Source organism: Rhamphochromis sp. 'chilingali', assembly GCF_963969265.1.
Source record: "Rhamphochromis sp. 'chilingali' genome assembly, chromosome: 7".
Lineage (NCBI taxonomy): Eukaryota > Metazoa > Chordata > Actinopteri > Cichliformes > Cichlidae > Rhamphochromis > Rhamphochromis sp. 'chilingali'.
In genome coordinates, this window is record NC_137934.1 from 25,984,099 (window position 1) to 26,040,644 (window position 56,546).

At 40.5% G+C, this 56,546-nt stretch overlaps 2 protein-coding genes and 1 long non-coding RNA gene across 6 annotated transcripts; all 3 read left to right on the forward strand.

Moving 5' to 3' along the window:
• Nucleotides 1-2,617: 2,617 nt before the first annotated feature.
• Nucleotides 2,618-35,414, forward strand: cdc14ab (cell division cycle 14Ab). Of its 4 annotated transcripts, XM_080886709.1 has the most exons (16): nt 2,618-3,009; nt 4,234-4,324; nt 4,817-4,892; nt 5,887-5,979; nt 7,381-7,460; nt 13,565-13,631; nt 13,989-14,051; nt 14,791-14,878; nt 20,608-20,838; nt 21,443-21,581; nt 24,360-24,540; nt 25,138-25,238; nt 26,726-26,773; nt 26,867-26,983; nt 27,656-28,010; nt 32,674-35,414. In XM_080886709.1, the coding sequence occupies exons 1-16, from the start codon at nt 2,964-2,966 to the stop codon at nt 32,701-32,703; spliced, it is 1,806 nt and encodes a 601-aa protein (XP_080742835.1). In that variant the 5' UTR covers nt 2,618-2,963; the 3' UTR covers nt 32,704-35,414. The 4 variants fall into 4 exon arrangements, with proteins under 4 accessions (XP_080742835.1, XP_080742837.1, XP_080742836.1 ...); XM_080886711.1 differs by lacking the exon at nt 27,656-28,010; XM_080886710.1 differs by lacking the exon at nt 26,726-26,773.
• A 778-nt stretch (nt 35,415-36,192) lies between these two features.
• Nucleotides 36,193-51,000, forward strand: vcam1b (vascular cell adhesion molecule 1b). The gene is made up of 10 exons (XM_080886708.1): nt 36,193-37,049; nt 39,582-39,884; nt 40,827-41,132; nt 41,214-41,471; nt 41,558-41,824; nt 42,482-42,760; nt 47,026-47,328; nt 47,415-47,687; nt 49,114-49,374; nt 49,501-51,000. The coding sequence occupies exons 1-10, from the start codon at nt 37,004-37,006 to the stop codon at nt 49,659-49,661; spliced, it is 2,457 nt and encodes an 818-aa protein (XP_080742834.1). The 5' UTR covers nt 36,193-37,003; the 3' UTR covers nt 49,662-51,000.
• LOC308399447 lies at nt 42,768-46,221 on the forward strand. Its single transcript, XR_013972176.1, has 2 exons — nt 42,768-45,266; nt 45,345-46,221. It is a non-coding gene; the product is annotated as an uncharacterized lncRNA (long non-coding RNA).
• Nucleotides 51,001-56,546: the final 5,546 nt, after the last annotated feature.

Sequence of the window (56,546 nt, forward strand, 5' to 3'; positions counted from 1 at the left end):
GCAATGAAATGAGCAGCTTGGAGATCGATTCTCCAATGACGTTGTTAAGTGATAGCAGCGGCAACCCAATGACAAAATCCAGGGACAATGCATATACAGGTGGAGTACAGGTCTAAGTAATCCTGCAGGTGGAGAACTTGAAGATTTATTTTGGGCACAAATAAAAAAAGCAGGGAAAAGCAACACGGATGCATTTTGCTTTTCCGTTGCTACAAGAGCACTGCTCCTAAACCGTAAACCTGAGTAGAGGTGTCAAAGAAAACCATCTCTGCTGAGCGTCAAATGGTTGCAAACCTTGGCTAGGTCTACCTTCACTTTTGATAATGAAACCAAGAAAAGTCACAGATTCAACGCACCTGTCTCATGTTAACACACAGTCTGTTTTCTAGCTGTCTTTGTACCTGGAAAACATAGTCGTGGTGGTCTATAAAGTTCTTTGAGATGATGAGTATGTCATTTAGGAAGACAAAGATTAACTGGTTCAGAAAGTCCCGAAGCACGTTGCTCGAATCTTGTTCCGTTCAGTTGTGTAAATCCACAAAGAGCAGTAAACCTGTGAGCAGCCTCAGCAGCACGGGTCAACCAATCACAGCCTGAACACAAAGAAAATATACTGGAACCCACATTAGAAATCATTTTGTATTGTGATATTTGCCCCCACTCTGAGCCACCGCAGTTATTCTTAACATCCCCGCACCTACCGAACCCCACTTTAACCCCATACTCATTTTTCTGTTTAGGTGTTGAGGAAGACTCACCATCTACAATGTAGGCAACAGCAAATAGAACCGTTTAAAAAAAAAAAAAAAATTCCCTTTCTTTTTCTCTGTTTTATTAGAATTAGGATTTAGATTAAAATGTTTGTATTCCAATGTAATATCATAGTTTTATTAGTTTATCAATATAGTTCAGTTAGCTTTGCACATAAATGGCTGGTAGAAACGTCTTCCAAAGAGCTACTTTTTATTTTTTTTACTTTGAGTACATTTCAGAGCCCATACTTTTTCACTTTTACTTGAATCAGTTAAGTCAATATTTCAGTTTTTATCACAGTATACTTTTTGGCACAAGTGTCTGTACTTCAATGCACTTATTTTATATTATAAAGAAATCATCTTTTAACCCCTAAAAACAGCTTATGTAATTTTGAACTTTTATTTTTAAGTTCTTTTATAATTTGGCTAAAATCATTTGAGAGCTGAAACAACACGTAGAGATTATTTTTCAGCCCGTAAAGGTCTGAGAGTGATAAAGGCAGCTGGAAACATTTTAAAATGTCATTTTACTGTTAACTGGATTTTACTTTGAAAGGCAAGCACATTGAAACACCTTCTGTTTAAACAGTAGTACTCATGTAATGTGCACATTTTATCAGCTCAGATAAGTGACATCAATATAGGTGCGGTTTTACTTTAAAGGGGTTTTAAGCTGCTGTTTGAATGATCCAGATAGCAATGTCACATGCTGACTGCCATACACACTCACAAGATCAGCCATAATGATTTAGATAGAGAGAGAGATAGTGACATAGTAATACCAACAAGTCATATTGGAAAACATTTTTCACTGCGAGTAGCAGTACTTACCTAGTGTGCATAACGTGGACATGATTACAGTATAAAGACACCCTCTGCGTCTGATTTTCAGCTTAAAATTTGAAGCTGTTTTGTGAATGCTTTTAATGGCCAAGGTTGTTGGATGTCTGAGAGAACCATAAATCCATCATAATGAATATTATTTATATTTAATTATTTATTATAGTGATAGATGTTATCACACTGCAAGAGGAAAATTTCTTGAAAACAATCAAATGCGTCATAAAACTTTAAACTGCTACTGTGAAAAAAAGTAAAAGATATAAAAACATGGAAAAGTTCAAAGCCTTGTGACTCACAACCTTTGAATGGTGTTTCTTTGATAAAGTGTGCCTGAGATTGCTCTTGGTTTGTTACTTTTCAAGATACTCAGACAATTGCTGACTGAGTTGCCTGTCCTGATATAACTTTTGTGGGAGATCTCTCAAATCTGAAAGACAACTTACACATCAAATTGTTAAAGGAAAGAAGAAGAAGAAGAAGAAAACTGATAATTAATTGTTATTGCATTGGCACATTCAATAAGAATAATAAATGTGACAGTCACACCAACCCTCTATATGTGCTCATTACATCCATTTAACCCCCTGAGGTCTTCCTCGTTTCCTCCGCCCTCTCATCCTTTATCTTATATCACTTTCCCTCCTCTGCACATGTCCAAACCATCTCAATCTTGTCTCTCTCACTTTGTCTCCAAGTTGCTCAGTCTGAACTGTCCCTCTCATTGACTCATTTTTAACTCATATAATTTGTGTTCTTTTGTGAATAAAATACGGAGTTTTTGGCTTTGCAAATCGTTGCTCTGTTTTATTTACATCATTTCTTTTGGAACCAACTAGTTTTTTCTTTTTCCAGCTTATCAAATACTAGTCGAGTAGACCGAGTGATTGAAGGCCTCGTTATTTGTTTCCCAGTGGAACTTGAAAGCAACGCAGAAAGGCAGCATGTTCTGTTTGGTGATTGGCTGTCGTTGCTATGGGAGCGGCTCCCGTTGCTACAGTAACGTGTCTTAAGGAGGGATTTAGGCAATCTGAGTTTTAGAGTGTCGGATCGTCGTCGAGTGGTGCTAACATGCTAATATGAAGGCTGAGAATACTTGTCGTTATAAAACAGAAAGCAATGAATAGAAAGGATAGTATTTTCGAGGGGAGAAGCTGAAAAGACCAGTGTGGAACTAATGTGAAAGTTTCTAACTTTAGTTAAAACTCTGTTCAGCTGCCTGCTAGCCCGCTAACGGCTTATTGAACTGCTAGCAGTTCAGAAAAGTTTGTGGAGATAGCAGGCGGAGCCGAGACAGGTCAGGCGTTAGACGGATCCGTGACGGTGGCGGGTGCAAAACAGTCCCCGATCCTGTCTGCCTTGTTCAGGATGAGCCAGGACTCTGAGCTGCTGGGAGCCGTTGAGTTTATCAAAGGTAACTTTAACAGTATTGTTACAGAGTTAACAAGGGGACAAAAAAAGCACAATACATAGTTGTTAAACTATTTGTCACAACTCCACGGAGAACTGGGAGTTGTCGAGTTAAAAAAAAAAAAAAGTAAAATCCTATAAATAGAAAATCAACTTTATGCCATTACACAGCAGGTTAGTGATTGTTTCCATTGGTGACTGGTTTTATATAAAGTGATGTTGATGGATAACTTTGCTCAGCGCCTACTGAGCTGAAATAGAGATTGTGGCATCCTCTCAGATTTGATCAGTCATCGATGCTTCTAAAGAGGGTAACAGTGCTGTACACCTAGCAGCAGCATTCTGTAGAATTAGCCTTGGATTAGTTCCTTATCCTCTGCACTGTTTGGAGTCCCCAGGGCTGCCAACTCCGTGTTTTAAACAGAGATGACAGCTTGTCGTTTGTCGTATACGAGTAGATTCAGCGTGCACACAGAAAGGTCACTGTGGAGAGGCAGGCATTGCATAAAAACGTTTTTCTACACTGAGTTCTACACTGTATTCCCTCTCCAGTAACACTGATCAGTTTTGCTATGAATTAAACTAAAAAAACCGAATTTTCTGAAATCCATTGTAAGCTTACTGTGTGTAACTAAATAACTCAGTGCATCACTCAGAGCTGATAAGCAGAGCGAAAGAGCTGGTGAAAACATAGCAACAAAACCAATGCCATCTTTTATGAGTGTGTGTCTGTGTCTCATACTAGTGTATAAACAAGGATGAGAGGGTGAAAAATATGCTTCATCACTAAGGTTTGGATTTCAGAAATGAATGAGATGTTTGGACCTAAAATGTTGCTCACTCTGCCCCATTTTTTTTCCTTTTCCTGCTGCCTTTATTAGGCTTTCGTAATCTCTGAAGTTAAATTCAGAATTCCAGAAGATCAAACTGTAGCAATAATCAGTCCAGACTGTGTTGCACTACAATGTTCTTGTGGGTTTAAAAAAATAAAAATAAAGCTAAGCTCTTTACATAGAGACGAGCTTCCTAAACCCTCATTTCAGAGTTGTAGACATACAGGAACAGCACAACATAAAAGTAGAAGAAGCAGAATGCCCATAGTTGACCTGTGTGTTTTTTGGTAAGCGTTGAAGGTTCAAAACTTATCAGCAAGTTGTGGTATACAATGGAAAGGCAGTGATTTCCACAATCAGCAAATCTAACTGCCTTTCATATCTGTCTCTAACAGAGCGCCTGTATTTCGCCACGTTACGCAGTAAACCCAAAAGCACAGCCAACACACACTACTTCTGCACTGATGACGAGTTTGTGTATGAAAAGTAAGTATATCACACCTGCTGCACTGCATTCTGACTATGTGTGTTTTATATACAACTTGCAAAGCCAGGCATTTGTAACCAGCTTTGTCAACGAGTGTGTTTAATGTTGTATTTGAAGAGTGTACCAAGGATTTGAGCTGTGCATGTGTAACCTGGCACACACATAGTAGGTGAAAGAGGTGAGATGCATTCAACAGTGTAATATTTATTTATTTACTTTTTTTTTCTTTTTTTTTTTTTTAATGAAGTAAAAGGGATAAAAGCAACTGAGTGCTTTTCTGGATGCTGATGACTGGAAATTTTAGAGGCCTGACTGAACATTAAAAGAAGTTAGTCCTGCTTGGACAGTTAAAATGTTGAAGCGTGACCCCTTTACAGGAGAAATACCGTACTTCAGGAATTTAAATGGAGACTTTCACTCTCTGTATCACTTTCCTTTTCAGCCAGCAGGAGTCTGACTGACTGTATATTCTATGTCCTTTGTGTCTGCAGCTTCTACGCAGACTTTGGGCCTCTGAACCTGGCCATGTTGTACCGATACTGCTGCAAGCTCAACAAGAAGCTCAAGGTGAGTTTCTACTGCTGCCTCACCCTGTGCAGGAATGCCCAGAATGCAAAAGGACAGATGCAGGATGACACAATCTCACAGCAGGTTCACTCTGTGGCAGTGAGTGAACCTGCTGTGAGATTGTGTCATCTTATTTCCACTCCTCCTTCTGACTTCAAACCTCTGTTTTTTGTTTGCACGTTGCCACAGTGATTACATTCTTCTTGTCATTTGTCATGACGTCCAGCTGACTGGACGATCTGGATCCACAGCCTATGTTCATTCTCAAAACGCCCATATAAACACTGATCTGTGCTACGTGTTCATCCCACACCAGGCAGCACATCTTCTGCTGCCTTCACTTGTGCACTGCAGCCTCAAACTTTTCCAGGACTTACCCGACAGACGTGCAAGCAAAAACAAAACGGTCCTCATTTTTAAGGTGCTTTACAAAACTAAACATTATGGCTAACAGATGGATTTTACCATTTCGGTGCAGCTACCCAATCAATGAAGAAGCACTTACTGCTTAAAGAGCAAGAGTGAAAGTAGACAGTATATCCTCAGTTATAACAAAACTCATTTTTACAGCCGGGTGCAGCACAAAAGTGACCCATGAGTTTTTGGTTCTGTTACTACTTTTCTAACATAAACCCATGTAAGTCTGACTGCAACCAACTAACCGACCTGATGACTTAATGTTTGGTATTAACAGAAGATGGCACTAGACATGTTTTTAAAACTCAACTTTAAGCACCATCCATCCATCCATCTTCATCCGCTTTATCCGAGGCCGGGTCGCGGGGGCAGCAGCCTAAGCAAAGAGGCCCAGACCTCCCTCTCCCCAGCCACCTCCTCCAGCTTATCCCCTTTAAGCACTTATTTCTTAATTCCAGCTACAGTTACATATATGTCAGTTTTTGAGAGCAGGGCTCCATGGTGTAAATTAGTCTTTATGCATTTAGTGTTTCATGTCCACTTTGTTTAACCGTGGGTTCTTTCTTGTTGTTGGCAGTCATTCACACTGACCAGGAAGCGAATTGTTCATTACACCAGCTTCGATCAAAGGAAGAGATCCAACGCGGCTGTGCTGATTGGTGGCTATGCTGTGAGTACATCTCTGCTTCTTATCCATCTTTGTGTATAAATCAGAGCTTTTCATAGGAGAGGTGAAGCTAACAAACAAAAAGTTAAGGAAAGAAGAACAAGTGACATGTGTTTTGTTTTTGATCATCTTTGCAGTGTTTTGAACTAATTTGTCAGTTGTGTGACATCATCGGCACACACACACGCACACAATGGAAGGGCAGGCCCATTAATAGGTGCACTTGATCTCAAACTATGTAAGGTGTAATTCAGCTTAAGGCATTTAAGTTGACTTAATTTACTTCCAGAAGTGCATAACACTAAAGAGGACAAAGTGTACCAAATACTTTCCAAGCTCCTTAGACTACCAAATACTCAGCAGTGATGTTGTTAAATGGGGGAAAAAAATGTAATCTACAAAAACTCAGCAATAATCTTCAAAGTGTTCATTATGACTGTTCTTTAATGGATATCACTAATGGATATCAACTGCGCACATGCTTCTGTCCATCAGCAATGGGGCTGGGTATTGCCACTGATTTCTATAATCAATTTGATTCTGATTCACAAGGTCTCGATTTGATTCAGTATTGACTCAGTCAGAAATATTATAATTCTGATCATTTATCAGTACATATCCATATTAAAAACAAAGCTGACACTTGTGAGACTTCAGAGGTATAAGCATCACAGCAGATGCCTTTGTGTCAAAGTAACTGAAGATAAAATGCAGAAAAAACATGAAGCAGATTTTCCTGGCCTGGCTTTTTATAGCCGATAACCACCTTAAAAACATTCTGCAGTAGATGAAAAATGGAAGAAAACCATGAATCTGCATATGAACATTACCTGATGCTGCTTAAGTGAAGCAGAGCAAAGTTACAGAGGTTTTATTACAGACTGAGCTAAGTGTTTTGCAATTTGGCATCATTTGTAAAAGTTTAAAATTCTTCTGTATTAAAGAGCAGAAATGAGGCTTTCTTGTCAGAGGTAATTTTGGGGGGATCTCCCAAAACAGCAGCAGACAGCGCTAAACACAACGGTGTGTTCGTTAGACTCGTGGATTACTGCTTTTTTTTTTTTTTTTTTTTGTAGTCATTTCCGTCATTTCCAGGTTTCAAAAAAGGTGGTTTTGATTTTCATGGATGAGACTCTCTCATGACTCAGTGAGCAGTGCTGCTGGATTCTCCACATTTCAGTTCCTGTCGCCTCATTTAATCAGTCTGTGATTTCTGTGCACGTTATCTTGTCACTACATTGAAATAAACCCTTAAACAATTGTTAAATCTTCAGCTTCTTCCGTCATCATTCTGATCCGTTTTATAGCCAAAGTTGTACAAAACTATGTTTTGGTATCAATTTTTAGCTTCTTAAAAACATTCAGCATTTTTTAAATGCATTCTCTATTAATATCTGTCCTCAGGTGATTTACTTGAAGAAGACCCCAGAAGAAGCCTACAGAGCTTTGATCTCAGGCTCAAATGCTGCTTACCTGCCTTTCAGGTGAGTCTCTCAACAGTAGTATTACTGCAGCAAGTACATTTACCATACTAGACATCTGTACCAGCACTGTTGAAGATCCATAACTTGCAGTTCAAGTTGGAGATTAAAACAAAAAACAACAAATGACAAGGTTGATTCAAAATAAGAATTCTTTTTTTATTCCATTTGTGTGCTGCATTTCCAAAATTAAATGGTGACTTGTCTGAAAAATAATAGTATTTAGTGTTCTTATGAGCTGAGTTAAATGTTGTGAAGCAAACAACAACAACAGATCTGTCTTCAGGCTGGCGACCTAGCCGCCCCTACCTTACAATGCTCTTGGCTAGTAGAAAGCATATGTTGGTTATACACTTTTGCTTTCTACTGTAGCACTATTTGTTTCTAATAATTTGAATGCATTATTATCTCTGTGGAAGTTTAATAAAATAAAATATTTTCAGAGGACTTCTCTGGTATCAGTATTGAGATGCAAATTTCTTTATTTTGATGGGATTATCTTATTTTGTGGCATTAAACCAAAGCTGTACGGTTACAATGTTGAATATCCAAAAGTAGAAAGGTAGCGTTTGCCCAAAATCCCCCAAATCTAATTTTTATCACTCTATTATGGTCATGTCAACAAACATGTCTACTAACGCTAAGCCAATCAAAACTAAAAAAAAAAACTTCAACACCAAATTATTATTTTTAACAATTAATGGCGACACCACCATAATGTGTTTTCAGCAGCACAAAAATGTCCTCCTATTGATGTCGAAAAGCTTTCCAAGAACACAGAGTAAGGTACATTTTTAGTCCTTAGCTTAGATTTTGTGTGTGTGTGTGTGTGTGTGTGTGTGTGTGTGTGTGTGTGTGTGTGTGTGTGTGTGTGTGAGTGAGTGTGAATCTTATTTTATCTTTTATTCTAAAAGACCTGTGGTTTTCCTCTGAATATTTAACATTTGTCATTAATAAAACAAAAGTCATTCTTACTAAAATAAGTTTAGGGATGCAGCTATCGTTTAAGTGAAGCGTGTTAGCAGTTTGTATACCACAGCTAACAGTCACTGAGAGACCGACCCAGAGCAGATGAGCTCTGTGTAAGAGTGCGTGCTTACAATAAAGGACTTCTTGTTGTCACTCACTGAATTGTTACATAACAGCTGAGCGTGCTGTTGAACGGAGGAGGACTCTGTTTTTCTGGTGGCCTCATGAGAAGCTTTGAGGTCTCACCTGGCTGCTAATGGATTAAACATGATGGGTAGGGCCCACCTTTCCAGGGAGGGTTAGTAGTGAAACGTTCAGTGTCTGATCACAGCTCCATTAAGTTGTAGCTATAAAGGATTCAGACCCCTGAAGCAGCTGCAGCAAACACTACTCCTAAAGACTGAGGCCATCTGTTGGAGGTGCAGCTTGGGTGTCTGGGTCTGAACAGAAATAAGAAGAATGTTTAAAATAAAAATGACATGTCTGTTTTTGCCACACCAGATGTTGGAGCAGTGTGTTGTTGTTGTTGTTGTTGTTTTTGTTAAATAAATGGTAAATAAAGTGCAGCGCCTCAATTTTAATCCAATGAACCGAGGAATATGAACACACGTCAGTGCTGACCAAGATATTCATCCATAAAAACAGGAGGGAAGAAGAGTCATTTTAATCTGTTTGGGCCACTCTGTCATCATCACAGTCAAAACACATTATTTCATTCATAGTTTGTTATATAATATTTAAATTGCAACAGCTCTGCTTTCATGATTTAGGCCAATAAGAACTTTCATTAGATAAAACTAAATACTAATTTTACTTTTGATTTTAAATGTAATTATTCAGCTGTAAGAAGAGAGCGACAAAACTTGTGAAAACAGAAACTAAAGATCTGAATGTGGAAAAATGGATCAGACACAGTTTACTGATGGACCTTGGGTGTTAGTTACCCAGAGTGGCTCTGCCCTCAGGTCTGTTTTATTAAAAATAAATAAATAAAACCGTTTGCTGCTTATGAACAATTCCAATAATAGTAATAGAGAATTCCATTATTGGATAAAAATGCTTAAAGACAAACTCCCGGTGTAAGCATTTATAATTTAATCTAATATCACCCTTCATTAACAGATGATGGGCTCCCTGATGGTCACAGTTTCACATTTAACTAAAAAACAGGTTGACAGGTGCATTCATATTCACAGTCACAATTAAAATGATGGAGACTACTTATATTTTATTCTGAGATTATTATAAATCTGTGTATAAATAAATGATGACAGAATGTCTGTAAAAGTGTTCATGTTAAATACACAAAATAGGTTTCAGTATTTGTTTCAAACATAAACTTCTGGAAATTAATTGACTCACCTATGCACCCCGATAGCAACTTAATGAATGATGAAATGAATTGATGTCTGTCAGCTGGTTCAGGTGCAGCAGGAGGGGAGGAGTCAGGGAAACTCAGGCTGTTGAAGAAAACCTGCCAGCAAGCAGGGGTCCGTTCTTCGTACCTCGCTTACTACATCCAAGATCAAATGACACATCCAAGACCAAATCAGCTCGCTAATCCGGTTCTCCGAACACACCTGCTGTTGACGATTAGTACAGCTGGATGAAGTAATGTGAGATCACTGGGTGTCGTAAAAGGGGCTACGCATCGATAGTAGAAACATTGATCGGCAACCCTCTGATTGGTCGGCGAAAATGTCGAAGGAGCGCGCTCGGTATTTTTCGGCAGCAGAGCAAGAACTCTTGAGTGAGGGATTTCAGGAGTTTCAGAGTTTAATTAAAATGCAAGGGAACACTGCAAAGGCTGCAAAAGCAAGGAGAGAGGGCTGGCAGAAAGTTGCTGACAAATTAAACTCGTAAGTAATGTAATAATAATAATAATGGATTGGATTTATATAGCGCTTTTCAAGGCACCTAAAGCGCTTTACAATGCCACTATTCATTCACTCTCACATTCACACACTGGTGGAGGCAGCTACGGTTGTAGCCACAGCTGCCCTGGGGCAGACTGACAGAAGCCAGGCTGCCATATCGCGCCATCGGCCCCTCTGGCCAACACCAGTAGGCTGTAGGGTAAATTTATTATATTACACTATATTATATTATATCATATTATACTATATTACATTATATCCTCTTTCACATTAGAGCCACGACAGGACCCACTAGAACATGGGAACAAGTAAAAGTGAAATATAAGAATATTCTACAGAATGGTAATATTTATCACTTATATTGCTTTTAGTCTCTTGAAAAGAGACCCTGAAATAATCTGTTTGTTTGTTTATAACAGCAACCAAGAAAAGGGCAGAGCAAAAAAAGACAGGTGGTGGTCCTGCACCCCTCGTCAACAAGTTGGTTAAGTGAATAATACCCTCACGGGAAAATCGATATCTCTCTATGAGCACACTGTCGCGCTGAGCTAAAGGATCCTGTCTGTCCCGCAATATACGCTGAATTCTGAGGACTCTCCTTATCAATCTTGCACCTTCTGCAATGGGTGGCTCGCGTAAACGGACAGGACATGGCTGCGACAGACTTCCCAAATCCACCTTCGCTTTTATAGCCGTGGTCTCTCATCTTGATTACACGAAGTAATTTACTATTACTACTCTATAATATGAATTACATCTGAAATAATCAAATACATGAAATAGAATGATTAATAGTACATTTCCCTTTTTTTAGGAAATGACCTGTATGTATCTGTATGGAATCAATAAAAGGATCAAATACTGCATTATCTTTAGTTGCATTGATAATATTTATTTGTGGTAAAACAGTGGTAAAATGTCGCTGTTGCTTTTGTATAAATGAAGCGGACATACCTGAGTGGCCGCGATCTAATCCTGTTTACATAAAGTAAGCCTGCTCCCGAGCAGGTTTACGCTTACGGATCTGTTGCCATGACAGCAAGTCCCGGATGAGCTTCGGAGAACCGAATGATCCAAGATCACGCGAAATCGTCAACAATCAAATCCAGCTAACTTACTTAGCGAGGTACGAAGAACGGACCCCAGGGGCCCGTTCTTCGTTCTTTCGCGTGATCTTGGATCATTCGGTTCTCCGAAGCTCATCCGGGACTTGCTGTCATAGCAACAGATCCATAAGCGTAAACCTGCTCGGGAGCAGGTTTACTTTATGTAAACAGGATTAGATCGCGGCCACGCAGGTATGTCTGCTTCATTTATACGAAAGCAACAGCGATATTCCACCACTGTTTCACCATAAATAAAAAACATCAATGTAACTAAAGATAATGCAGCACTTGATCCTTTTATTGATTTCACACAGATACATACAGGCCATTTCCTAAAAAAGGGAAATGTACTATTAACATTCTATTACATGTATGTGATTATTACAGATGTAATTCATATTTCAGAGTAGTAATTGCAAATTACTCCATGTAATCAAGATGAGAGACCACGGCTATAAAAGCGAAGGTGGATTTGGGAAGTCTGTCGCAGCCATGTCCTGTCCGTATACGCGAGCCACCCATTGCGGAAGGTGCAAGATTGATAAGGAGAGTCCTCAGAATTCAGCGTATATTGCGGGATAGACAGGATCCTTTAGCGCAGCGCGACAGTGTGCTCATAGAGAGATATCGATTTTCCCGTGAGGGTATTATTCACTTAACCAACTTGTTGACGAGGGGATGCAGGACCACCACCTGTCTTTTTTTGCTCTGCCCTTTTCTTGGTTGCTGTTATAAACAAACAAACAGATTATTTCAGGGTCTCTTTCCAAGAGACGAAAAGCAATATAAGTGATAAATATTACCATTCTGTAGGATATTCTTATATTTCACTTTTACTTGTTCCCATGTTCTAGTGGGTCCTGTTGTGGCTCTAATCTGAAAGGGGATATAATATAACATATTATAATGTAATATAATATTGGATAATATAGTGTAATATAATAAATCTACCCTACCGCCTACTGGTGTTGGCCAGAGGGGCCGATGGCGCAATATGGCAGCCTGGCTTCTGTCAGTCTGCCCCAGGGCAGCTGTGGCTACAACCGTAGCTGCCTCCACCAGTGTGTGAATGTGAGAGTGACTGAATAGTGCTATTGTAAAGCGCTTTGGGTGCCTTGAAAAGCGCTATATAAATCCACTCCATTATTATTATTGTTATTATTAAATTACTTACGAGTTTAATTTGTCAGTAACTTTCTGCCAGCCCTCTCTCCTTGCTTTTGCAGCCTTGCGTTCTGATTAAACTCTGAAACTCCTGAAATCCCTCACTCAAGAGTTCTTGCTCTGCTGCCGAAAAATACCGAGCGCGCTCCTTCGACATTTTCGCCGACCAATCAGAGGGTTGCCGATCAATGTTTCTACTATCGATGCGTAGCTCCTTTTACGACACCCAGTGATCTCACATTACTTCATCCAGCTGTACTAATCGTCAACAGCAGGTGTGTTCGGAGAACCGGATTAGCGAGCTCACGGTTAGCGCGATGATTTGGTCTTGGATGTGTCATTTGATCTTGGATGTAGTAAGCGACGTACGAAGAACGGGCCCCAGGTGTGTGTTACCTTGGTAACTGATTCAGGATTGAAGTTGATGCTCTTTCTGGAACAGAAAACCAGAGTGTCCCTCATCTCAGGGTTAACAAACTCAGAGTTGATAGCCAAACCTACTTCTTGGAATACCCACATGGACATGGTCACCTAAAACTTGGATGGTGTACATATCAATAAAAGAAGGAAAACTGTTGCATAAGCGAAAACCTGGAGCGATCCCTTATGTGTCAGGACTCGGAACAGTTAAGATACAGTTTCTCTAAACACAGCGTCTCTGTGTCTTTTAAACCCCAAAACATGCTGCGCCAAAAATTGGTGCACCCCAAGGATCGGGTCTCCCAACACAGAGTAATATAGTGTACGCTGTGAAGTGCCAGGAGGATTGCCATGATTTATACATCGGGGAAACCAAACAACCTCTGGCGAAGCGCAGCAGATAAAAGCTAACTCATCAAGTCAGGACTACGCAGTCTATACACACCTTCAGGCCAGTGGACGCTCTCTCAATGACTAGGATGTGGTGGTGGGAGGAACGTTGGTTTGGGCGGGCAGTCAAGGAGGCCATTTATATGAATGTATGGTGTCTTCACAATATGTATCTCTGCAGGGATGCTTCTTTTGGGAATTGTACCTTCAACCTGACTGTGTTGGACTGCTTGCAGGGCATCAGGAAGGTGAGGTCAATGTGCCATCTGCTGAGTACTTGAATTTAAAATCTTAGTTTATTGGATTAATGACATTTTTTTTTCCACAGTAGATGTTCCACACTACCTTTTTTCTGTGGGCATTATTACATTTTCTGTTTCTTTTAGTGTCTATAGTACAGTTTACACACGTTACATTTACATAGATCAAATTACTCTTGTAATGTACTGAGTTCTACATTTTTAACATTTTTGTTATATCTTTTATATCTTTATATTTTATTGCTCTGCTAGACCATTACTGCAGCCATCTTGCAGCTTTGTTGCCGATCTTTCTGCCCTCAGTTTTGTTCAGTTGTTTACAGAGTCAATCATTCTGTGTTTCAGGCTCTGCAGCATGGCTTCTTCAACTTCGAAACCTTTGATGTAGACGAGTACGAACACTATGAGGTATGAATACTCGCATCATTAGTTGCCAGCCGCTGCCAGTGTTTACTTCATCAAGTCAGTCTTTAAAATTCAGTTAGAAGGGAAAGGTTTAGAAAGACAAAAAACCAATCTGAGCCTGGTTGACAGTCATATAACTTTAGACATCAAAGCAAAACACGAAGAGAGTCACTCCAACTGAGTTCTGTCTACATTTGTAATGAATTAAGATTTGTTTTAAAGAAAGTCAGCACAAAATTAATACAAAATTCAGCGTGTTTGTTTTGCAGACTAAAAGGATGTTTACTATTCTCACATTATGTAGACAAAAGCACTCCTTGCAGAATGGAAAGAATCTTACTATAATGCGCAAAATCATGAGTTGAGCAAGCAAGCTTGGCACACAGGTACATCTTAGACCCCTGTCGCTTCTTATCTATATCAAATATTGATGGAAATACACATAAATATACAGGAAGTTCCCCTTGTTTACATAAACAGCATCTACCACTCGTATTTGTAATTTTCTTAATTTGATTAAGTACAGCTCTCAGGGCATTATTAGTTAAAATTTAACTGACAAATATTCAGGATTTTCATCATCATTTCTTGCGTGGAACTGCAAGCATTCATTCATGATCTAAATAATTGATAGTCTTGTAATTAGCTTTGTTAATCTGATGTGTGTGCTTGCTTTTACTCTTAATGGAATTTTGACTACATCTTCTAAAGGTTTTTTGTTGTTGTTGTTTTTTGTTGGTAGCGCGTGGAGAATGGAGATCTGAACTGGATTGTACCAGGAAAGTTTTTGGCCTTCAGTGGTCCTCATCCTAAAACTAAAGTTGAGAACGGTGAGTGAACGTGTTCAGACTGCAGCCTGTCTTTTCTGCAATAGCAAGGGAGTCGGGTGTGTGTTGTTTTAGCATATATTATCATTTTCTTGTCTGTTATCAATTTGGTCGGTTGTGGAAATGGGGGGTGGAGTGGGTTTAGGGTTAGAACACCTCCAGTTACATCATCAGAAGGTCAGATACCATTACCTCAGCTGGGGTATACCAGGGATGAGCATTTAATTTACACGAATTATGAGGTCCGGGGCAATAAGATAAACTCAGTCTGCTCAGTATTCATTTTGTGTCGTTATAAACTTTTACTGGTAAGAGTAGACGTTAGTTAGGCATTGGAAAATGTGAAATGTTTTTGCCCCCTGGTAGTGTCTCCCATGGCAAATTGAATGATTCAAAAACCCCTAAGAGCAGAAGATCCAGGGAACAGTTTACTTTGCCTGGGATAGGCTTACTAGGGCCCCCGCCCTCAAGCCAGGCCCAGGGAGGGTGCCTGAGGGTAAGCTACTGGTGGCTGGTCCATAGTCTGTAGGGCCCGGTCGGGCACAACCCGAAAAGGGACATGGGCCCACATACCTGTAGGCCCACCACCCGCAGAAGGCGACGTAAGCGTCCGTTGCATTGTGTGCTGTGTGGTTCCCGCTTGCAAACAGTCAGGTTCTTGTATTTTGTCTGCACATTGGGCCTCATAGTGATTGAAACACAGCTCTCTGTTCTCCACAAACTAAGCGCTTGGCTATGTTGCTGCCGATGACAGAAAATAAATACTTAAAATTCCATATTTTAGTAAAAACTAGAGATGGCACGATACCACTTTTTTATGTCCGATACCGATATCATAAATTTGGATATCTGCCGATACCGATATGAATCCGATATAGTGTTTTTTTAATCAATAAAAATGTTTTTTTAATATCTTGCTGCATTTTGTATAAGTTCATACTCAAGTTTAAATAAACAACAACACTAAAGCTATTCTGTTATACCTGTATGTAAAAAAAAATACACTGCACCCAAAATATTTCATAGTTCAGCAAAACTGATCAATCTAATAAACTTAAACCTACACCATCATCCCTATTCTGGTATTTTAAAGAGTACTTAGCAGAAATATTAAGCAATCTAACTAATAGGGTTGCAAACGCCCAGCAAAATGATGCTTAATTGACGTAATCAACTTTAATCTGACGCAGTGTGAAAAAAAAAATGCACAGAAATAAATTATTTTTCAAGAATAATTAAATAGATTCAACATCTTTCTTCAACAGATTTGCAGACTGCACAGATGGTATCTTCCCAAAGGGAAAAATACTATCCGGTTGTTCAGTGATGACGCGACGAATCCTACTTCCGGGTCTAAAGTAGTCTGCGTTTAATATGGCTTTTGTGTTGTTAACATGTTTAATGTTATGTATTTTCTTCTATTTGATCTCAAAAAGCTCCTAAAACAGTCAGTGATCACTGTTGACCTCCCTCGGCTTTTATTACCGCTAATCATTTATTTAAGCTCAGTTTTTAAAACCTTAGGATGAAACTACAGCCCAGCCCATGCAGCAGTATATGAATGACTAACCTCATATGTGGATGGATCTCAGTTGTTCTCCTGGCTGAAGTTTGGTCCTTTTACAGCATCCTGCCATGCGATTACATTTGTTCCTGACCACCGACAACACTCACGTTAACTTTTATCGAGTGGGAAAAAAAGTTAGCTTGTTTATATTAAGCTAACATAGCTGTGTCGCTAGCGGTCACGTAGCACATCATTATATACCAGCTAGCCCAACTTCAGTAACCCTACAAACGTCACTGCTGTTTAGTTTTCTGTCTTCATTTATGCTGGAAGTGATAGCAGAGCTGTACGTTTTAATTTGTTTCCAAAACCCCGCAGTCAGGACATGCTATATTGTATTTAGATAGAAGCTAGCGAGCTAACTCCCTGCTAACTTCTAACTCCGTTAAATGTCATAAATTCCGTTTTCATGGCTGCCTGGATGTTAAACTCAATTGTTACACCTGGTAGAGCAGAACGCTGATCATTTTATTAAAGATGAAAGACTTTAGACAGTTTTTCAACTCTCAGTAATGCCATAGTGATCGTTTGATATATGGACCTGCAGCGGAGTTTAGACCCAGACACGGCTAGTGACGTCAGACTGAACAATCGGATAGCTTACTAGGGTATATTAGACTTAACAGTTACTATATACAGTAATGGACTTCCATACATTTTACATCAGATTAAAACTTTGGGTGTAAGATTCAGATAATTATTTAATAAAAGCTAGACATTTTAAATGAGAATAAGAAAGAAAAGTATGTCTTTGTGCCCCCTTTTCCCTGTTCATGCCCTATCGGCCCCCCTGGCTAAACTTTGCTAGATCCGCCCCTGCACAGTTACCAGCCGTCAGCTGCGTAGAAAAGGATCCTGGTGTAGAAAGTAATATTAAATCAATTCTAACAGCAGCTTATCAAGCTTAAACGTGCTGCTGTTGTCCAGCCGCTGGTTTCCTCTTTCTGGCGCGAAGTGGGGCAAAAACAAAGAAGAGAGATGGACTTTTGACAGAAAAGCAGATCAGCTGATCATTAAGCAGTTTCATGATTGAAGTAGCAGCAGGAGAGGGAGGGAGAGAGAGGCAGTCGCTCCATATATCGGTTGTTAAGCTTAACGTGGGAATGCTTTACAAACATTCAGAGATGAACTTAAGCATTTGCTTTACTTCTCTCGGGGATAACTTCCTCGGAGATGAAATGCTGGTTTGGTAGCTATGCTACAAATACACACAGCCGCTCTATCACGTGATGCATACTGCTCCGACGTGCTATGGTTATGAGCCGAGTTACGCCGTGTCGCAAGTTTTTTGAGGTGCTTTTTTTGATATTTAATGGATCGGATTCCATTTTTTTATTTCTCTCCGATATCCGATCCAGTAATTTACGTCAGTATCGGACCGATACGTAATATCGGATCGGTCCATCTCTAGTAAAAACCCTACAATCATCTTCATGCATCCACTAGTAAATTAAAAAAACAGTAGTCTTCTATATAGTTGTGTTGTGATTTGCCACAGACTGCATGCAAACTGCATGAATGTATACTTATGTACTTTAAATCTTAATTTACCATTGACCTCATGTGGGCCAGTCAGCAACAACCAAGGGACTAGATGTGGCCAATGGGCCATACAATGCTCAGTTTGCCCTATTGGCTGGCTCAGCAATGCTCCTGTCAGGAGGAACTAGGGAATCCTATATAATAGGGTGACATGGTGTCAGATGACATTCAAAAATCTGATCTTGCTACTCACAGATGTCCACAGTTGAGTGCACAATGCAGTCACTGGGAACTTTGTTATGCTGCAGTTATATACTAGTTCACAAGAAGTAGCAACACTGTCCTGTAGCTAGTGCTTGTATTGAGTGTGTTGAGTAGCAGATGCTACTACCACAATGCCGGATTTACACAGCTTACTATCCCCGTCTCTGGGTGCCAGGAGACTAGTGTTAAATGGTTGTAGCATAGGTCTGAAGTATGGCGGGGTCACATACTCCTCTCCTGCAAAAGCATCAGTGAAGTGTTGAAGGGGTTTCTGAACTGGCTTCTAAGTATCCTGGCATGTAGGTACAACAGGCCTGGTTTTCATGTTGACAGAGTGGGCTTTAGATGGGGTCTTTCCTATTCCAGGACCCTCTCTCAAGCATTAGCAGTCTTCATTCCCAGTGAGTGGCTGTCATGGTGATGAGCTGGTGGTGAACTGGTAGACATGGCATAGAAATGGCCTAGGCGGTATTGGCGTTGTCGTGTTGTGTCATGTTATGTAACACATAAAATAATAACCAAAAAAAAAAGTAAATCTTTCATTTTTATGTAAAAAGGCATATCAAAGACAAATTAACATCCACCTGCGTTTAGTAGAGATATATAAGTTTACTGTGTTGCATAATGTGTAAACTACAAATGCCTTTAGCTTGTAAATATTGGTGAAATCACCAGCAAATGAGGGAAATTGATGTTTCGTTGTTGTTGTTGTTTTTTTTAATAGATCTTTTCAGTCTCTAATAATTATATATGTAAACTACATCCCTGTCTCTACTCAGCTGGGGCTCTCATTCACTCTTACAATCTTCAGTCTAACACACATGCACACACTCCAGTAGGGTTAACAGTTTATGTTACGGAGTTTCACTTTTACAAGTTGTAAGCTGTGTACATCTAAACACTTCAAATAGATAAACTGTTGTTCATTAGCCATATTAACTCTTTAAATCTATACAACTTTTACTTTTTCATATTTTTTTTCTCATTTCAGACCAGTTGATTTAGTTTTGCACTCACCAATAGCCAGATGAAATCTGTAATTTTCTGTAAACTTCTAGCCTGCTTGTGCCACTGTGGGATCTTCCCACGTTATCAACTGCCCTGTGCTGTTCCCTGTTTGAAGCCCGGGGACAGATTTGGTCAAAAGGCTGTCTTAAAGAGAGATTGCTGATTGTTAATTGCTTTCATTCAATTCAGTTCAATTCAGTTCAATTAAATTGTATTTATACAGCGCCATATCACAACAACAGTTGCCTCGTGGTGCTTTATATTGTAAGGTAGACCCTACAATAATACATACTTAGTCTTAGTCTTGGTTAAGCGTGTAGCGGAGATCCATGCTCTCCCTCAGCCCTTCCCACTATGGTTTTCCATTTGGTACCTAGTTCATGAATCTATCTGAAAATGTGAAATTATACACTGTATGCCACTGGTTGGCTAGTCACTCGATGATCATAAGAATGACTCCTTCATGAAAATCCAAACTGCAAATTTTGAAACTCAGCAGCAAGGGAAATGGCCAAACCGAACAGCGTGGTCCCAGAGCCTGAAAAAAAAAAAAAAAGCAGGCGTACAATCGCCTCGACATCCGCCCTTGTTGTTGTTTTTGTGTCACATACAAATGATGCCACAACTTTTAAATGCATCGCTATAACGGTCCACATGTTGAGGTGGTATTCAATTTTAATGCAAAACAACGGAAACAGTAGAGTTGAGTCAAGTTGAAGGATGTCATTTACAAAAACATTTAGGAATATTTATGTTTAGTGCTAATAAAGTAAGAAAAAAGTTGGTAAATGATTATTTTCCTGGGATGAGTTGGGCTATTAATTCATATTTTGGGAGGAACTGAATTACATATCTATTCAAAACTGCCCGACACAGAAGTTGATCAGTTAAAATTTCCTGCAAGGGGAATATTCATTAAAATCTTGGGTAGATTGTTTGTCACCCAGTGATATTAAAGTGCTTATGCAAACAGGCCACCACAGCAGATTGGGGATCTGGCGTAAAAGTCTGCTGAGCTTTTTCATGCAACCCCAAGGAGTATTGTCTTTAATGGTCTCATGTTAGTGCAATAGTTTATGCACTCACCTATTTGGATCCGGGTTAGGTTGTACCTTTCTAGGTAAAGGAAGCAATAGAGCAGCAAACTTTTTTAATTTGTTTGTTTTGTTGCAATACAGACTGTTTTTTCGTCACCTCTGTTCTCCTTAGGAAATGAGAAAAGAGGCAAATACAGCAGGATCAAATAAGCAGAAACAATATATAGTGTGTTCTGAGTCAAATGACAATGATGTGGCATCACAGCTTAACCAGGTGTGATTACATTGACCAAAGTCAGGCCAATCTAGTCTCCCAATGAAACAAAAGCATTAAAGGATGTAAGTGACATCTATTGTCATTCTGCCTACTGCAGGTTACCCTCTGCATGCTCCTGAGGCTTACTTCCCATACTTCAGAAAACACAATGTGACTACTATCATCCGTCTTAACAAGAAGATCTACGACGCCAAACGCTTCACTGATGCAGGCTTCAGCCACTACGACCTTTTCTTCCCAGATGGCACCACACCCAACGACATCATCGCACGGCGCTTTCTGCACATCTGTGAGAATACAGATGGTGCTGTGGCCGTCCACTGCAAGGGTATGTCCTGTCCTCTATCTGGTTCTGATGGTGTAGATGTTAATTAATATTATTAATAATTCAGTGTCCAACCTAAACCCCCCCTGGTCAGTGGCTCACAGTTTTACTGGCTCATGGCTTTTTATTAACTTGTTTAAAACAACAACAACAACGACAACAAAAAACCTTTAACACAGTATTTTATATTATTTCACTTTCAATCTGAAAAAGTATTATTAATACCTTGAAATAAATATGATGTAATACACCCCATGCCCCCCTTTAGACTTACCCCTGTTTGCTGCAGGTAAGGCTATATGTAATATAGGATAGCTGGCATCAGCCTTGAGCAGGCAGGATGAATAGTTGCAGCCCTAATATTTACATTTTGGAGCAAGTGAGGGGATTTTTCCAAATCCCTAGACCCTTCAGGCAGGCTTTAGAAGTTTAACGGAAGTGACCAGTCTATTGTCATTTAGCATGTGGTACTTATCTGCAGTTGGTGCAGTGAGTTAGTGGTGTTCATCCACAGAGTTTGTGATAGAAACAAACAAGAAGGCTGTTTGAAGTCTACTTTAATACTTCTCTGCTGACTCACTGGTTCACTTCTTTGTCTTTCTGTCAGCTGGTCTGGGCAGGACGGGAACTCTAATTGGCTGTTACCTGATGAAACATTACCGCTTCACAGCAGGTGAGGCCATCGCATGGATACGGATCTGCAGACCGGGCTCTGTGATTGGACCCCAGCAGAACTTCTTAGAGGAGTAGGTCTCTCATTATTTGTTTGATTGTATCTCTGCCTTTCATTTTTGTGAGTGTTTTCATCTTTCAGAAAGAACAACAAACAAATTCTTAAGATGTAAAGATAAACAGTATTCAGTTGTATGATGCATCAAACTAACTTGCTTCCAAAATTTACTCATATTTTGTCCACAAACATCTATAGTTTTGGTAAGTTTACATATACTCACTGTGGGCATTAATGCTACTGAAATTCTGGGCTTTTAATTGTTTTTTTTGTAGCTGCTCTTTTTGCAGGGTGGAATGATTATATAGTCATACATCGTATTTAAAACAAACAAAAAAAAAGATTGGGGGCACAGGTTTTAACCATCTAGCTGTTGAGTTCGGCTGAAGCTGAATAATTTTGAGGTAGTTGTTGTTCTTCTTCCTCTTCATTATATCCTCTTTATGCAGTGCACCAGTACCACTGGCAGGAAAACAGCCCCAGAGCATGATGCATGAGCAGCACCATGCTTGACAGTTGGTAGAGTGTTCTTACGTTTGAAACACTCACCTTTACTCCTCCAAACATATCTCCTGTCATTTTGGCTAAACAGCTCAGGCATTTTCTCATCTGACCATAAAACATTTCTCTAGAAGGCATTTGGCTTGTCCATGTGCGCAGCTGCAAATTGCAGTCAAGCTTAAATGTGTTCATTTTGAAGTAAGTGCCCCGGTCGGCGCCCTCCAAGTCCATCCTGAAGCAATACTCACTTCACTGTGGATAGGGACACTGTGTTTAACTTGGTGTTCCACCAGTTTCCTGTCATCTGAGGGTGAGAGCTTGGCTCGTTGTCCAGACCTTGGCAAAGTGTCGGCCAATCCAAATAAGTTGTACTTTTGTACAATTCTTGGAAGTAATGCTCTTGGGAAGTATGGTTCTTTAGAAAGTGGTCCGGAAAAATATCTTCCCAACTTGTGTAAATCTACAATTCTCCTTCTCAGGTGATCCTGTCCTTGTGATATTTCTTGGTAGTAGCAGGACCTGGTGATCTTGTTCATGTTTCACAAAGATGAAATTAGAATTGAATATCACTCCCAGGTTACTGACAGCTGATTTTGCATAAACTGATAAAGGAAAAATGAAGGACTTGATGCTTGGATGCAGTTTATCTAAATGAGTTTTTTTTTTTTTTTTAATTGCACACATCCATTCCCTAATATAAGATAAGACAGTTTCAGCAGTGTCACCACTTACAATGTCATTTTACCATAATAAGCACAGCCTCAGTGCTGTGAACCTGAATGTTTTTTTTTTTCAGTTGCATGATGCAACTATAAAAGGTAACTTTGAGATGGGTCAGTAATTGTTGTGGTCAGAGGGATCAAGACCATATTTTTTGATGATGGTTGTACAGAGGCTGTCTTTAAGTATTCTGTGACACTGCCAGTGGAGAGAGAACTGTTAATTATTGAAAGTAACCAAAGGCCTGTGACATCTAAAACTTCCTAAAGAAATTTTGGAGGAGCCTCTATGTATTATTTTGATTCTGTGTGCATTAAAGAAAATCCAAAATAAATTCAAACTTGTGCACCAAAATTATAATACAGTAGTAATACAGTCATAAAAGATGTCTGTATTATTCCACCATCCAAAAATACCTTGCCATCCATGCATGTGATTTGTGAAAGTAAAGCTCTGACCACCACTGTATCTACTACATAAGTGCAGTGTAAAAAAAAGAAATAAACAAAAAAACTTAACTATCGTTTGGTGTAATGCCAGTTTGTACCACAAGATGGTGCAACAAGTTAATGTCACATTCATTCTGCCCTGTCTACATGAATGATCATGGGTTACGGGTATTCTAGTAAATGTGAGAAGCACATGAAAGTAAATGGAAGGTGTGATACTCATGACCACCAGCACTGACTCCCAGAAAGAAACCAAAAGAAGTGAAACAGAAAATATTGTGATAGTAATATCATTGTTTTTTCAAGAAACCTTCTGATAGGGCAGTCGACTTTTAAATTTAGTTTTTAGAAGATTTAACTGGTGACTTCTATATATTCAGTTTTATGTTTTGGTGACTGTTGAAAATAAAGTTAATTTTATAGTGCCTCAAAATAGCCTCATCTTGTATTCATCCTGCATCTGAAACAGTGCAGAAACTACTTTAATGTGTGACCATCCAGTTTTGCTCTTAAAACCTGTAATCAGATTACCAAGTTACTGCAGGCTAGTATAGAGCAGCTCAGTTTGTTTTGTCATTAGGCCAGTTTCTGTGAACACATGTTTGAACGTGGTGAAGATTTCAATCAGCACATAGTGGTTTGAGTCTGAGCTTTGCAGCTACTCAACAAACAGCTGAAATTTTTAACTGCTTAAGTTTTTTAATTGGTGATCTATCACTTCAAAAACAATGTTTTATCCAGTGTGACAAATTAATGTTTTGTTGGGATATAGTAGTTTGCAGTTCAGGGTCCTGTTGTCTGTAAGTTAGTTAAAACAAGGCTCAGTTTGTCCTAGTTATATTGATCCTGTTTATTTGGTTCTTCAATCCAATAAGCCTTCAAACCCACAAGAGATTTAAGATTAACCAAATAGGTTTAAGGTTTTGTTGCTATATTAATCAGTCAAACAACAGCTTCAAAGAGCAAAAAGATCCAGGGTCTGGCTGACAACAACTTGATCCGACAAAAACATTAATCCAAATAAGTTTTTTATTTGCATGAGACAAAATTTAAGCAACTGTGAAGCAGGATCTTTAAGGAAAACCAGTTGTAGCATTAATAGTGATGTGTGTTTGCATTAACAGGAAGCAGGCAGCGCTGTGGTCACTCGGAGACAATCAGCATTCCCAAAAAGCCAAGCAGGAGGAGAGGGCTATGCCTCATCTCATCACCAGTATGGAGGAGCTCACATTAAACCCTACACACATCAACACAAACCCTAACGGCAACTTGTCCAGATCGCAGAGCTCCGACCAACTACATGAGGTAGGACACACACACAGAACAGGCACATTGAAGAAGCTTTGTGTATGTGACCTGAAATTGTCCTTACCCTCAAACTTCAGCATTCATAATCATAATCAAAACACATTATGTGATCTTTATCAAAAAAAAGTCTTGTTTCTTCTTTGTGTTTCTTATCACATTACAATATTTCAAAGAAGTGAATTTTCTGTGAGGTAATTCAACAAACTCCCAAAATATTGCACAATTAAACATTGAAAGCTGACCCGCTTTTATTTAAGTGTATTGAGCTTTAAAGATTGAACTGGTGTTTAGTTTTTGCATGACTATTTAGTCTTAGGCTTTTCTTGGTGATAGGATTAAGTTGGAAACAGGAGCTTTGTCTTTGACTAATGATCGGTCAGGATCAGCTATTTGTTGATGGTTCACTTTTAATCACAGGTATTAGGCACTCATTGATATTCTTTACTTGCCGTTAGTTTTTCTTTTACATCATTATGATTATTCTGTCATTATTATTATTGTTAATAGCATCATTTATTTATTTATTGTGAGTTTATTCTTATTGTGAAGTGCAACATGTCAGCTGTCATACGGTATTTTTGTTTTATGTTTCAGGGTGACCAAACAGACGGTGGGCTGGGCCTGACTCAGGGAGACAAACTGAGAGCCTTAAAGAGCCGACGCTTCCCCCGTCCAGCCACTACTAGTGCCCTGAGGTACTAAAAGCTAACCAAATCAGTACCACCCATTACAGCTGAAACTTTTCAGTGGGAAAAATGTGATCTCTTCAAACTCAGCTGACTGCACATTTCCCCAACTTATAAGCGGTACATTTGCATAATGGTTGAAACTAGCAACACTGACTAACTAATGGGCTGTGAGGTCAGTCTGATGACATGATTTTAAGTCACGAGGAAGGAGGAGAAAGAGAGAGGACTGCTCACTTGTTGTTATTCATGAGAAATATTTTTAGTTCAGTGCCAAGCAATTTTTCAGGATTGGGAGTCCTTCCTGCAATCAGAACACACACTTAGGGCCGTCCGAAAAAAGCCTGCCGTGCAGCGATGATATTTTTGTGAGAGGGTCCCCAAAAGTTGATTCTGTTCATCTAGACGTAGCGTTTTCAGTGGGAGAAACGTTTCGTCACTCATCCAAGTGACTCAGCTGACTGAGGGTTTCCCCAAGCTTATAAACAGTACATTTGCATAATGACTGAGACTAGCACCACTGAGGGAACAATGGGCTGGGAGGTCAGTTCCTTGATCATATGCAAATTCTCAGTAGCATGGGAAGAAGAGCCTTCAGTTGCTCTGCTCCCAGGCAGATTATAACCTTGAAATCGGTTCAAGTGTGCATATTGAATGTGCACTTATTGTTTATTTTGTCTTGTTTTTAAGTGTTCTTCGTGCTGTCTTTCTTCTGTTATGTTTTTTACTCTTATTGTGAAGTGTCCTTGGGTGTCTTGTAAGGTGCTTTTAAATAAAATGTATTATTATAATTATGTGTAGACACAACCCTGGTTCAGCCTTTGAGTTAGGTGTGTTAATTTACGCTTAAACGATTCATAGTTCATCTTTTTCTAGAGCTTGTGACAACTACAACCACTTTGGGCGATATGAAGCAGGAGTGGCCAAAATAATCATTACATACACGAAGTGGGAGGAACCTGAGTTAAACTTTCTCAGCTTTCACACAAGCAATTGAAGTGACTACCAGTGAAAGCAAAGGATATTGTTGACTGAGATATGAGGGGGTGGTTAACTAGTTAACCAAAGTCTGGAATTTCCACTGGCAATCAAGCATCACCTTAAGGCTGTGTGCACATTGCTTTATATGTGGACAGAACATCAGAGCTCCTGGGATCCTAATGCAGTTCCTGAGATATTAAATTGGTTTCACTTAAAGGAATAAGCTACAAGAGACTGTTGCACTGCAGTAACTCACAGGCTCTTTTCGGGTGGCCCTAAGTGTGCGTGTTCTGATTGGAGGAAGCGCTCCGAATCCCGAAAAACTGCTTGGCACTGAACTAAAAGGATTTCTTATAAACCAGGACAAGTGAACCCTCCTCTATCTTTCTCCTCCTTCTTCTTCCCCTGCTCCCCCTGCTGAAAGGTGGCAGGCTGATTTTTCAGGCACTGGCATGTAGTCTGTCTTGTCTTAAGTTTTGTTCGGAGCCTGCATTGACAAAGATGTCATTTTTCAGAGTGGAGGAGATAAATGTGCACAGTAGATCAGCCTCACAGCCACTCAGGTACAATTCCTCACAGCCAAACATATTACAGATTTCCTCAGAGCACACGAGAACATAGGAATCGTGACTTTTGATCACCGTCTCTGTGTCCAGACTGTCAATGGGCGCCACTTCCCCACTCAAGTCCACCAATTACCCGACATCCTCCAATTCTGCTGCAGCCAAGAGGATCGGGAAGAGTCCATCATCAACAATGTCAAACATCAGGAGGTCAGTGATCCCAAAGACCTCCTTTATCACACCCATCTCACCTACATCACATCACCTCCTTTATAACCTACTGCTTTTCATCTTAACTCACTACTCGCCTCCTTTCTTGCTCTGTAGCACTAACACACTACCTGTAGTACCTGTCAGAAGTACTAGTGGCTGTAGCTGAAGTGGTAGAGCAGGTCACCTACTAATTGGAGAGTTAGTGGTTCAGTCCCATCTGCTCCAGTCTGCATGCAAGATACTAACCCATGCAACACCAGATTTCTTTAAGGCACTTGATCAACAACTCTTAGGGTTGTCTGATGCAGTGAAGTATGAATGTGTGTGAATGTTAGATAGAAAGTGTGTGTGAATGGGTGATTGAGGGAAGTTGCGAAAAGAGTGCCCTGAGTAGAAATGCGCTATACAAGAACAAGTCCATTTACCATTTAGTAAAAGTACTTGGCTGATTTTCAACTTGTGTTTTAACAATGGCTGATTGAACCTGATCTGTTTCAGGTTTAAACTGGATTTAAATGGATTTAAGCAAAAGTAACAGGAATCCGGTTTAAACCAGTGTAGTCACCTTTACACTGACTTGAATTCAGATGGAGCAGACGTGTTGCATTATATTAGCTGTATTGTTTGTTGTAATAATTTGTTTGTGTGTTGTTTGCCTGCTGACTTTAGCTCAAATCTGAGCTCTCGATTGGCCAGCTCTCTCAGTGATCTGTACGCTGCTGACACCGAGAAGGACAGGAAGACTCTGTACTCCTCTCTTCCTCCCCCGTCCTCGTCTTCTATCTCTCTAAGCTCCCCGTCATCATCTTTTACTCCACCATCTGTCTCTCGCTATGGTAATGGACCTCGCAGCATACAGCATGAAGTCAACAACAACATCAGTCTATACAGCAGCCCTGCAGTGCCCCCTACAGGAAAAGGTCTGGTTCAACCAGGGCCTCAGGACTTCAGGCCCTACAGGGGCCCTGGGCCCTACAGTGCAACAAAGGGCCCCTCAGGACGCTACCTGAGCCGCTCCATACCTGTAAGTCCTCTGACACAGCAGCAGCTTGGCCCCTCCCTCTGTGTTGCTTGGCTTTCTGTTTTCATGTCACTAACACACTGGATGCGACAGCAGATTTCTTTAAGCCACTTGAGCAGCAACTCTCAGGGCTGCAAAATGAACAGACTTTGATTGGTGAACTTCAGCCATGACATAACCAGGTTAATGACCTGCTACACAAAATAGTTTTGGTCTTTACTGTTTTTACCCTGCATAACCCGCTAAACAGGGTGACTGATTTTTATTTTTTTTTTTAGATGAGTCGCTCAGTTCAATCTCGTAAGGCCCTGGTTTATTTGATTGACAGGTGTACAAATTACCTGTAGTCACAGAATAGCTCCTTTCCATAGTTTTTGTGGATTATTTAGTACTGACTACTCAGTATATCTGTGCATAGTGTATGCATGCTGGCTCAAGAAAGGGCCAAACAACTAAATCTGAGGATGAGTGACATCACAGGGATACATACTTTTACATACAGTCTGCAGGTTTACAACAGCAAAATATGAAAACAGAGTTCAATCTTGTATCTGTGACTTCTGTTTTTTTTTTTTTCTCTTTCTCCCCCCAAGTGTGTTAATAATGTACAGTAGTTGCTCTGGAACATTTTGACTCTCAGCCAGTAAAAACACAGCTTGTTTAATATCTGATGTTTCCAGTGTGTTTCTGATCCATGACCTCTGCTGTTTTCCGTTTCCTTCTCTGGTGTTTCTGATCTGATCTGTGTTCTGACTGGACAGTAACGACAAGAACAAGGGATGAAATGATAAGGTGTCACCACTTCAAAATAGAACCCCATAAAAAGCAACACGGTATAGGATGAGCTGCTGAGACACAGAAGCCTCAAAGCCTGTAAATAACTCAGTAGTCTGTTAACAGATAAGTAATTGACAACCATTCTAATAAATATGTTTATATGCCTTATTGTGTTTTATGTTCTCCTAAAGATTTAATATTTTGTACATATTATTGACAAAGATTTACAATTATTAATACAATATGCAATATTTGCAGGTTGAAAAACACCTTGTCATTAGAACTCTTGTTTTGTTTGTTTGTAATTTTGGGGGTTTATAAGTGGGATGTTAATGATCCTCTCGTTACTTTTTAATATCATGATGAACCTGGTGAATCTCTGTTTTCAAAGATGTTGTTTAGTTAATGGAGGTATGAATCAGTGTATTTCTGTGGCGTTTCGCTCCTTATGTTTCTCTCAGTCATGTTAACGTCACTCACACTAACACAAAGCTGCTGCTGAGCTGAGGAACCTGCTCAGATCTCAATCCCTAAAAAGAGTTAACTTATTGTAACTAAAGTTTGAATATAACACATTTGAGAGGGGGTTGTAGGTGTTACTTGGATATGTTTGTGTGTGAACATGTAGTCGTCAGCGCTTGATGACAAATCCAAATTCAATGATCTAATTTTTTTCAGAGGTTTAACAACTGGATACAGCAGGTAAAATGATCATTGAATCATTGAACATGCCACCAGTTTTCTAAGTAGATATATTTCTAAAGGTGTTCTTGAGATGAAACTCTCACCTGATGTCAGTAACAACACATTCACTCCACACATGCAAAGAAATCCAACTACATATGTCTATGTCCGAGTCTGTGGAGCTTGGAAAGAGAAGTGACTGGACTTTAAGTTTCTTGAAGACGTTTCACCTCTCATCCAAGTAGCTTCTTCAGTTCTAAAACCAAATGGTGGCGAGTCTCAGGTATTTAAAACCTAGTGGGTGTGTCTCTTAAGAGGGTCATTGACCCACTATTGATCATGTCCGTCATCACATGAGCCAAGGTGTCAAAAAGGATGTGGGTTATTATTAGCAGAGGTTTCGGGGGAAACCATTGTGATAGCTCGTCCTATCGTGTAAACTATTGACACCTGATGCAAGATGTGAGTGGGTGTTAAGGCACCTGGGAAAGGATCTCAAAACTACATTGTTGGTGGCAGACAGTTGGGGTCCTAAACCACCCCCTCTGTTCTAGGATGGTCGTTCACAGTGGGCATAAACGGCCCCTTTCACTCCTCTTTCAAACTGTCTGTCTCCTCTGTCCAAAATATGAACATTGGCATCCTTGAAAGAGTGACCTTTAACCTTTAGATGCAAGTGTACAGCTGAGTCTTGTCCTGTCGAAGTGGCTCTTCTATGTTGTGCCATGACTTTGTGAAGTGGCTTAGTTTGTGTTTGGGAGTTTTGTCCTTGGGATGAACCAGTTTTTGTCTGAGGGTGCGGTTGGGTCTGAAGTACATTGGGAGGTCATACTTATGCAAAATTCTCTTGGGTTTCTCTGATAAACCTGCTACATAAGGGATGACCATGTTGTTCTGTTTGTCATTTGACCTTTGTTTTCTGTGCATCTTTCCTGATTTGATGAAAGCCCAGTCGGGATAACCATGTGTTTTAAGAGCTTTCTTTACAGGGGTGTGTTCCTTTTCTTTCCCTTCTGCTTTAGAGGGAATGTTTTCTGCTCTGTGCTGCAGGGTCCTGATTACTCCCAAGTTTGTGATGAGTGGTGTGAGTCAAAAAGTAGATGCTGGTCTGTGTTTGTTGACTTACAGGGAAACCCACACACAGAACTGAAGAAGCTTCTCAGATGAGAGGTGAAACTTCTTCAAGAAACTGTAGATATCCATACATTATGTGTAATAATAAGAAATGATAAAGGAAAAAGTATTGAACTGATTAAGAAAGGGAGGTGCAAACAGGCATGGAAAGTCATGACAGCAGCTGAAATCTGTCAGTAATTAGAAAGCAATCCTACCACTTAGTGCAAACTAATATCAGCTGGTTCAGTGCCAACTGATGGCCTATGAAAAGGTGTCTCATACAAAAGAGTCATACAAGAAACATCTCAAGAGGGGTAAAACATACTGATGGCATTGGCTACATTAGAATTTTTACACTGCTCCAGTGAGTTCCACTGAGCACTGCTGAAGTAGAAAGAACATCATTACACAATAAACTAACCACGACCGGGTGGCCTCTGCAAGATTTCAGACAGAGGAGGGGAAAAAAATTCTGTTGTCAAAGAGCCCTAACATATTCTGGTCAGATGAGACCAAAACTGAACTCTTTGAATGCCATAACACACACCATGTTTGGAGGCCAAAAGCCGCTGCATATCACCCCAAAGACAACAGTGAAGTTTGAAGGTGGGGACATCATGGTGTGGGGCTTTTAAGTATACGGCAGTGGCAGTTTTCATATAATTTGAAGGAAGAATGAGTGGAAAAATGTACCAAGACATTTTTGATAAAAATCTGCTGCCAGGATGATGAAGATGAAACGATGGTGGACATTTCAGCAAGACAGCGATCCCAAGCGCACAGGCAACAAAACTCTGAGCTGGTTTCAGAGAAGAAAATAAAGCTGCTAGAACGGCGCAGCCAGTCAGCTGACATGAATCTGATTTCTAGAATAGAAATGTGACCTCATGAGGTGTGATCACAAACTCCTAAGGCTCTGCACATAAAACACAAGACCTTGTCCCTCCTGTAAAGCGTTTGTTACCTCAGAGCCTGAGTGAACAAGTCATTTAAAACTGGATCCAGGAATTTTAGGGGAAAATGCCAAGTCAGCAGTTTACAAGCTAATTTCCCTAACATGCTGACATGTTAGGGAAATTAAGAACAGTTGAACCAGCAAAAATGAATGTTTTGGAGCAGTGGGAGGTCACAGTGCTGACCTCCTACTTATTGAGTCCTAAGAAGGCTTACTAATCAAGACATTGCCAACTATTAATGAACTGAAACAGTTGTAGGAAATAGCAGGAAATGGCCCAGAATTCCTCCTCATGACTGTGCAAGCACTATAGTCAGCTACAGGAAGCATCTGATGGAGATGCTAACAGAGGTTGTACGAGTTAGTAAATTTAAGGGTTCACTTCGTTTTTTGCAGCATGCACTGTGCGTACAGCTTGGTTTCTGAACGGTTCATAAAATTGCTGCTTAGTCAAGGTATTTGTGAGGGCTTTAGCATACATGTAGGCATACATGGACAATGCAATGCTACTGTGACAGAGACTATATATGTTAGCCACAGCACAGAGAAATGTTGTCATCATATATTTCTGATGAAAAACGTTGTCAATTGTGTAAAATGAGCTTTCGGAATAATGAAAAACTGAGCAGCAGTGTTTGCTGTAAAAATGTGGGCATGTCTGCAGAGGCACAGTGCAAATGGTCTGCAGGGAGCAACACACAAAGACACTGTAGATACAACTCTGTTTAGACACCTGTGTGCTTATTTTAGTTTTACACAATCAGAAAATTCCTATGTCATTCCCAGCTACATTTATGTTGGTGCTTGTGACATGAACCAGCTCCAGAGTACTGTAGAGCTTTTCATGTTTTCAGCTATGACTTTAGAAAGAACTCTGAATTTTCTTGTACAGACTTTTAAGGTGGCCATGATGTTTATGATCAATATAGATTGTAAATATCATGATGAACAACCGTGCATAGGACAAAAGTTTTAGATAAGCCCTGGTTGTTATAGTTGATTTCATGGATGTCAGTTCATCTGGAATTTCCTTTTCCCACATCGTCCTCCCACAGCTCTGTTAAAGCCCCCCACAGGAAATGCAGGGATCACATTTGCCCTAAAGTTAATCACACTGTTTGTTTTCTCTTTCAGTCTCTTCAGTCCGAGTACATCCAGTACTAAAAATACCCGACTGACCTGAAGACATTTTTCTTTTATTTTTTCTCTCCACAACCCGGCTCCTAAATTGGATGTTCAGAGGGAACCTTCAGATGTTTTCTCTGTCAGGACTGAATCTCCTGTGAGGTGATGGCTGCTTGCTCGTCAGACTGTGTAAATGAGCTGTCTGTAAATAAATAGTCCGCACACATGAAGATATATTTACATGGAAAATATATATTTTATATTTGTGACAGAAAGTTGTATTTTTGTTTTAATGATCAGTGTAACTTTTTGGTAAAGTGAGGGATCAGCTGATGACAATTTGCTCTGTCATCATGGTTACAGTATTTCCGTCCGGCTTCTGATAGGTTAAACAGCATATTGTTTGGTTGATGTGACGATCAGCCCTCTTTTTTTGTGTTTGTGTGTCTAATTTAATCTAAAGGAATACCATTATTAATAGCAGAAGAATAAGGGACCCAAAAACAGAATGTCATTAACTAAGCTCAGGGTGTTAAAGTGAGAATGGGTGTGAATGTGTGCGTTGTCTTAAAGAACCAGTTTAGTTTTTTAGCGTCGTGATTGTAAAATGAAACCTCACCTCTCTGAATGAATTTGTCAGACTGAATTAAAAGTTTGGTAACAAGGAACCATTTCCACTTCAGTACAGTTTAGAACAACAAGAAGTTAATTCAAGGCCAGATTTCTGATATTTTGGCTGCCATCTTTTATATACAGTCTAACCAGTAGAGCTGGAAGGGAAACAATTTGAAGGAGATGAACAGTAAATGGAAAATGATTAGCAGGCAGTGAAGCATGTGGTTGTATAGTAATGAGTTTAAGCTGTGGGATCAGGGTTAGTTTTAGCCATGTGGACAGCAGACATGCTCTTTACACTAGAAGCACTTGTTGCTGTGAGTAGCATCAGGAAGCACTTTGTGTTTAACTAACGGTGTCAGTCTGAAAAGGGATTCGTGTGTTTATGTGGCCCGTAGAGTCCTCTTTTTAGGAATGACTGTGATCTTCTGTGTTGTTTTATGTGGAAAATAAGTGTTCTGTATTATTCTAAAGGTTATCGCCACAGGAGCTTTCTCTAGGAAACAGGAAGTTAAACTTACTTTCTCTGCTGGTACGTCCTCCGAGAATGAGCCTCTAGATTAGAACACCTTTTACCTCCGGAAGCCCCCGTGACTTTTTAAAGGTTTATGAAACATAGAACCTTTTCTAGCACCTCAGGATTTTATTTTAATTTAAACCTGCAAAAACCCAAAAGTTGGACTCCTGTGTAAAATGTAAATAAATACAATACAAGGATTTGCAAATGTGGTAAACATTCTTTATTCTCATTATAACACAGAAAACATGTCTGAGAACATGAGCTGAGAAAATGTGCCATTTAAGAAAAATATGAGCAGTGTCAGAAAGAGTGGGACACTTTCACATTTCCCACAGTGCAGCATTCCCTCTGCTTCCAACAGCACTCCTCTCTCCTCTGGGAGAGGAATGTTGTGCCTTTCTTGTCTGACAGAGGGTTGTAGCTGCGCAGCACTGCAAATCATTGCATTGAGTCTTTATTTACATTTCCAGAGTCCTAACAGTGTCTCTGTAATTTGGATTGTGCATAGATTAACAACTTAAGCCACAGACAGGAGTGAGAAGGTGTCATTGCACCATGTCATTTCTATCTGTGTGCAGAGGACTGAACGTGAGACCACATCAGCTGACTAATGTGCTTCACCTTACTGCTGCTTTTAGCCTGCTGTAAAATACAGGTTTCCTGTGTAACTTTCCTGAAGCTTTAAACGCTTGATGACGACATCAGCACAGTGTTGTCTTCCTTTGCACTCATGGTGTGTGTAAGAAATGAGTTTATATGTCATTTGTGGCAGATTCCTGGGTCTTTAACATTATCGTGGGCAAATAAAATCAAATCTCCAGCTACCAACCCAGAGAAATCACTCGTTCTGAAATCTTTATTTGATGGTGATGTCCCTCGGTCACATGATGGTTTAACTAAACTGACGTGAAGTGCCTTAAATATCTCATGGATGAAAGTCACATACAGTTCTGAACAAATTTATGAGACCACCGGTTTTACACGAGAACAAATATTTCAGAAGTTTTTCACAAACTTGTTTAAAACTGAAAATTACTGAATTCCCTGAAGTTTTTATACCCAAACTTGATCCAGGACAGTGGACTGTGAATCGAACGTAACGTCCAACCACTGAAACGAAACTAATTTTTCTGTTTGCAAATGCATATAAATAAGTGTAATTTGGCATCTGGATCAAAAGGTAATTTTATTAATCTCATTTCTAAGAGAGACGTGGGAATAATTATGTGCTTTACTGTTTTCTGCTTTTTTTTTTTTTTTTGTAAAGCAGAAAACGTGAAAAGTCATGGATAACAACATTAATGATATTTTACAACATTAAAAATAAGATTTTCTTTATAGAGCTTGGTCAGAGTTAGGTCGACTGTGACAAAACGTGCACTAGATGGTGGTCTGATACATTTGTTAAGCACTGCAAATATAAGCAATGCACAGAAGGTTTTTATTTTTGCACAACTTGTTGCTGTTATGAAGAAGTGGAAATGGATGTCTGATGTGTATTTAATGTCTTACTCAAGTGTTTTACTGAGGGAACGTTTAAAAAACATTGTAGTTTTTTTGTCTTTTAGCAGAATTTCTGTCTGAGCAATAACAGGAAATAAAACAATTCCTCCAACTCTGAGTTTGTTCTTGATCTGTTGATGCTACCAGAGTGTGGTTTGGAAAAGTCTGGAACAGGACAAGTCCAGGTCAGACCCAAAATCGAACCAGTCTTAAAGCTTCGTTTAACCCTTAAGTTTTGTGGCTCTCTCCCAGTGGAGGTGCATGTCAGATGTTAAGACTCTGAGGTGCCACCTCCTGAGTGCAAAGATGTTTTTCAAGTTCAGGGACAAAAACGTCCTGCAGTGCTCGCACGTGTGCTCCCCCTCTTCTGCACTCGGTCCAAGCAGCGCTTTCACCTGAGCCGTGCCGCTGTGTCTGCAGCTCACCGTGTCCTGTTGTGTGCTGCATTTGAGAATAAACTTTTCTGGACATGACCAACCTGATTCTCTACAACATTAGTTCAAGTGTAAAACACACATGTATACAAACAAAAGCCAAATCCAGCATAGAAGAAGCTGTCCCAAGTCCAAGACTAGTGTGGGATGAACGACCAAAGAAAGGAAAAGTGCAACACAAATAACAGAAGTAATGATTAAGTAAATCAGAGGTCAGATATCTCAGAGCCTGGGGTGGGGGGCTGTCCAGACCTCTGACTTCATCAGGAAAAGGGACTGATTAGTCTGAATCCTCATCAAACTAATCAATACTAAATCACAGAGGCTGTAAATCACTCAGGCTGTTATCACTCAGTCTCCAGATCATTCAATCAGTCAGAGGCCCCACAGTGACAGCTTCACTGTATTCAGCTCATTTACTCCTTAATGTGATTCAGCATGTCTGCTGCTGCTTCATCAGCTCACTGACAGCAAAAGGAAATATTTGACTTTAAATGTATCTAAGTGAGAAGGCAGCATTGAAGTGAATTCATGTTCACGTTTTGTTAAAAGGTGTTAGTCCCAGCTTTTAGTCAGCCCAATAATACCAGAAAACATACGGCATGTTTTCTTCTTTTTGGGATTCAGCCCTAGGAATTTCCCTCACAGGACACAAAGTTCCTGCTGGGAGTCCAAGAAAAATGCTGATTTGTCCTTCTTACTATAACCACTGCCTGTGACGCTTCTGTTTTGTGGGTGATTTAATGTCACTGAAAAAGATCGTTGAAAAAACATCATATTCACATAAATAGAGAAACCAAAAGTGAGAGGAAAATAACCCAGGTGTGAAACGAGGAATATCACATGTAGAGAATAACTAAATTTAACAGGAGCATGACAGAGAAAAAGCTGGAAACGTGTAGTGCACAGACACGAGGAGAAAGAAAAGGCGACAGGATGTTGAAAAGAGAACGTGAGGAAAGGCCGAGGAGCAGTGAACACAGCACAAAGCGACGGTGAAGTTTTCCCGCTCACCGCGTGTCCCGCAGAGGGCGCTGTTGCCCGCGCGTGCACACACAGGCGCTTGGAGCTGGATGACGGGAGGGGGCGTTTGCTTCATCAGCCCTGTTTAGGCCTTCAGAGACCCTCAGTGATTCATCATTGCCGGATTTTCTGCTTCAGATCCCGAAACTCCGAGAAACGAGACGCTGCTCTGTTTGTTCACGAACCCATCCATCCGCCCATCATCCATCCATCCATCAGCGTGTTTGTAGCCTCAGCAGAGAAGATGGATCTTCTGTGTGTCCGCAGGCTCTTTGTTCAGCTCATCTCAGGTAAATGTCCTTCCTTCTGATAAATCTGGCTGTTATATGATGTCTTTTACACGTAGAGAGATTTTTTGGGGTGGGGGTTATTGTAACCTCTGAATTTTCATTTGAGATTTCGTTCGTCATTTTCTCGTTTTTTCATCAGCTTTTGTGCATGTGGTTAGTATAGCGCAAATAAAGAATAAAAAGTAGAAACATGCGTAATATATGAGGAAAATTCGAAAACTCACATTAAAAGCCACATTCAACTTCATGAAAATATGAAATGTTTCATTTCCTTTGCAATTTACAGTAAACTCTTTTATGTTTTGGTGTAACTCAATCAAAACAAACAAAAAAACAAACCTACTAAAAAAACAAAAACCAAAAAACCCCAACATTTGGAAACCGGAGTGACAACATAAAAATGCCAGAAACTCCAAATCCTCTAATGGCCACTCGTGGATGGTTCTAAAAGTGGGTCAGTCTCAGGTTAAAACGTGCAGCTTCACAGAATTAAAAAGTGTCTTTCCAGTATGGTACAAATTAAGCTGTTCCCCTTCATAACAACTGCACTGATAGTGGGGGCAGGCCGTGGCTGCTTAGACTGACCCCTGGCCACCTCAGTTCTTCTATTTCCACGTACTGAATTTGGGCTCTCCTTTTTATTGACTATTTTGTAATTTTTATCTCACAATCCATTAAATATTCCAAAATGTACCACAGAAACGATGGAGAGGTCCAGCACAGTTTACAAGGCGAGGCTGCAATCAAAGCAACTACACCCGTAATTTAAGTCTCGCCAGTATCCAAATGAATGAGTTCTAAAAACATGAGCTATCATAAAGTTTTTATGAAGGTGGAAGCTCAACAGAAACCAAAACTGTTTATTTGTACCAAACTGTAAATGTGCTTTTAATGTTGTAAACGTGGACATTTGAACATGGAAGCACAGATGAACTATAGTTTTTGTCTCTTCTACACTGGCTAAATTGTTTAGTCCCACAGGTTATTGCTTGGTAGACACACAAGAACATCAGGTGCTGATACATTTCCATCCACGTGGATAACCTTCCTTTTCTCTTAAAATTCTTGACAAAGTAGTTGTTGAACAGATAACTGAACGTCTGCAGAGGAATGGTTTATTTGAAGTGTTTCAGAGCTCATCACAGAAACAGCTTTAGTGAAGGTTACAAATGATCTTCTGATGGCCTCTCACAGTGGACTCACCTCTGTGCTTGTCCTGCTAGACCTCAGTGCAGCGTTCGATACTGTTGACCATAATATTTTATTACAGCGATTAGAGCATGCTGTAGGTGTAGTCATTTACATGAACAAATTGTAGTCTAAAAGACTCCAATTTGTTCATGTAAATGGAGAGTCCTCTTCACACACTGAGGTTAATTACGGAGTTCCACAGGGTTCTGTGCCAGGACCAGTTTTGTTATACATGCTTCCTTTAGGCAGTATCATTAGAGAGCATAGCAATAACATTTTCACTGCTATGCAGATGACACTCAACTTTATCTGTCATTTTTGACCAGGACATGTCCTTCAATGCACATATTAATCAAATATGTATGACTGCTTTTTTCCATTTGCACAACATCTCTAAAATTAGAAACATCCTGTCTCAGAGTGATGCTGAAAAACTAGTTTGTGAATTTATTACTTTTAGCTGGAACTACTGTAATTCCTTATTATCGGAATGTTTTAAAACTCCCTGAAGAGCTTTCAGTTGATCCAAAATGCTGCAACAAGAGCACTGACAGGGACTAGAAAGAGAGAGCATATTTCTCCTGTATTGGCTTCCCTTCATTGGCTTCCTGTTAAATCCAGAATCAAATTTAAAGTCCTGCTCCTCACGTACAAGGTCTTAAATAATCAGGCCTCATCTTATCTTAATGACCTTATAGTACCATATCACCACATTAGAGCACTTTGTTCTCACACTGCAGGCTTACTTGTGGTTCCCAGAGTAAATTAAAAGTAGAATGGGAGGCAGAGCCTTCAGATTTCAGGCCCCCCTTCTGTGGAACCAACTCCCAGTTTTGATTCGGGAGACAGGCCCTCACTCTACTTTTAAGATTAGTCTTAAGAATTCTGGTGATTCTGAATCCTCCCTTAGTTATGATGCAATGGGTCTAGGCTTGCTGGGGGCTTCCCATGATATTTCTTCTTCGGTCACCTTTTTTCACTCAGTGTGTTTATACACCACTTTACATTTAATCATTAGTTATTAAAAGTCTCTGGCTCTCTTACAATGTCTTTTGTCCTCTCTTCCTCCCCACAAGTCGTCTAATTATTGAGTCCCCCCCCCCCCCTTTTTGTATTATTGCAGCATCTTTACTTTACAATATAAAGCACCTTGAGGCAACTGTTATTGTGATTTGGCGCTATATATTCATCAGCCTCATTCATACATCATCTGTATTTGAGGCAAAGTTTACCTGAGGTTCAACTCAAGGTTAACAAACTAACTTTTCACTAAACCTGTTTTCTGGAACCTGGCCCAGCGATGTTGTTGCTTTGTATAATTTTTGTTGTTTCCGTCCACAGCTGTGCTCCTGATGTCATCGAAGTACATTTTGGCTCTACGGGTGGACATAACTCCTGAAACCGCTCTGTTCGGTCTGGGTGAGCGTCAGCAGCTGGTCTGCTTGTTTCAGGGCTGTACCACAACGCCAAGTGTTTCCTGGTCCATTCTGGGGGACCGGCCTCTGAGCGGGTCCATCAGCACCAACCAAACTTGTTCTGTGTTGACCTTTGAGCGTGTAAAGATGGAGCATGATGAAGCGATACTGTGTACGGTCAGCTGCAATGGAGACAGGAAACAAGCGAAACGCTCGGTGCAGGTTTACTGTGAGTTACCACTGAAATGCAGCATACATTTGAAACGTTATGTTATATATTTTGTTATTGCTCTATTTAAAACAACACGAGTTTAGTGCACTTTTGTAATTTTGCCTCTGTACACATAAAGTAGATTTTAAATCTAAGATCAAGATGAGATCGAAGTGCAGAGTGTGATTAGGAATCACAGGAATGTGGATGAAAACCTTTTGCTGAGAAACAGAGGTCTAAGAACCTTGCATCACCAAATACTGTTTCCTCCTCTAATATCCTACGCCTTCATCTTTCATAACCACGTTTACTTTATTTTAAAACACTTGCTGTCACTTTAGGATAATTTTTCAAAGTGCAGGGTAATCCATTAGATTACTTCCGACCCTCCCAAGGCTCACATCACAGAGGAAGACGAAGAAGTTTGACCTTGTGATACGTAGTTAGATTTGTGAAAGGGTCCATTCTAATCCAAACCGCGATCCTTTCCACACTATACCGAGCCGTTTTGGTTACCAAAATCAAGCGAAAAGGTGAACAAATCTTGGCTTTTAAGTCCTGCAAAAGACTTTAGGGGCTTTCATTCTCTCCCAGAAATATGCTTTTCTAGTGCATCACTTTAATTCTACTACAGCAAACAAAAATCCACTGTAGCAAGTACAATGTAATCCGCCTCACTCTGAATCATTGTGGACACCAGAATCAGCCTAATCAGTCACCAGCTGGCTGTCTGTGTCGGGGCCCCTGTCTGTCAAAGTGGCGTTACCTTCATGCCTCACCAGCATCCACGCAGAGAAGTTAGCATTAAAAAAACTGTGTGCTTATGAATTATCCAGACACAAAACCCACATTGGAACCAAACCTAAGGTGCTACAAGTAGAATTGCACCGTTTTTATTTACTATTAGACTGTTGTTGTTATAAGAATTAATGCCTGCCCTCTGTGTCTCTGCTGTTCCAGCCTTCCCGTCGGACCCTGTCATCACAGGCCAGGATAATGTCAAACTGGGGGTAAAGTCCACCCTGACCTGCAAGGCATTTAACATATATCCTGATGAGGAGGTGAACATCACTTGGCACAGTGGGAACACTATCCTGCAGACCACAGTGCAAGATGGTGAATCCGGGGCAGTCCAGTCTGACTACAACTTCACAGCTGAAAACATGGATCAGGGAAGAAATATCACCTGTAGGGTCACACTGAAGCTGAAGGACCTGCCAGATAACAAGAAGACCAGAGAAAGCGCAGTGCCAATAAATGTCTTATGTGAGTCTGGGTTTGGTTCTGAGTCCTCGCGTCTGAGTCTTGTTGTCCGTGTCCTCATAAACCCGACTTCTCTGTCTCCAGATGCTCCTGTCGTGAAGAAGTTGGAGTCTAAGGAAGTTATGGCCGGCTCTCCGCTCACTCTCACCTGTTTGGCAGAGGGAAATCCTGAGCCGACCATCACCTGGAGTTTCAGAACAGCAGATGGCCGAACTCTGCAACGCGGTCAAGGCGGTCAGCTCAACTTCACAGCGGTGGAAGTGTCTGAGGCTGGACGGTACGAGTGTGATGCGCGAAACACGGAAGGAACCCACAGTAGCGCCGTGGACGTCACGGTTCACAGTGAGTGATGGTCCTGTTTCACTCTTAGTATGTGCACTTCCTTTAGTTTCAATGAGTCAGTTGTATCCCTTGTGTCTCCCTAACAGGTCCACCCACTAACACCTCCCTCTCTGTAATTCCGGGTGAGGAGGTGGTGGAGGGTCAGCAGGTAACTTTTGTCTGTAGCTCAGAGGGTGCTCCACTCCCCAGACTGGTGCTGAGCAGGAATGGGACAGAGCTTCAAAGCGTTGACAGAGCGTCCACGATAATCTTCAACCTGTCTTCCGCCCTGCTCGAACACTCTGACGTCTACCAGTGTGATGCCTCTAATCTGTACGGATCCCAGCTGGCCTCCAGCTCCATCACTGTCAGAGGTAGTCTTTCCTCCAGTTTGTATCTTACAAGGTGATCTCAGAAAAACTCTCAAATTTTAATATGAAATGAAATTAATGAAAGTACCTCATGTGAAGGTACTCCTAAATGACCATCATGTGTTGTGATGGACGTCTCTAATCCCATTTCCTGATCCTTCAACCTGCTGTGAATATTCTTCCTCAGATGTCACACCAGATTATTGCAGACATAAAGCATCATAGATGTCACAATATCTATCTTGCAATACAATTGATATAGTCATCAATTTCATTTGTAATTTTTCAGGTGCAGGTCAAGTGTCTCGTTCCTCCAACATGAGGGTGTAGTAGTAGGAACAGTAATGAGAAGTGTTACATTTCTTATCAAAACATTTCTTGAGTTTGATCTCATAGCCCTGCAGCCACAGAGAAAGGAACCTCTGTAGTAAAGTGGAGGCTTAGCTATAATTATTGATTAAGCTACAATGGACCAGACCCAGTTTAACCACTTTGCAGATTAGTTTGGATCCATGTTTAAAGTGAGAGAAAAACTATTCAAGTTAATGGTGTGAGGGTAAAAAAAAAGCCTCTCCTGTAAAAGAGCCTTCACAGACAAGATTAGAATAACTTCTTTCAGTGTGAACATGCAGGATCAGTAAGATGTCTGTGTTCCTCCAGCTCACCCTCTACAGGTTGAGGCGAGTCCTCAGGTCTCTGCAGCGAGAGGTTCAGCTCTGAGTCTGAGCTGCAAGGCCTCCGGCTGTCTGCACACCCCCATCCTCCTCACCTGGTTGAGGAAAGACCAGAACCAGACTGTCCTCCAGACAACCTGGCCGCAGGACGGACTCTCTGTGCTCCATCTGCAGGACCTGGATCTCCAGGATCGGGGTGAATACAGCTGTCAGGCTCAGTGCAAGACCGTCAACAGGAGCAGAAACATTCAAGTCCATGTCTATTGTGAGTCTGACACACCTGATAGCAGTTATAGTCCCGCACTGCCACTTTATTTGGTTTCAAATCACACCTATTAAACCTATTAAGTAGATTTTCATGTTCATTTGAAGAATCCTCTCAAACCATTTAGAGATTGCAGTAGGTGTCGAGTGGAGAGTGGACCCAAATGAAGACACCAGAGACAGAACTAAGCTTAAACTAAAAGCGAGCCTTTATTGATGGCTGAAAAACTGAGCAACAAACAAATGAGACACAACAACTAACCTAACAAAACCTCAACTGGGAAAAGCAACTAAAACCTGAATTCATGACTCTGAAAACAGGATGAACTGGGAACCTAAGGCATGAAACATGAACAGGGACGTGAAAACGTCAACCAGGAACACTTAAACATGAAATACCTGACTTGACGCTTGCCACACAGACAACCCGACGAGGAACAATACACGCAATATGTACACGGAGGGTAACGAGGGAACCGCAACTGGAGGGAGACACAGTTGGACCTAATCTGACATAACGAGACAAAGGGGAAGCAAAGCTAGATAAACCGAACAGAGGACAAGGACTATCAAAAAGAAACAGGAACACTGACAGACTCATGACACGCAAGCTTGACATGGTGACTGGGAAGACGAGACAAACTAACCACAGGAGGCGATCAGACGCTGAGGGGAGGAAGATCTAGATACTAAGCAGAAGCCAGAGGATCTAATAAGAACACTAAAGCACAGGCAAACTAAACATAAACCCCTCAAAGAATCTAATGTAATTTAGAATATCCTATTGCACAGTCCAAAAACATAAACACCGGGTCACTGACAGTAGGAATTGTACTGCAAAATATATGATAAAGACTCTTTAATAATTGTTAATTATCAGATTAACAATGAGAGGAAAAGAGGAAGTTAGAGGAATTTAAAGATAAACGAAAAGGATTTGTTGTTGTTTTGGGGTGGGTTTTTTTTTACACTGTTTAGTGTCTGACTTGTGTCCTCATATTTTAAGAGTTTTATGTACTAAAAACTTGAAGCGAAACCTTTACAAGTAAAGCAGAACAGCACAAGCAGGAAAGAACTTCTAAAACACAAGATAATGCGATGTTTGTCAGTTTTATTCCCAGCAGTCTCACACAACAGGAGTCAGACATTCAATAATCTCAGAGGTGCAATCAAAAGATGAACTGCTCATAACAGACATGAGGCTTAGTAATGTTTGCACAGATGTCCTGACGCCAAGCTGCTCATCAGTGTGGGGGTAGAGCTGCACACCACTGCTTTCACTGGTTTGGCGATAAAGAGCAGACCATGCCCCGACAAACATCGCCGTTTTCATGACTGATCAGTTAACCTAGATCAGGCTTTCTAGATTTTTCTCCAAAGTCAGTGTGTTTTTATAAAACAAATAACTGTGTTTCACCGGATCACATCAGAGCTAAAAAGCAGCTCCAAGAGAAACTGCAGTGACTAACAATTACTAACACGCTCGTGATCTGAGAGCCACAAACAGAGGCTCATTTTAAAAGGTTTGTTGACCGTCAGATCTGAGCTGAAGAAGATGAACTCCAACGCTGCCAGGAAATGACAACATGGGGGAAAGAAGCCAAACACTCGCCCATGCACTCATCTTTACCCCCCTACCACTTCAACAAAGACTGAAAACATGCAAAATCCTCCCACACAGAAAGGAGGCGAGGACTCAGTGTTTCTGACAGTTACATCCACACTTGGAATATCTGTTAGAGTGCATGACCTCGTTACAGCACTGGACAAGAAGCAGGAAAATGACCATAACTTAACCATCCTCATCAAGTTGCTGAAAGTCTTCCAAGTCACTTAAGGTTGCTCAGCTCTCCATTCACGGACTTTTACATTCTAGTTGTTAAACTTGCTTTTCAATGACAAAGATTTTAGAGATGCAGTTGTTTGTTGCATGCCTCGTGTGTTCCAAATATTTTCATACTTTGTTACTAGGTTTTTAAAGTCAGAGTTCTTACTTTGATCTCGGAAATCTGGAAAAGAAATTTCCATAGTTGCAGTTTGTTCGTCTTCCATAGTTTAGAGTCCAGTGGTTGTTGTATTTTCAGAGTTTACAGTGTTCCCTGCTTTTGCAGGTAGGGATGGGTATCGAAAACCGGTTCTTGTTGAGAACCGGTTCCCACTGTTTCAATTCCTTGGAATCGTTTGCCATTTTTGCAAACGATTCCCTTATCGATTCCAGTCACCCCGAATGACGTCACCACGTTGCGGAGCGTCATTTACCTGGCAGGAAACACGGCGCCTAAGCGGCTCAAACGCTCAAAAGTTTGATTATACTTTATGAGAACCGATGACAACAGGGCAACTTGCAAAGTAGATATTTCATTTAAGGGAGGAAACACTACGAATATGCAAAAGCATTTGCTCACAAAACACGCGATGACACGCGTTTTTAATTCCGCTCCGGACTCGTGACTCTCAACCCAGCAGCAGCGCTAACGTTTGCCCGTCCTCTCCCGTTAATGCGGCAGGTAAATAATCAACTAACAGTGCATATTATGTTAGCGCAATCTGCCTTATTACAAGACCTGCCATTACTGTACATGTAGGTGACCATGATGAGAGAGACAGACAGAGTCTGGCTCAGATGCTGGCAGTTCTCGCTGCAGTCTACCGGTAGCGTCTCCTTTCAGGCCAGGATAGACTAATGTCACCGAGCAGTGTCTAAGTTTGTGGTCAAAGGCTTGCACCCATTTGCCACAGCAGATGCCCCCGATTTTTGGTAAGTGAATGTGTTTAATTGTGGGCAGGGACATTACTGGATATTCTTGTGTAATTGCCACAGAACAATTTATGTTATACTTTGTTATTGCTACAGAAAAATGTTGCAGCTTTAAGGCAGGGATGACTCCTGGAGTTGCTTTCTCACTGCATATGCTTTATTTCACAATCAGATCGATTCGATAACAAAAACATACAGCAGCTCCTCTCCTACTCCTAGCCCTTCGCTGCGGTGGAAAAAAGAACGACTTCAATCCCCTTCAAGGAACATACGTACAAAATAGTTTTCCTGATACACCAATGGGGCGTTCAATGCCATCTTGTAAATATGAGTACTCTGGCAGAGTAACAGTTCAAATGAAAAATACACCAGAACAAACAAGCAAACAAAAAAAGAAGTGTGGGGTACCTTTGAACCAATGAACAAAGTATAACAATTTATACTTTTTAACATAACCCGACCCCGTCAATATGTGATATGTCTCACAAGAATATTTATTTTATTATTTTACATTTACAATTTTTTTTCCTGGGGACCCTGTGACACCCCATTGAAGAGCCGTAGGCTGGATCTCTCAAGATCTCACTGTTGGGTTTGTAAGGCCATGTTACTCCTAAATTTCTATCTTGTTCAAAGAGAAGATATAAAACAAAGCTCTGAGCTAATCGACCTTAGTGTTCTCCTTTTTTAAAAAAAAAAAAGAATCGATAAGAGAATCGATAAAGAATCGAATCGTTAAACAGAATCGAAAATGGAATCGGAATCGTTAAAATCTTATCAATACCCATCCCTATTTGCAGGTGTTGAAAACGATTCAGTGGAACCAAAATTGTTTTTGAGAATCATAAAAGGACTCATTTAGGTTTCAGAAGTTCATTTAAAGAGGTTTTTGAGGTCTTTCAGGGGAATCTAGTATTCTTTAAAGAGTTTTTAAAGCTTTGAGATTTCAGTGATCCCATTTCAAAGGTTTTAAATGGGATCTGTGAGTTTATAGGATATTAAGGACGTTTGGTGCTTTGTTAGGCCTGAAGAGCTCTTGATGAGGTGAATGAGGAGGTTTTAGATGAACATATTTTATTGGTTGAAATTGTATTAGATTAGCAGTCCAATTTTCTTTAACAGTTTCTTTAAAAAGCCGTGCATATATTGAAGGAAAGGGTCTCGCTAGGATTCAGGGTCCTTGAATCTGCTGGAATCAGTACTGACATTTTGCAGGTCTTTTTCGTGGTCTTAGAGTTCTGTGGTGGGGGGCTGTTTTGAATCTAAAAATTTCAGATCATGAATCCCAACTATGATTCACCGCTTTAAATTCCAAAATATCAGAAAAGCCTAAAAAACTTTACTTTTGATGTCTGTTGACTTTGATGAAAAATGTTTCTTATGTATAATTAGCCATCAATTGATGTTTAAATCTTTGGAAGCCGATTCTTATTGGCGCAATTTATATATTTTCACACTCCTGAATCATCATTAGCTACTTACTTCTCTCTCTCTCTCTCTCGCTCCAGCGTTTCCATTTGATCCCGTACTGGAGAATCCTGGCCCTGTCCTGCTGGGGGAAGAAGCAGTCTTCCGCTGTGATGTCATTAATGTATTCTGGGCTAATCAGCTGAGGATTCAGTGGCTTTTGGGAAACAAAACGGTGGCGGAAAAGTCGTTCAGTTTCTCCAGTGTTTTACAGAACGTCTCTTTTAGTCTCCATCACCGGGTTGACGAGGATCATCAGGTGCTGACCTGCAGCGCAGACCTACTGCAAGAAGGCGGAGACTTGTGGAGGTCCAAGAGGACCAGCATCCATCTGCAGGTCCACTGTAAGTGTTTGTTTTTATGTTTTTTCTGCAGCTCTCATTTTTTTCAGATCCAGCTTTATTAAACTCCTGATCTAATTCTTTTTCAGATCCTCCGAGGAATACATCACTGCTAATTAGGCCAGACGAGGAGCTGGTGGAGGGTCGTCACGTGACCTTTAGCTGTCTCTCAGATGGAGCTCCGGCCCCAGCACTGGTGCTGAGCAGAAACGGGATGGAGCTTCAAAGAATCAAACCAGCCACCTCATCACCACTGACCTTCACCTTCTCCCCCATCCTCCTGGAACACTCTGACCTTTACCGGTGTGAAGCATCCAACAAGTATGGATCTGAAGTGGCTTCTCACTCCATCACTGTCAAAGGTCAGATCATTAATAATAATTATAACAGGCTTCTTTTTGTTTTTTTCTCTGACAGTTGTAATCAGAAGCCAGAGACAGAAATAAACTTCCGGCATTACAGTGGAGTCATTAGTTCAGAACTTTAGCTGCCAGGCTCAGTGCCGCCATGCATTCAAGAATGAAAACTCAGTATAAGTTAAAGCGTTTTGCTGCTGTGGTTTTCCTAAGAGGGCCATCAAGTGAAAGAGGTTGAAATACATTGAATAATGCAAAAGTGAATCTTATGAAAGCAGACATTCTGATCATTTCTTTACCAAACATTCAAAACTTCTCTGTCTGCTCTTGCGTCAGAGCTGATCCAGGTTGTGACAGGCATAAAAATAGATTTATGTCCGTGGGCCTTCTAAACCCAACTGGTTAAAAATAACCATATTTATAGAAAAGGCCCCATGAGCTGTAAGTGAAACAGTGAGGAGTAGATGACCTACTAAATGATGAAACGCAAAGAAGCAAAACGTGAAAGAATGTTTAGTATCAAACTGGCACTGTTTGTTTTTCCTGTGGCAGGGCTCTCCGCTATCAGGTGATGATGTGTTGGTTAGAGGTGTGACAGAAGGTCAGCAGGTTCGGCTGAGCTGCTTTCACACGCTTTTCACGTTCACTGTATGACCCTCTTTCCGCTGAGATTCAGGTTACACGTCCTTATGTTAAAAGAGGACGGGGTTAGCTTAAACAGATATGAGGCAATTGTTGTTGTGATTTGATGCTAAATAAATAAAATTGAATTGAAAATTGAATTGGTCAAACTATGACTGAAGTGTTTCTGGAAAATCAACAGAGAATGAACTTGCAGCGACGTCTACAGAATGCACTGTAAAATCAGCAAAATACACTGTAAACCAGATGAATAAACTATAAGAACCAGCAACACAGTGTAGCCCAAGTGTACTGTGGTTTATGCTCAAAGCATGATTTTACTACATTAAAGATAGTACTGTACCTATAGCTATAGATGCTGAGTTGCATGGGGATTTGAGGTAGATAGTATTCTTAGAGTTTATAGGATAAAGTGCATTATGAGTATATGGATATCAGTTGCTTGTGGTCTAAAGTGCTTTGATTGGACAGTAAGACTGGGAAAGTACTATGCAAATGTACCTTGCTATAGCTGGATGTGCATCTTACCAAGGATGTTGCTACAGTTAGTTACAAACCACAAAATCAAAAAGTACAATCAGTACAGCGATGTTATTAGTAATTTGTAAACTGTAATATATATTGTATGAACACAATATATTAGTTAGAACAAAGCTAAACTCCCCAAAATGACAAGTTTCTCAGTTGGGTCTTTTCACATTTCCTGCAAAAGTAGTTGTACAACAACAACAACAACAACAACAACAACAACAAAAAGGAAGATCTAATTTTAATCTGTTTTCTTATCCAGCTCCTCCGAGGAACACCACAGTCCACATCCTGCCGTCTACAGTGGTCCAGGAGGGGCAAAATGTCACTGTCTGCTGCCAAACCATCAGTTTCCCACCGTCAGCTGTGATTCTCAAGAAAATGACCAATGGCACAGAGCTATATTCTACTAATGGAACTTTCCTACTGGTCAATCTCACAGCCAAAGACTCGGGGTTATACCAGGTCAACGTGACCAATGACCTTGGGTACCAAGTCAAAATCTTCAGCATCAGTGTCAGAGGTCAGTAAAATTAGTTTGGATTTTATTATTCCCTTTAAGTTAAAATGCTCAAGTTTGATTTGAACATATGTTACCCACAGCAGTTCTGTAAACAGTTTCACAAAACTGCCCTATTTTCTTGTGCAGAGAGAAGTACCAAGCTTCCACCCAGTTTCAGCGTCATCATCATCCCAGCTGTCTGCATCGCCACGGTTCTAGCAGCTTCCGCTCTGTTCCTCGACTACGTGAGGAGATCCAGGAAGAAAGGCTTTTATCAACTGCCCCAGTCTGCTCCACCTTCAGCCTGAGGCCAACCCTGGCCTAAAAGGCCCCTGGTTCATGCAGCTACCAAGTGTGTAGCGTCAACACATCTGAATCTATGGCTGTCAGATTTTTTTTTTAAATGTGACTACCATGTGCATGTGGCTGCTGCAGGACAATATCTCAGTATGACCGATGACTTTTATTTCAACACGTGCTTTGTGCTTTTAAACACACGGCTTTGATATTCATAGGTGTGACCATGTTGTCCCAGCAATAAGCGGCTAACAAATGACATAATGATTTTCAGTATCCAGGAACATGTGGCTATATTGTCTTTCCGTGTGGTTAACACGTTCCATCACATGGCTACACGTCACATGTAACTGCCAACTCTGCAGATGCGTTTTACAGTTCATGGCCCAATCACATCCCATTGTATGGCTACTGCTTTGTGACATGTGGTTATGTAACATGTGAATTAGACATGCTGATGTGTGGCCACCACTTCTAATAAGGCGTTGTGTGCTAACCATCTCCAATTATGTGGTTACCCCATCTTGACCTATAGCTAGCATTTCCTAAAATGTGACTACTACCTCTTAACGTTTAACTACCACTTCTCACAATCCCAACATGGTATAAGCCTCCCAATACAACCTCATATCCCAACAGGAATTGCCATACAGTTATCTTCCATTTGCCAAAAGCAGGCGTGTATCACGGCATGTGATAATATCAAACCCTATCCTGTCGTATCCTGTCACATCTTATCCTTGGTTATTGTGACATGGGAATTCTACCTCCTGATATACAGTTTAAATATTTCAACATGTGGCTTGCTATCTGTTCACATATGAAGCTAATTTTGTCCAACATGTGACAAAACTACCCAGAAACCTCTCCCAAGTTCATGGCTGCCAAATTTTAAAATGTGGCTGTTCTCCCAGCAAGTTACCAACATCCATGGCACTAATCAACATGTGACTACAAGAGTCCAGCTTGAAAAATAAACACTACCTATGGCTCAATAATCTTATATGCAATAATGTTCACTGTCAGCTTTCAGCAGCATTTTATTCTCTTATCAGGGTCAGCTGAGTTAGTGACTTTTCAGTGACTGTGAACATTCCTCTCAGTGAGAGCTACTCAGCTTAGAGATTTGTGGAAAGCAAAGATGTTGCTCAACTTGTTAACGGAGACTTTCTGGCTGACACCATATGGCTGAACTCTTCCAGAAAGTCTTCAGTCTCCTCCGAACTCTCGCCGTGGTACTGCTGCACACTTGGTGTGATGTGGAATTATCTGCAGAGTTATTAGAGATGATATGTAAATATGTGTACAGTTTCTTTTTGCTTGCTTTCAATAAAGATATTTATGTCTTTATTTATTATCACAGGATTTTTGAAATTTCAGTGTGCAGGATTTCCCCGGGAATTCCCTGTAAGTGGCGAGCTTTCGCTTTTATTTCTGTTAGATTCGGTGTTTACTGGAATCCTTGGCATTGACTCAGCTATTACCATGGTGACGGCTGAGCTGCATTTCAGTCATTTCAGCTCGCCAGCCTTTAAACCCAAAATTAAATAAACACTGTCTGTTTTTCTCTTTCCTTACTGCTCATTCACAAGAAAGATCTGGCCAAGAAAGAAATTCTCACCAAACTCCCCACACACAAACTACAAAGCAACTAAAGACAGATATAAAACCACAACAACAACAAAGAAAACAACCAAAAAAGGCAGACTGACCTGAAGACACAGAAAACTACTGCCAAAAATAAATACTGCATAAATATAAAAAAAGAAGCTTTATAATACATTCTTCTAGTCTGTGAGTGTTTCTCCTATATGCAACCTTAGCCTTGTTTCTCATAATCCATCTTTGGACTCAAGTCCTAAAGGTGTCATAAAAGCCCAGAGACTTAGTGCCCAGTGAAAATCTACTGATTGTTGTTGAAAAGGTCTAAACCAAGAAAACCACAAAACCACATTAAAAGCCCTGTTTTTATCAGGAAGCAGCAGGATGTGCCTAATCATGGAAGGGTCCAACAAACTGGAAGGATAAATTAAAAGAGGTCTGTTGGCTTTTGTTTTCAGTGTGAAGCTAACTGGGTCCCCGTTGTCATAGAAACAGGAAGGTTTCAGAAGCGAGGTGTGAAGAGGGGAGTCAGTATGGATCAGACCAAGTATCTGGACCAGTTTCGAGTCAGACTCTGTAACAGTCTGTGCTTCTCTAGTTCTATTTACCATCTTAAGGAGCCGTCAACATCATTGCATAGATCTCTATGATAAACGGACCTTTGGAAGGCTGACCTATTACAGTTTCCATACTGTGAGGGCTTTGAGAAGACATTGAAGGCATGAAAAAAACCCCACTTCAGTGGATGATGAGAGTCAGACCTTAAATACTGATCCGTATGCAGACTCTCTGATAATAATGCCATCTCTTTAGCTTTCAACATGCTGCTCTCAAACAAACAGGTGAATTAACAACACGGACTAATATGCAACTGCAGAAACAAGCCAGGTGGTGAAAACTGAAGCTTAAGAAATAAGAAAACAGAGAAAACAGCTACAGCTAACAGAAGTGCACTTTGCTCAGTAAAGGTACACCACACATACAAAATAAATAAGATACTATTCAAAATACTATCTAAAATACAATTTTCACTTAATAGCAAATATCTTCACCACCACTGCAACAAAACTTATGACATTGGTTACGTGTACTGGCATTCAGACAGTTAGTAGACTTAGGTTTTGATTCATTTAAACTAACATAATCATCCTGCTGCAAGACAGAATAAATCAATATGTTTATCGATAATTAAATCATGTACAACCCGAGATTTGTAACAGAAGGATAGCAGTAAGAGTGAAAGGGAAAGTTTACAAGAATACCCACTGTGAGCTTAACTAGAACTCTGAGGGTGAATAATAGCCCAGAGTTCAGAAGTTGGAAATGATCTATACTGAAACTTTACAACTAAAAACAATTGTTTAAAAATACTGCTTAAGACGCTCCAGGTCAGGAATACAAAGGAGATCCATTTTCGTTTTGCTCTGACAGGAAATACCAACGAAACAGGAGATTAAAATGACAAGACACAGCAGAACTCTTGTCCTCACTTATTACACAACACCACTTGGAGGTGAGAGGTCTTGGAGGCCCATCAGGACACACAACATGAAAAACACCAGATGGAGTAAAGAGAAACGCATTAATCAACAGAGTCCCTAAAATGTTTCAGCTGAATGTGCATAAACTACAGTCGCACACTCCATGAGTGTGCCTGCATAGATGCCACAGTCATCTGGACAGATAAATGTATGTTATTTTTCAGTTTTGTATTCCAAATGCATTTGGAATGAAATAATCCGTTCTACTTTAAACGGCCAAGGCTTTATTTGAACAGGTCTCCATCTGCATAGAAACGACTGCGTAAGAGATGCAGGCCATAAATCTTTTTTCTTTATCCTTTAACCTCGGTTTCTCTACTAGAGGTCTGGGAGCTTGAGGGTCCTGCATATTATCTTTGCAGTTTCAAGGACTGTGCTCTTCTGGACAGAAATCTCAGATGTTGCTGGAGCCACCTGTCTATCCTCTTCATGTAATCCTTTCTGCTGGGGTTACTTGTGTAGTAGAATTCCAACAGTGCCCTGTTCTCATCTCTCATCTCTTGCCCACTTTTGCCTCCTTGTTTTGCCTACTTCTCATCAGTGTGTCCTGGTTCCTCAACACCTGACATGGACCTTGTTAATCTAGGCTAAGGACTATGCCATCAGACTTGGAGGTGATGATTCTTATTCCCTCCACTTTGCATTCTTCTACGCTTTGTTGATAATCCAGGATCCCATCACCTGCAAAAAACGGATGCATTTTTCGCCCTCTATCTGACGTTTGACTAACAGATGAACTCTTTTTTTTTTTCCAGCGCCTTGGCACACTTAGCACACTGATCCCCCTGTAATTGGAGCACACTGTCTCTTCCCCTTTACCTGGTGGGACAAAATGGCCCCAGCCAGGGAAAAATTAGGAGGTTCCCCACAGAGAGCCTTCTAAACCAGCAGGAAGGCTGTCTGGTGCGGCTCTGTCCACTGGGCCAGATCTGGGGCACCCTTACAGGTGAAAAGTTTGGCATATACCGCCGGTAATAGCCAGCCACCACATATACTCCACCCAGGTGTCACTATGGATGATAACGCCATCCAAGTAGGTGGCAGCATATGCAGCATGCGGACACAGTACCAGGTCCATGAGGAACTGGAAAGTGGCTTGGGCTCCAAACAAGCCAAATAGAAGTATGACGAATTGGTACAAATCGTATGCAGTGGAGAAAGTCGCTTTCTCTGTAGACTCTAGGGACAAGGGAATCTGCTAGTAGCCCTTGGTTAAATCCAGTGTCATGAAAAAACAAGCCGTGCCTGGGGCATGGGATAAGTGTCAAACTGTGACCCTCATTCACCTTGTGGTAGTCAACACAGAACCGTATAGACCACATCTATCTTTACCACGAGAACTATGGGGCTACACCACGCACTGCACTCTTATATTACTCACATTTTCAGCATCCCAGCCAGTTCCTTCCACACAATTTGTCTTTTATTTTCAAGCAATTAATAGGGGCATGAATGCAATGTCACCCAAGGCTCTATTAGAGTGGTACAACCGGGCAAGGGGGAGAACACATCTGCAATGCAAATGCAGGAACATTGAAGGATTATGTTATTTGTTATTTTCACAGTAGAGGACGTGCAAAATGATGCTGCTGGAGCGTTGGCGTTTTCTTTTCTATCCAGATGAGGGCAGTGAGTCTAATGGTTACTATGGAAACTGATCAGCAGTCCTCTCACAGCACATACTGATTTCATAACCAGCTGACTAATGTTTTATGTTTTACATTTACATGACAATTCTATCAACATAAGTGGTTTGACATGTGGTGAGCATCTTGATCTCATCTCATCTCTCAAATTTAAGAAGATAAGGTGAGAGAGACACGTTAGAGAGATTAGAGATGTGGTAACAAAGCTATCCGACACCAGGTTGGGCTTTGACCTGAAAGACTCTGCACTGGCCTGGAGTGTCTGAACTTCAGCTGTATATCAGCACCATCTGCTGCTCATAGCTGAGGCAGGGCAAGGCTTTTATTTTTAAATATCATGCTATTTTTAATTATTTCCCATAGAAATCCCATACAGCTTGTGTTGCTGAAACTTTAATATTGAGCTTCATTAAGTGGTTTTAGTAAGGTGCAACTTATGGCTTAAGTTGGTTGTATAAAAAATACTCCCCTAGTATAGAAGGTATATCACACTTATAACTTACTGTAAATAAAAGAGTTAAAACAAATAAAAGGAAATATTACTACTCTACTTAAGTACTCAAAGCGCTTTATACAACATGCCTAATTCACCCATTCACACAAGCGCATTTTTCTACACCTAAGTATCCAACATTCACACTCCAGTGAATGCATCGGAGACCAGCTTACGCTTCTGTACCTTGTCAAAGGATCCTTAGGCATGCAGACTGTCATAGCAGGGATTTTACCACAAACCTTCTGATTAGTAGATGACCTCTAACTCCTGAGCTACAGCCACTACAAATCTACATCTTCACTTGATTTTTGCAACTCCCCCCCACCCCCAACAAAAAACAAAAAAACCCCAAATCATTTGGTTGTAGTTTCTTGTAAAGATCCATCTTAATCAATGTACTCTTGAAGCCTCTATTATAATAAATGTCTCAAGCCTGAAAAGGGTTGGAGCTGGGCCTCTAGTCAAAGTAAGTCAAACTGGTGTTGAAAGGCCTTTAATCTTTGGTCTTGCCATGCTGTTTCTTTTTCTCCAGTGGAGCCTTAAGCCTTCCATTGTCCTAGGCCTGAAGAATATTGTCTGATATTGTGAACTCTGTCTTTTTTTTACTATTATTGCCTGCTGCTCCTGAACTAGCTCCATACTCCTCATCTGCATTAACTGCTTGTTCCTACGTGTTTGAATGGACTGAGAGAGCAGTGAACGGTGGGCAGGCATATTGCAGGTGAGTACATCTTAGGTAATTGGTTGCTGTTTTGTGATAATGCGTTGAAGTGGGTTTGTACTCAGACCTGTCCACAGCAAAGCAACAATGACAAAAAAGAAGAGTCAAGCATTGTTTCACTGAACGAATCACTGAAGACAGATAAGAGAGCAAGGTTAAACAGGGCACAAAACAAAAACCTTCCTCTAATCTCAGAATTTAGTGAAACATCTAACAGATCATCTGCAGTTCCAGTGGTTTATTTAAAGAGTTTCAATCAGGTTTCAGAGCAGCGAAACTCCGCGGTGATCTGAAAATGATGTGCCGGGAGTTGTGCTGTTCTCGGCCGCATCAGTAACCCTCGAGCTCCCGGCTAGCTGTCGAGCTGGTGGGTAGCAGACGCCTCTGAAAACGTCGAAGCACTTTTGCAAATATGGGATATCTTGATAAACCGAGCAGATATTTGATGTTTACACAACTACTTTCTCGCCTGAAAATATGTTAAAAGTTTATTTTGTGACCCAGAAAGATTAGTATGAGTAATTTTAAAACTTAGTAGCGGCCGCCATTGCTGGAAACTGGAGTTTGGCTGGGCCGCGCTATGAATTCTGGGATATGGTAGTAATTTGGACAGCCTTCGGCGCGTCGCTGTGACGTAATCGGTCTACAAATGTGGCCTCAGGAGGATGCAGCCCATGAATTTGGACATGTCCAGAGTATAATCGCAGCCTTTGCGGTTAGAAAATTGCACTTGATCATGTCGCGATATTATCGCAAATGCGATATATCGTTCAGCCCTAATTTAGGCAACGTACGGTAAGTGAATTATCTATGGAAGCAAACAATCACATGTAGTTCTACAGTCTTATGCATCACTAAGAAAACTATCCTCATAAATTGATATAAAAAAT

What these genes read in the sequence shown, in the direction of transcription:
- cdc14ab (XM_080886709.1), top strand. Translation starts at nt 2,964, where the DNA reads ATGAGCCAGGACTCTGAGCTGCTGGGAGCCGTTGAGTTTATCAAAG. An exon ending in GACGAGTTTGTGTATGAAAA is followed by an intron (nt 4,325 to 4,816) that starts GTAAGTATATCA and finishes TTGTGTCTGCAG; the next exon opens with CTTCTACGCAGACTTTGGGC. An exon ending in GCTGCTTACCTGCCTTTCAG is followed by an intron (nt 7,461 to 13,564) that starts GTGAGTCTCTCA and finishes GTATCTCTGCAG; the next exon opens with GGATGCTTCTTTTGGGAATT.
- vcam1b (XM_080886708.1), top strand. Translation starts at nt 37,004, where the DNA reads ATGGATCTTCTGTGTGTCCGCAGGCTCTTTGTTCAGCTCATCTCAG. An exon ending in CGTGGACGTCACGGTTCACA is followed by an intron (nt 41,472 to 41,557) that starts GTGAGTGATGGT and finishes TCTCCCTAACAG; the next exon opens with GTCCACCCACTAACACCTCC. An exon ending in TCACTCCATCACTGTCAAAG is followed by an intron (nt 47,688 to 49,113) that starts GTCAGATCATTA and finishes TTTCTTATCCAG; the next exon opens with CTCCTCCGAGGAACACCACA.